The sequence below is a fragment of the Dendrobates tinctorius genome, unplaced genomic scaffold (assembly GCF_039654945.1).
Source record: "Dendrobates tinctorius isolate UK_male_01 unplaced genomic scaffold, ASM3965494v1 ptg000070l, whole genome shotgun sequence".
NCBI lineage: Eukaryota > Metazoa > Chordata > Amphibia > Anura > Dendrobatidae > Dendrobates > Dendrobates tinctorius.
This window is the reverse complement of record NW_027361738.1, coordinates 84,696,615-84,755,424: the sequence shown is the minus strand read 5'-3', so window position 1 is coordinate 84,755,424 and position 58,810 is coordinate 84,696,615. Positions and strand designations below refer to the sequence as shown.

The window sequence follows — 58,810 nt, the reverse complement described above, 5'->3', positions numbered from 1 at the left end:
TTTTAGACACCCACCCTTAGGTGGGTTTGTAGGTGATTGATCCACCCGTCTCATCAATCACCTGAAGGCTTCTCCCTAACACATTGCAACAAAAGATCAGCTCTGCTGATCAGCACATAATCAAGCCTTCATCCCAAGGCCAACCACCTTGGGATACATAGCGGTCATTTAGGACCCTGCTCCTGTTACCACTCTGGACATGGCTATCCGTCCGTCCTGGGACACCCATACAGTGCCCCCTAGCGGACACAGTGGTCACTAGACCACAGCGCATATAATTGCAGGCTTTTAACCTGGGAGAGTTAACATGTTAGGTCAGGGTCTCAACAGAGGGGGTCCACCTTGTCGCTGGCTGTTGGGCTCACATGAATTGGCCAATTTTTGCACTAATTATTTCATTTTCTAACTTATTTTCTATCGCAGTAGTGCAATTCCAATTTCATATATTCCATGTTTACATACTATAGCGTTTCAGAGTGCAGCTTTAATTTATTAGGCAATAATTAATGGCCGCAATACAATATAGTATAGGCAAACTATACACTTGAAGAAATGCGTTACCTTGATTGCAGCAGCCAGGTGTAAACAGTTGTGAGAAGATGTTAACTTGCTGAGAAATTGGTGTGGATAACCCCTATTTAAACTGGATCAAGCTTGAATATATATCTGGTTGTAGCACTGAAGTCAGGAGAAGCCGAGAAGATGACGGACACCTGGCCGAAGCTGAAGCCAAGTGAAATAGCAGCAAAATCCTGACAAAATTGAGTCAATTGAAACAATGCTACCTAACACCCAAGCAGGTGACCTCTAGAAAATCCAGCCTCAAAAGTCCTAGGGATATGATATCAATGAAGTTACGTGTATGCAGTGAATCAGGAGCCATGTACATGTGGTCATCACCTCTGCTGACATCATCTGTAGCCAAAAGTTATGAGACAAATTTGGCAAAAAGGAGGGCAAAATTTCTCAACATGATACACAAAATTAGCAAACACTAACTAATGCTGCACTGGCACCGCCAAAACTGGGAGTGTGGTGCACAATGTACCTGGATACTTTATGTTAATTTTTACTTGGGCACGGTGTGACACTGCATGTTTGTGCTCTCACTGTATGGAGGTATTATTTCTGAACTTTATGGCACATTATTTAGGTAGTCAATGGCTATTTATATGGCGCAATATCGAGGTATTCTTTCAGTATTGCCTGCACCACAGATGATCATGTTAGTGGAGATTATTTTGGTACTGTACCTGATGTTCATATCTTACATTAAAGACATTAGTTTGGCACTGTGTGAGACAGTCCAGGTATAAAGTACAACTTGGTTTTATTTTTGAGACAAAAACAAACATGGGAGATTTTATCTCATCCGAATAAGCAAAAATGAACAGTGTTGATTTGGGCTCTGACTAAAGAACAAGTTACTTCACCTAAAAACAAACATAACCGGCACAACAGTGCATCTAGACAAATTTAGTGAAATGCATGGTGAATACAGTGAACCCTGGTGGTGAGGGCTATGTGTCATTGATGGTATCATAAATAGTGATGGGTGAACCAGAACGGTAAAGTTCGAGGTCTGTGCACGGACCCCAAACACGGACTTCTCGCTCTGAGAATGTTCTGAGAACGAGGCACAATATGGTTACCCTGCCGTCAGCGGCAGCCAGGAGTGTGAGAATTTCGTGCCTGTCGTTAAACGACATGAGTGAACGACACAAGTGAATTATGAAGTCTCCTGAGAACTTTCTCCGAATGAGACTCCATGGGATTCGATGGGCATCGTGGGACATTTCTCGATTGGATTACCGTTGGAACTTATTGGATTTATTTTCAATTAATAATTGGGCAAAAGAGGGAGTGTGGGGGAGTCATTATTCAAATAAAGTATTTTTTCCTGCGTGTCTGTTTTTTTAATACTCACTTACTGGGTTGTTAATGGGGGTGTCTGATGGATACCGCCCCATTACTAATCTATGACCTTGATGTCAGCGGACATTGCACAGCTGACATCAACCTCAAAATATTACCCTGCTTGCCACTGCACCAGGACAAGTGGGAAGAACTGGGCAAAGCGCCATAATTGGCGCATCTAATGGATGTGCCTTTTCTGGGGTTGCTGCAAGCTGCTATTTTTAGGCTGGGTAGGGCCAAATATCCATGGAACTTCCAAGCCTGTGAATACAAGCCCCAGCCATCAGCTTTACCTTGGCTGGTCATCAAAAATAGGGCAGAACCCATGAAATGTCCATTTATTTATTCATTTATTTATTACTAATAAATAAATAAAATGAAAAATACTAATAAATAAATGAAAAAAATTGACATGAATACCCCTATTTTTAATAACAAGCCAAAGTAAAGCAGACAGCTGTGAGTCCGTCTTATTATTCTGGGAAGGGATCAACATCCATGGATCTTCCTAACCTGTTATCAGCCCCAGCTGTGTGATTTGCCTGGAAAAAAGCATATCTACCAAAAGCATGGTGTGATGGTGGCATCTTCTCTGTCACTATAGAGAAGTACATCTGTGAATTCATGATTGAGGATGGGTGGACCCGTGGATGTTGGGTCCTTCTGTCAGGTTCAGCTGAACATTATAAAAAAACTTTGTTCGAGTATCAGAATGGTATCCGAACTTGATCCCAAATCCAAAATCTATTCAAGCGAAACAGGAGACAAACATCCGATGGTTCCCATTCCATGGGAAACACTGGCTCTGACCGGCAGTAACCTTGCTGAACCACCGGTCACAGCTGCTGAGTATCATGTTCCCACACTGTCACACAGAGTTCAACGTTTAAGCCAACGGCTGTGACCGGCAGTGAAAAAGTTACCACCGGTCAGGCGTTGGCTGATTTCTACTGTCATCAGTGTGTTTTGCTCTCGCTGATAGCAGTGAGAGCAGGCGACGCTGATGAGAGTATTCATCAGCCGGCACCTGTGCATAGTGGTAGCTTTACTGCTATCCATAGGCACCAGAGACAAAAAAGAAGATGGACTTGAAATGGGGATTACTTTGTGGGATCATTTCATTAATAAATGGGTGTATGAGGGCTAGTGTGCGGGAGTCTTTATTCAGTAAAGTTTTTTTTTCTGTGTGTGTGTTTATTTTTACTATTGAGTTAGTAATGGTGGTATCTGACTGACACCTCTCCGTTACTAACCCCAAAAACAATTACCCCGATTTACACTGCATCAGGGCAATCGGGAAGAACTGAGGCTAAGCGCCAGAATTGGTGCATCAAATATGATACCCCACTTATGGGGCAGCTGCAGGAAGATTTTTGTAGGTTGGGAATGGCACAATAACAATGGTCATTCCCAGCCTATTAATATCAACCCACAGCTGTCTACTTTCCCTTAGCTGGTTATTAAAAACAAGGGTGCTCAAAAGTTTTTTTTTCTATTCATTTATCTATTACTAATAAACAAATAAAGAATACTAATAAATATATAAATGAAAAAAGCGACCTGGGGTCCCCCCTATTTTTAATAATTAGCCAAGGGAAAGCAGAGAGTTGTAGTCATAACGAGAGACCTGACCTCAGTAAAGGAATCAAGAGATCAGACCATATGGAAGACCCCAGAAAGGCCAGACCTGAGTGGAGACCAGACCTGAATGAAGACCCCAGAGAGACCAGACCCAAATGAAGACCCCAGAGAGACCAGACCTGAGTGAAAACCAGACCCGAGTGAAGACCTGAGACAGACCAGAGGCGATAGAGCTCAAGGCCAAGAGAGACAATTAGGCCACAGCCGAGGGACGTTTGTGTAAGTCGTTGCTTCCAGTGTAGACATGCGGTACAAGGTGGGGACTGGTGCCACGCTTCACAGAACGAAGGCTGCCAACGTGCCGTGTGTGCACAGTAATCCAACAATCTGGTTCCTAGCGAGTAGTATTGTCGTCCCCCATTAGGGCATGTGTGACAGTTTGTGTTGCTTGGAGAGTGACGACGGTGACGGGCCCGGTAGTGATAGTGACACCCCTTTGGTTCGGGTATTAGGACTATGGCATCACTGACGATAGCAGTTATTTAATGGTAATAGTAAAATGCTAGTGTATCAATAGCAATGTGTCAATAGACTGTTCATCTTAAATACTGTTTTCTCCTTGTAACACAACTTGTTTAAATTTTTACCATTTGCGTTATTTCTCAATATTGTGCCTAAGGCCTAATTGTGTTAATTGAATAAATAGTTGTTGGTTACGACTGTTTCCTCATTGTCACCAGTAACTGTCAGCCGTAAACCAACTCAAAGGGAGAAAGTTCTGATAGTTTTCTTACGAAAAATTAAAGGGTTATTCCAATATAAGTAAGTTATCACCCATCTACATGGCGTCCCTCACCAATCCCATGAACCTGTTCAATTGCAGCAACGTTCATGCAATTTGTGCCACTGCAACAATTATTACTTTCAAGACTGACAGAGATAGCGGCTATCTCCAGTTTTCTCATAGACGAAAAGAGTGGCGGCGCAAATGTGCAACTCAAGTGTCATGTAAAAGTTTTGGCACCCCTGGTCAAAATTACTGTTATTGTGAACAGTCAAGCAAGTTGAAGAAAAGATCTCTAAAAGGCTTAACATTAAAGATTTCACATTTCCTTTGTATTTGTGATGACACCGGTGGTGTCACTGGCGCTGCCTAGGGGGCGCTGTCAGGGGGCATGTGCACGAGCTCAGGGAGTGCAGGGACAAGACACCCAGTGCACAAGGACCCGAAACTAAGCAGTGAACAGCGCACATGACCTGGCACTGAGCAGTCACGTGACCAGGGGGCGATTCCACAGTGCGTGAGTGAAAGAAAGGCAACTGAATGCACAGAGTGCAAGGCAAAGATAGTACACATGGTCAAGGAAAGCCAAGGGTCAAGCCAGATGAAAGCTAGTACCTAGGGATAAGACAAAGAGTAAACGGAGACAAGCCAAGGGAGGTCAGATAACCAGGAGAGACAGGGCAGTACAAAGCAGGATACAGAGGCGAGAGTCAGAGGACGAACCGGGTCATACACAGCAAGGCACACAAGCTCAGAGGCACAACAATTAAGGAAGTAACCTGGGTCAGCAACCACTAGCCGAGCATACGGAAATATCACCGACACCACACCCAGGAACTGTCAGCATTAAATAGCAGCCCCAGAACCAAAGAGAGGCAAACTAAAGTTAACCCTGACCTGAACAGGATGGAAACGGAACCATCTTGTCCAGGGTCATGATAGTACCCCTCTCTCAACGGGGTGCCACTGGACCCCCAGGTTTCCCAGGAATCCGGGTATGAAAGGCGCGCACCAGACGGTCAGCATGAACCAATCAGGCAGGAACCCAGGATCAATCCCCAGGACCATACCCCTTGCAGTGCACAAGATACTGGAGGGAACGACAGACCAACCGGGAATCCACGATGCGCTCAACCTCGTACTCCTCCTGACTACCCACCAATAGCGGCGGCGGGGGACCCAATGATGCTTCTTCCACAGCCCCCTATGGCTTCAGCAGGGCCCTGTGGAATACATTGGGGATCTTAAAAGATACTGGAAGGCGCAAACAAAACGCTACTGGGTTAATCACTTCTGTGATCTCATAAGATCCAAAAAAACTTAGGACCCAATTTTGCCGAAGGAACCATAAGCTTAATGTTTCTGGTCGACAGCCACACTTTATCCCCAACTCAAAGGGTGGGTCACACAGTTTGTCACTTGTCTGCAAAAAGCTTAAACTTCCTCTGAGCCTCCCCAATATTCTTCTGGACCTCCCGACATAATTTCCTTAACTGCTGTACAGCAATATCAGCCCCCAGGCAACTGGAGTCCAGATGAGAAAACTCCCGAAAGTGTTGATTAATCCCGTAATTACAATAGAAAGGGAAGGTCCCTGTAGAGTGGTTAATGCGGTTGTTGACGCAAATTCTGCTAACGGCAAAGCATCGGACCAGTCCTCTTGACAAGAGGTGGCAAGACAGGGCAAAATCTGTTCTAAGGACTGATTGGTCTGACCATTGGTCTCCGGATGGTATGCCGATGAAAAGGACAACTCTTACAAAACGCCCTCCAAAACTTGGACACAAACTCTACACCACGATCAGACACAACATTCAAGGGTACACCATGCAAACGAACCACATGTTGAATGAACAACCTAGACAAGATCTCGGCAGAAGGTAGTGCCGTTAAGGGTACAAAGTGTGCTTGCTTCAAAAACCTGTCCACCACCATCCAGATGACAGTATTACCCTTGGAGGGAGGAAGATTGGTGATAAAATCCATGTACAAATGTGTCCATGGTCTATCAGGAACTGGCAAAGGCACCAATTCCCCAGCCGGTTATGAGAGCCCTTAGCACGGGCGCAAACTTTACAAGCAGATACAAATTTCCTCACAGCAGCAGTAAGCGAGGCCCACCAAAAAACCCTCACGATGTCCCCACGAGCGGTCGAAATCCCCAGATGTCCACTCAGCACCTGTTACGTGTTACAGAACCACTTAGCACCCAGAATATGTTGTGCAGTTATATGTATGTATAATACCTTCTATGTGAGATGCATGTCCCTAATGCATCAGCCCACAGGCTGCGCCCCTGGGCAGAGGGGACACGATATTCTCCTTTTGTCTGCCCTCCCCCACCTTTGTAATTCCCACAGTAAACATCGGCAGGTTCTGGCCACCTGCGGCTTTTGTAATGCATGTCTGGCCTGCCGCTTTTCTATTGGCCTGCCCTCTGTATCTGTGTGATATATTCTGTGTCCTGTGAGTAAAGTGTTGTCAGACTGGAAATACGTGGAGAAGCAGTGATCTTTTATGTGCGCCCATGTAATCAAGGAATTTCAGCCAGCGTCATTCATTCAGACTCCAGCCAACGCAGAGCGGACCTCCAAAAACACGGGCTGGTACTGAAAGAGGTACCCCAGCCTGGGTAGACCCCGTTACAGCGCCGAATCATGGAACTCCTGGAGGACTCTGAGTTGAAGCTGAATCGGAACAAATAATTTTCCCACTGGCTTGGACAGAGGAGCTTGAGACTGGGCTTCCAAACCTGTAGACACATCAGCCACCATCACCCCAGGTTGAAGAATGGAGGATGGAGGCTTGGAAGGAGAAACTGGATCCAGACTGCAGACAAGGCATCGGCCTTCATATTTTTAGATCCCGGACTAAAGGTGATCGAGAACTGGAACCGGGGAAAAAAAGTGACCATCTAGCTTGCCTAGGGGTTAACCTTTTAGGAGACTTAATATACACTAGATTCTTGTGATCAGTAACTACAGTAATGGGATGAACCGCACCCTCCAAAAAAATGCCTCCATTCTAAAAAAGCCAACGTGATCGCAATAAGTTCCTGATTACCCACGTCATAATTTCTTTCCGCTGGGGAGAACTTCTTGGAGAAGAAGGCGCATGGTCTCAGATTGGTCAAGGTGGCAGGCCCTTGAGACAAAACCGCCCCCACCCCCAAGACGTCAATCTCCACCACAAAACATGATGCTACAATACTTGGCGGGTGCCGCTCCATCTATAACAGATGAGTTTCATTAAAAATATGCCTAAGCCAACAAGTCCAAAACAATAAAAAAAAACAAAAAAGGAGGTAGCACCCTAATAAGATAAAGTATATCTCCCACATAATGAGAAATGATATCACCACTGATCTGAATATCATTTTATAAAAAGTTATAACTTTATAACTCACAAGAAGCAAAAAACATAAAATGCACTAATACAAAAAATGCCAATAATCAATTAATAGAATTTATAGGTAACACAAAACTTGTATAGAAGAGTGCAAATAAAATATTATTTAAAAAAAAAATAATGGGAGCAGTGGTGGAATGTGGGGGAGCAGAAAACCTTATGAGTATTGCCATACCTGTATGAAGCTTCTAGCAATACCCCTGAGGAAGCTTCAAACAGGGACACTGATGCCTCTGAGGAAGCTACATACAGGGATATTGATACCCCTGAGAAAGCTGAAAACAGGGACATTGTGTAGGACAGAGTAAGTGCAACACAAAGGGATAAGGGGAAGGAAGACCAAACACTAGGGAAGGGGGAAGTGGAGACCCCCAAGACAGATCTAACATCACCCTGTCTGCCCTATCGTCCCTCTATAGGTTCTGCACCTATTGCCGAGCAGGATACCTAATCCCTGTGTGACGATAAGCCCTGCACCGGAAAGGACAGGATAAGCACTAGTCAATCCCACAAACACTAAAGACAGCAAGGATAAATGAAACAAGGGGGAAACTTAGCTTGAGTAGACTCAAAGAGAAACATCGATGCCCTCCAAACTCCAAGAGGACGCTAGCCGACTGCTGAAGCTTCACCAGATAACTGCAAATAGAAAATATCACCCACAACTCCCAACAGGAAGTTGGGAGTTATAAACACCCAGGCCCAGATGTGGTCATTAGCACCGGGGGAGGTGGCCACTAGTCTGCAAAGCAAACAACTGAGACCTCCTGTAGACAAATGCAGTGCAACATCCGTGACACATTGAGTCCCTTGATGAAGCTGCAAGCAGGGACACTGATGCCTCTGAGGAACCCGCATCCAGGAATAGCGATTCATTCTTTATTCTATTTACTGTAGTTAGTGCTTTTTAAAGTGGGTTGTGGAGCGGACCCGAATGTGAAATACGGGGTATGTACACACACCCCAAAACAGGCAAATGTAAAGAAAAATTTCAGGGAAAACAACTCTTTAAAAAATTTTCAAAAACATTTCAGGAAAAAGAAATACTCCTCCAAAAACTCCCCACCCCCAAAGGAGAGTTCCCAGCAGCAGTTTCCATTTAAAATATTCTTTTCTTTTTGAGCGCCTCAAAAATCTCCGTGTGAACATTGCTTATAAAGTCTGTGAATAAGCTATTTATTTTAATGGGAAATGCCGCAAATAATGCACCATGTGCACTATAGGAGCATTTTCTCGTTAAAAATCAATAAGTGTTTAAAGTGTTTTTTATTTGTATTTTTGAGCAGATTATACCCTAAAGGTGAGTTTCCACGTAGCGCATTCCTTGCGCTTCGGACGGATCGGAAAGCCCTCTCCGCCCAAAGCGTCGCCCCCTGTTGTACATGCGGTGATACCGGATGTGCTCATTGAACACATCCGGAATCGCCGCATCGTATCCATAGAGTAGCCTATTTACCTTGCGGAGACATGCTGCGGTCAAAAAGACGCAACGCATGTCCGGTTTCGTGGGTGTGTCACCCGCGTATTAGGAAGCATAGTGGAGATGGGATTTCATAAAATCCCCTCCACTATGCTGGAACATCTGGACGCTGCGGATTAAACGCTATGGCTGTATGCAGCGTTCAATCCGCAGCAAATCCGGATGTAATGCGCCATGTGAAAACATGCCCTAACACTGTAAAAATGCCACATTTCTGGAAGATTGCTCCAAAATAATACATTGTGCGATCTAGGCATAATATTACATATAATAAGCATGCGACTGCCATTTAATGATCAATAACGCCTGTTCTGTCTCCGACATTTAATCCAATATTTGATTGTCTGGAAATATACTGTTATTTGCTGTAATGTATAGAATGTACAGGTTTCTATATATTTTACTGTTTTCTGTATTTTTGGCTCCATCTACTGACCAAAGTCATAACTGCAGTGTTATTCTATTTTACTTTCGTTTTGCTTTCCCTCCATTCACAATGTATTCTGGGAAAGCTTGCAAAGCACCCTGGTAAGTTTGCAAAGGATTATGTTTTTTCCAGCCCCCATTTTTCCCTCCAGTCCTCCATTTTCTCTCATGCCTGCTTCCTGTGAACATCTCATTTCTCTGCTCCCCTTGTGTCAGCATCGCTGGTAGGTAATCACGCTTCCTATATCTAATTCCTATCTCATACTACCCTGCTTAAGGCCCCTTTACATTTAATGATGCACCAGCGATCCAGACCACGATATGACCCGGTCAGGATCGCTGGTGCATCGCTAAATGGTCGCTAGTGAGCTGCCAAACAGGCAGATCTCACTAGCGATGCAGCAGCGGTCGGTGGTCGATACTTACCTGTCACACGCAGTGAGGGTGACGTCTTCCACCTGCATCCATGGCTCGCTCATCGGCACCAGCAGGAAGCCGACGAAGAGAAATGGCCCAGGCCGATCTCGCGCGATCAGCGATAGCCAGCGGGGGAGCCAGTTGGAGGTAATTATCATATGTAGCAATATCACTAGCCATATCGCTGCTGCGTCACAAAATCGGTGACTCTTTAGCGATATTGCTAGCGATATCGCTATGTGTAAAGCTCCCTTTAGTTAGCTCTCCCCTGGTTAGCTATTAGTGCAGATAATCTATGTTATGCATATTATGTATTCCTATGAACCCAGTACTGATTGTATTTATATGTTTTACTTGTAGTTTCACCACATCAATATACCACTACGTTCAATAAAGCATAGATTCAACCTACAGTCTCCTTATTGGACCCCCGGTATAGCGGCTTAGCTGCCTGTATAAGCTACATGAATTCCGGTTAATTTAGTGAGGACAGAACAACGCCTAAATAATATTGACAAACAGCAGAGCGCCCCCATAACACTGCTATATACTGTATTTCTACCACCATATCAGTCATGAAATAAAACTAAAAATGCCATTTAGCGGCCAAAAAGTACGGTAAATTTCTGCTTGTCCAAAGCAGTGAAGGACTTGCTCTGCTCTTAGGTTTCTATTGGGGGATCCAGTCTTTGGAAGCTGGTGAGAAATGATGCCTTCGGACAATTGCCGCCTAGACATTGTGAAATCCCCCTCTATTAATAATTTCCGTATTTGATCATGGTGACAGGGTCACTGCTGCTCGCAGCTTCTCCAATGCAACAGAAAATAAGTTTAGGAACTTTGGGAAAAGTTTGGACTTAGTTGGGGGGGATTCTGGCATTGCACTTATGCGCGGATCACATAGCCTGGACACCCCAGCAGCAGCAGCAGCAGCAGCAGCACCCAGTGGGTGTGTTACAGATAACTGCTCTCACTCCTACCTACAGTCCAGGACACAGGTTGCTGCCAGTGAAGTCTCTGCAGCTATGGGGGCTCTGCTCAAACTGGCTGTTATTGGGGTCCTCCTGGCTGCTCTGGGGGAGAGACTGCTGAAATTCAGGTAAGTAAACTTATAGCTTGTGGATATACTATTAAAAGTTTTGTAACTTTTCCCTAACTTAGAAATGCTTGAGAATGGGGAGGGGGCTGATACATTGTATCTCTTTGTGTTGTAGTATTTATTTTTTCACTTTGATTAAACAAAGAAAAACATTGTTGCTTCTATCTTGTAGAATCATCAGTCCCAGTATGCTTCTCTGCTGGGTCTTATAGTTCCCCCTTCCTTCCTCCCACAGTCTACCTTGGAATACAATAAATTAGAGGGAAATACAGTCAGCAGCATGCAGCTGTCAGGATAACCTGGGAGGGGTACAGTGGGAAGACCACCACTAGATCCTTACTATAATACTTCTAAAAACTGATCTAGCCATCCAGACTTCATCCTTTTATACTTGGATTTGCTGGGATTTGTAGTTCTGCAACAGCTTGGAGAGATGAATAAAATACAACATACTGTTGTGTAACTACAAGTCCCAGCATGCTGTAGGTGAAGTGAACAACTAATGAAGGGAAAGGGGCACTCATGGTCATTTGTGATTCCTTTGTCAGATTCTTTCCGACTTTTTCAAGGCAGTCTGAGACTTCTAGTCCTCTCATCATTACATACACTGTCCACCGGTGGTCTCCAACCTGTGACTCAAAAACTCCCAGTGTATGCTGGCCGCACTGGTGTAGACCCTGCATCGTCTGTTCTAGGAGGTCAAACTAAGGCCTCTTTCACACATCAGGTTTTCGCCGTCAGGCGCGATCCGGCGCTTTTGACAGAAACCGGATCCGGCGAAATGCAATGCCGGATCCGGTTCCCCCCCCATTGACTTGCATTTGCGCCGGATCGCGCCGGATGGCCATGCGTTTCATCCGGTTTTCGCCGGATCCGGCAATGTGTCGCAATGTGTCGCGATCCGGCGTCTGGAAAAAACGTCTACTGTAACGTTTTTTGTCTCCGGCGAAAAAGCCGGACACGCCGGATCCGGCGCGTCCGGCTTTTTCACACAATGAAAGCCTATGAGCGCCGCAATGCGCCGGATCCGGCGAAAGCCGGATCCGGCGGCCGGATCCGGTTTTTTGGTCTGAGCATGCTCAGTAGCTCTGCCCACAAGACATATATAAAAGCAAGACAGTGGGACCCACAGCCACACCCAACATGCCACCCAAGACAGCAACCAGGCGCAGGAGAAGGCAGGAGACATCTGCAGCAGCACCATCAGCACCACCCCAATTGGAGCAGCATGCTGAACAACGGGAGGGGAGTCCAGCAGCAGATGAGAGACGGTAATTATCAAATCCCCCATTCCTCCAAACTAGGGCTATTGAATATCAAGATATTCATTGGCCCTTTGTTTCTCTTTATTCAACAGCCGCCCAATAGATGCAGCAGCAGCAGCAGCAGCAATGGCAGCAGCTGGAACACCACCCACAGGCATGGAGTGTGGCCACCAGGAAGACCCATCATCTTCTGGGAGCCCTCCCTCGCATCGTCAGCGTTTGACGGTAAGTTTTTATTTCCAAAATCCATCTTCTCTGTAATATATGTCTATTCATGGCCTTTTATTTCAAAACAGGAATCACAAGATGAAGAGGAGCTCCCAGAAGAAGAAGGAAGGGGTGGACAGACACCTGGAGTGGGCTCACAATTGGTAAGTTTTTTGCATCAAACGCAGAAACACAACATCACACTACACACAACACATAGAAAACAATGTTCTGCAGACCACACACAGCAAACAAATGCCTACATCCAAAGACATAACTTTTTTTGTTTTCTTCTCTAGTCTTCCCAATCTGGTGCTTGGCCAAGAGGTGCTCGCAGTGCCTCCCAGGGTCGTCGGCGACAGCAACGCGGCGGTCACCAGCGTGTAAGTATAAATATTTTTGCTTTGTTTTTTTGCACTTTTTATTTCATTTCTTTTGTGGAGGCTAATTATGTTATTTTTGTCTTTTTCTTTAACAGCCTTCACAGCGTGCTCCCGACTCTGACGGTGAGGATGGAGGGATTGATGTGGACCGCCTCATCGATCTCGTCAGAGAAAGGGAGCCGCTCTGGAATATGGCTGACCGCCGCCACGCTGACCTGATCGTTACCCGACGACTCTGGGAGGAAATCTGTTCGCTCCTTGTGGGCCGCTGGGAGGACCTCGATGTTCGGGCCCAGATTACAGAGCGTAAGTATATACAGTACCGGTTGCTTGATTTAAACCAGTGTTTCCCGAACTCCAGTCCTCGTGGTCCCCACGGATCATGTGTTCAGGATTTCTATTTACTATGGAAATCCTGAAAACATGACCCCTGGGGACCATGAGGACTGGAGTTTGGGAAACACTGATGTTGTATACTAACCACTCCTTTCTCGTTTCAGGGAACAGAATTGTGAAGCGGTGGCGATCTGTGAGGGATCATTTCAAGAAGGAGTTCAATAAAGAGATGCGGGCCCCGAGTGGATCTGGAGGACGCAGGAGCAAGTACAAGTACGCAGAAGCCCTGTCGTTCCTCCGGGAAACAATGGTCACCAGAAGGTAAATATTACACACCACATGTGAAAAAAAATGTTAGATGTAAATTTTTTTTTCAGCCAGGGCCATACCATGTCAGTATTTTAATTGTTTTTTTTTCTCTTTATTCCACAGCACGGTGAGCAGCACTCGGGAGCCGGCACGATTGGACCCTTCTGAGGCGATCCCTGAGGAGACCGGCACCGAGGGACACTTCGACCGCCCCGGTACATCTGCACCTTCCCAGCCTTCCCACACATTCGACCCATCTGTCCCATCCACCAGCACAGGAGCATCGTGGCCGCCTACATTACATGAAGCTGCTGGTGAGGAGATCGCTTTCCCTTTACCCCACCCTTCTGCCCCTGCCGCCTCTAGTACACCTGCGGGTACTGGGCGGCAGCGGCAGAGGGGTCAGGAAAAGACTTATGCGCCAGAGTTCTTGCATCTGAATGCATCTTTCCAGAACTGTCTAAAAGTCTTGTCAGAGCAAATCTCCGCAGGCTATCAGCAGATCAACTCCAGCATTCTGGAGGTGAAGACACTTCTGCAAACCATGCATTCAGAAGCAAGATCTTCGCCAAACCACACCTTTTTCAGGTCTGTTGTGGAGCGCATGGAAACGCTCTCTCCTGCCCAGCAGATGCATGTAATGCATTCATGCCACGCTGCTCTCCAGCAAGTTACCTCCCAACCTCCTCCTCCTCCTCCCACCACAGTAGTTCCTCCACCTGCACCCCCTCCTGCCACTTTCCATCCTCCCCCTCCTATTACATCTACACCCCCTCCAGCCACTTTCCATCCTCCCCCTCCTATTACGTCTACACCCCCTCCAGCCACTTTCCATCCTCCCCCTCCTATTACATCTACACCCCCTCCAGCCACTTTCCATCCTCCCCCTCCTATTACATACCATCCACCTCCAGCCACTTTCCATCCTCCCCCTCCTATTACATACCATCCACCTCCCCAGCACCATCCACCTCCCCAGCACCATCCACCTCCCCAGCACCATCCACCTCCCCAGCACCAGCAACCTCCCCAGCACCAGCAACCTCACCAGTACCAGCAACCTCCACAGTACCTGCAACCTGCCCCGTACCAGACATCTCCCCACTTCCAGCAACCTGCCCCGTACCAGACATCTCCCCACTTCCAGCAACCTGCCCCGTACCAGACATCTCCCCACTTCCAGCAACCTGCCCCGTACCAGACATCTCCCCACTTCCAGCAACCTGCCCCGTACCAAACTCCTTCCCCATACAACTTGCCATCAACATCATCTGCTCCTACAGTCCCTGCCCAACCCTCCACTCCACCACCCACCACCTCTTCTGCTTCCCACATGTCCACCCATTCAGTAGTTTTTTCCACACCTTCACCTCTAACTGTTCCTTCCCCACAACGATCCCAGTCCTCTCTCCACACTCCCAGTGTCGAAGTGTCCCGCAGCCCCTACAGCAGTATTTCCACCACACACTACACAGAATTATAATGTGTGTATTTAAATAAAAATGACCAGTTTTATGGTTTCAGTTTTATAGTTTCAAATTTTTATTAAACATGTTTATTAAAATTTTAAAAAAAATTTACTAAAAAAAACATTTTTCAATAAAAGTTAAATTATTTTACACTGGTTGTCTGTCATTTCTTTCTGCGGCGAAAAAGGTTAAATACAGGGTATTTAAAAGGTGAAATGGTATTCAAAACTAGGTATATAACTGTGGGTAAATTTTAGCTTTTTGCCACAGTTGTGTTCCTGGTTGTGTTTGAAGCAAAGTATTTCACCTAAAAAGTTGTGTTTATTGTTGGTGATTTCCGAACAATGTACACAACTTTTGTTAAAAGGTGAAATACTTTGCATAAAACACAACCAGGTACACACCTGTGGCCTAAAGCTAAAAATAGAGACCATGACAAGATAGCCAACTTTGGTTGGCAAAGGTATATACTGTTGGTACAGAAGGTACACAAGTTTGGTTGGGCACAAATCTTTCACACTCTGTCATCCTGCCAGTGTACTCTGCCTTGAGGTGACATAAAGTATAGTGCAAAATTGTCCCTCATTACTGAAACCGTCACAGAACTTCTAGTGGTAATGTCATGGTAATCTTGCAAGGTGGTTTCTTCAGAGGTGTCCTCAATGGAAATGGGTTCCTTGCATATAACAAAATTGTGGAGTACCACGCACGCTTTGATCACCTCATCCACAGTTTCTGTCTTGAGGTTGATCGCAGTCAATAGGACCCGCCATTTGGCTGTCAGAATACCAAAGGTACATTCAACCATTCTTCTTGCTCTTGTGAGGCGGTAATTAAAAATGCGTTTTGGTCTTGTCAATCCTCTGCTAGAGTACGGTTTCAAAAGGTGTTCTGACAGCTGGAAGGCTTCATCCCCTACACAGACAAATGGCATAGGTGGACCAGATGTTTGCGGCAGCGGTCTAGGTGGTGGGAACTGGAAGGTGTTTCCATACAGTTTACGCCCCATGGCAGACAGTTTGAAAACTTAAGAGTCATTGGAGCGGCCATAGGCCCCAATATCAACCGCAATAAATTTGTATTCCGCGTCAGCGATGGCCATGAGGACAATTGAAAAATATTTCTTGTAATTGAAATATTCCGATCCCGATCCGGCTGGCTTTACAATGCGGATATGTTTCCCGTCCACAGCGCCCAAGCAGTTGGGAAACTGACATATCTGTTGAAACTTGTCAGCAATTTCAATCCACCTCTCTGTTGTGGGCTCTGGTAAAAACTCTTCAGCTAAGGAGTCCCACAGTGCACGGCATGTGTACTTCACAATTCCAGATATGGTGGAAATCCTGAGTCTGTACTGGAAATGCAGTGACGAAAGGGATTCTCCAGTTGCAAGAAATCTGTGGGGAATTAACAAACAATAAATTAGTTTTAAATCACAGCATTACATACCAAAACTGACCTAACACTTGGAGATACAAATTACCACCAACAAGATTGCAGTGAAAGTGTGCTCTGATGCGATCATATCCAATAAATGTGGCTTACCTTAAAGTCACCATCAGACGCTCTGCGGGTGAAACAGAGAAGCGGCAATAGGTGTCCGCTTTTCTTATGAGGTGTGCAATGCGCTCCACCAAGTAATCAAAATTCTCCATTTTCATCCTAACATATCCAAAAAATTTATCCGGGTTTCGTCGAAGGTCCATGCATAGTGTAGAATAGACCCCACGCGTCATTCTCTTGGCTGTGATGGGGTGGATCCACAAACGTCGTCTACGATGCCTGATGCGCTGCTGTCTCGCTCTCTCCTTCTCCAGAACAATCACCCTCAAACGATTCGCCTCCGCTATAAAATCCGCCAAATTCTTCAAAATATTTCCAATGACAACATCCATCTTCGCCAGTAAACTTGCTCTTCTCTCCAACCTGCACTTTCTCCTCTACAACCTGTCAAAGAAGGGCTGTAGGAACATGCTATATATAGTTTTCCAGTAGCCAATCCCGTTCGGAAGGCCACAAGGGTCAATTTTAAAAACCGGATCCGGCGTAATCCGTCGAAAAACGGATAGAAAAACGGATGAACCGGATGAGACGGATCCGGTTTTGTCTGTCAAGAAAAAGACGGATCCGGCAGAAAACCGGATCCGTCACATCCGGTTTTACTAAACATTTGCCGGATCCGGCGTTCCGGCACGACGCCGGATCGCGCCTGACGCCGAAAACCTGATGTGTGAAAGTAGCCTTAGGCTACTGTTACACATCAGTTTTTTGGTGTCAGTCGCAATCCAGCAGTTTTGGAAAAAAAACGCATCCGTCGCAGAGTGTGAAAAACTGATGCCACGGATCCGTTTTTTCACTGGATCCGACTGCCCTGCCTGGTAATAATATTGGAGCATGCTCAGTTTAAAAAAACAGAATCCGTCGCTGGATTCCGTCATTTGACGAACAGCGACAGATCCTGCACCCATAGGCTCCATTACAGCCAACAATGGACGACGCTGGATCCGTCGTTGTCCGACTTTTCGACGGAGACAAAAAACGTTACTTTGTCCGTCGTCTCCGCCCGACGGACACAAAATTTCCGACGGATCCAGAGAGCAACGAACGAAACGTGAGGCCATCCGACGCAATCAGTAACTAATACAAGTCTATGAGAAAAAAAAACGGATCCAGCGTCATCAGTCGCTGGATCCATTTTTTTCTAAAAGCGACGGATTGAGACTGATGGCAAAAAACTGGAGGCCTTAACAAAAACCAAAGAGAACTCTCTTGGTATCACTGTTCCTTCCTTTGCAATGCTGGGATTTGTAGTTCACCAACAGATGAAGAGCAATAGACCAGGAAATAGCTTGCAATTTTTAAGGTTCCTAGTTGCTGTGACTTGATGTTTTGTAGGCAGGCTGAGACTTGTAGTTCTGCAGTGATTGTCCAGTATGTTGCCCCACCTTTTAGATATGGGCACAGGTCGCCAGGAGCTATTGCACGGTGCACGCCCTGAGCGGTTGGCTCTGGGTGAAAGTCTTGCTGCACCTTAAGTTTTGTCTTTGTACCTTGGGCAGCAGTTCTCATCAAACATCTGACACACAAGTCACAGTACAGGATATTCCTGCTGGAAATACACACGGAGGGCACTAATGGCTTTCGCAGATCAGGAAATCTATTTTTTCTCTTAATCTAATGGCTAGAATACCGAGCGTAACCCCCCCCCCATTAAAAATGGACCCTAGTGAGGTCGTATAAGTGGCCCCTGATTCACCTACGGTCAGTATCGATTGCCGTGTAATTGTAGTTGAAGAGGCGGCCAGACCGATTTTATTTACTATGGCACCCGAATAAAAGCCAGTGCACCATTGGGACCCCCAGAAAGAGGAAAAAAATCCTCCAATATTTGAGAAAAAAACAAAAACAGGCAGAGATGCTTACTGTATAGACAGGCCTCAATACAAATGCACTAACAGGGTGCAGCTGACCCAAGTAAAATGGCAGCTGCACAGGTGCAAAAATACCAAATGAGACAGCGAGCCTACAATCAGGGATTGGCCGTGTGGCACACCAGTGCAAAAAAATAATCCGTATGAGGCAGTGTTCACACAGGGAATGCAGAGCATATGGTTCACAGCCTCTTAGTAACACCATATAGGGGGCTGCCCAGTGCTAACTGTAATGCATCCCGTGTGAACAGAGGCCACAGTTTACAGAACCATTTGGGCCAATCTGCACCCTGAAAGGATAAAAAGTGCACAAAACATATCAATATATGTAAGGTATTGGTTAATATTATGGCCATAATACGGAAGCTGGCAAACTACGTCAAAGTTCCTTACACTTGCCAGTCCTACTCTAACATGAAAACCTCAGAAAGAGGAAAAAATCCTCCAATATTTGAGAAAAAAAACAAAAACAGGCAGAGATGCTTACCTGTATAGACAGGCCTCAACCTTTGGGACCCCCACAGCGTGGAACTTAGAGAAAGCATCACATTTTACAAATGTCTGAAGTTCAATGTTTCCATTGGTGTCGGCAATAACCCAACAAACAAGCAAAATTCTGCTCATTCATTGGGTGATTGGATTGTTTATGGTGGAACAAAAATCCTTGTTCCTCAGTTTGCCTCGGGCGATGTGCTGCCGATAACATGATACTGTATGGGGAGAGATTGATCTACTAGTTCTGTCCCCATCATTCATCGACAGTTGTTATAAAGAGGCCGGGAAACAAACCCCGGATGACTTCAGTATTGTCGACCGCACTCGTCTAGTGGCCTGAGATCAGCGCGTGTAAATGCAACCGCGATGTTTGTGTGATTGTGCAATATGGGAGCATTTGGGGCTGCACTGTCTAATACCGGCTCTGCAAAGTAATAATGGGGTGGCTGTGTATTAGTGTATGGGGGAATTGCAAAAAACTTTTTGTTGTGCGTCAATTAAAATAATAATATGATGCTTTTAAATACACTTCTTTAAATTCCTCCTTCTGTTTTCTGTACACAGCTTCTTTGCAGACCTATGTGTCTCCATGGTTACAGAACACAAACAAACCTTGTGCAGTCTGATCCTGCAGTCATGTGTCTCTCTTCTCCATCTGTTCCATAATTCTTTTACAAAATCTGTTTGGTATGCTGGGAAAGGGAACCATTCAGGAAATGTCCCAGGATGCTCTGGTTTTTTTTTAGTTTAGTTTGCTACGTTTTTGTTTTTTTTGCAGTAGATTTAACCCTTTGACTACCAAGGGAAATATAATAGATCAATCCTCTGGGTCATTTCCACACCTAGAATCTGAGCATCTACACTTTGCTCCTCCTTTTTAACATTGAGTCATTAAAGTTGTTGTAAATAGTACCAGGGTCTTTTTGGTGTGTTTTGATTTACTTGGTAATTGATTAGGTATCTATTTTCTGTGGAGGTGGGAAGTTGAAATGCAAGTAAGAAGAAAAATACTTGAAAATACAACCTGTTGCTGTCCCCTGTGTATTCTCCGGAGACTACGACTTCTCTTCTTGTTATCACTATCTTTCAGTCTGTTAATCTTCATCTCTTTTCCCTATGCAGCTGACAGAGACGCCGGGTAGATACAGGAGCTTTTCTTCATGTTATCACCCCTCTTACCGATTACATCCTGTCATCTATCCTGTGACCCCTGTGTAATGCTGGTACTTTTATTATTCATATTATCACCCTCTAACCAATCCAAACTGTTACTGAAATCTCTTTCCTTGTACAGCTGACAGAGACCCTGGGGAGGTACAGGAGCTTTTCTTCTTCATATCATCACTCCTCTTACTGATTATATCCTGTTCTCCCCGTACAGCCTCCTGTGACCTCTGTGCAGTACTGAACTTCTCATGTTATCACCCTTTTCACCCTTTTACCAATCACAGTCTGTTGCTTCAGTCTCTTTCTCTGTACAGCTGACAGGGACTCTGGGAACATACAGGAGCTTTTCTTCATATTGTCACCCCTTTTACTGATTATATCCTGTCCTCTCTCTCCTGTACAGCCAAAGCAATAGGAGCTGAGCATGGTCATTACAGGATGCTGTAGATAAGCCCCCGATGTAACCTGAAAGAGAAGAAAAATGAGTTATATTATACACACCCAGGGGCGGTCCGGGTCCGGTTTGGGTCCGATGGGTGTCGCGGTCCGGCGCCTCCCATCTTCTAGCGATGACGTCCTCTTCTTTGCTTCCCATCGCGGTTCCGGCGCAGGCGCACTGATCTGCCCTGTTGAGAGCAGAGTAAAGTCCTGCAGTGCGCAGGCGCCGGACCTCTCTGACCATTCCCGGCCCCTGCGCACTGCAGCACTCTGCTCTGCCCTGTTGAGCCGCGACGGGGAACAAAGAAGAGGAGGTCATCACTAGAAGATGGGAGGCACCGGACTGCAACACCCATCAGACTTCGACCACACCCGGGGCGAGTATAATATAACTCATTTTTCTTCTCTTTCGGGTTACATCGGGGTCTTATTATCTACAGCATTACAGAATGCTTTAGGCTGTGTGCACACGATACAGATTTGCAGCGGTTCCACAGCGGATTTTACCGCGCAGAAACGTTGCATTTCTGCATTGTGATGTACAGTAGCCTTAAAATCAATGTTAAAAAAAAAAACGCTGTACAGACGCTGCGGATTTTTCCGCACGGTTTTCCCGCGGTACAAAATCCGCAGCATGTAACTTCTTTTGTGCGGTTTTCCATCTCCCCTGTCACCAAATCCGCAGGGGGAAAACCGCGATGGAAAACCGCACAAAAACCGCAAGAAAACCGCATGAAAAATGGAAGAAATCCGCAGGAAAAATGCAGGTAATTTGACCTGCGGATTTCTTCCATTCTGCACGGAAAAATCCGCAGGGCCAAAAAGTACGTCTGCACTCAGCCTAACAGAATGCTGTAGATAAGCCCCTGATGGCGGTAGCCGCATCTTATATATGAAAAAATATTTGACAGATTCCCTTTAAAGGATCCCGATCACTTGGGTGACAGTGTGCTGGTGATCGGGGACGGGGGCTGGGTCCTGAGACCCTCAACAATAGAAAAAAACCCAGTCTAAAGTGCACAGTTTCTACAGGAGCGCACGCACCTGGCTGTACTTCATGGACTTACTATTGAGCTGGTACATCAGTTTGTGCAGGAACGATGCGATCTGTGGGGGTCTCCAGGTCCAGAATCCCATCAATCAGCTGCATTCTGAAGAAATATATAATATATTAAATAAATATGTTGTGGATACATATAAAGGTGAATGTAAAGTAGCATCCTGGTAGAAAATGTGCAAATATTCCAAATGCTGAATATATTTAGCAGAATCTTCTCCCTTTGTTTTCTAGCCGTCGAGTCCAGTTCTCCAGGGAGATCGATCCCATAGAGCTTCCTAATTGCCAGCTCGTAAAGGGGATTGGTAAGTGGCTGCAAAATCCACTGTGACCTAGATCATGAGATTTACTGGTTACTATATGGAGCCCTTCTATACAGGAGAACCCACTTATAAGAAGCTGATCGCAGCGAGTCCTGGAATGTATTGTAATGATATTTTATTTTCTGTAGCCCATGTTACCTGATCTTACCTGAGATGTTGTCATTTAGAGAGATGCTTACATAGGCCACATGGACCATAGGAAACAATAGATTGGAGGGTTGATGGACTTTTATGGGAGAATGTATAGGGCATGCTCTGTTGTCTGTGCAGAAGTCATTGCGCAGGGAGGGAGGAATGATCTGTGATGATATTGTCAATGGTGGATCCTGTGCTATCCATATACCACGTGTGGTCCTGCCCGTGGCTCCGGTCCTGCCCGCGGTGACTGCTGAGAAGTAATTGCTACAGAACAGTGTTTTGATTCCTGCTAGTAACAAAGCCTACTGTTTACTGTAAGTTTTTATTTTCTGACACATTCCCTTCAAATATTGTATCTAAAGCTTTTTTTATTTTTGCCTTTTTTTTGTTCTTCACTCCTCTTCACCTTTATACTTATTTATGCAGTGAAGAAAAAAAAACTAAGGCTATGTTCACACTAGGTGTTTTTTTCCGTGTTTTTTTTCCGTGTTTTTTTTCCTGCAAAAAACCCTGTTCTCTTGGCAGTAAGGAACTTGCCTCATAAAGCAGGTTTTGCTTGGTTTTTGTTGCATTTCTTGCTGCATTTTTGTCAGGCTACACTTGTTTCTTGTGCATGCTGATAAAGTTTACTGTGAAAAAAAATCTGATTCTACTCCATAAGGTTTTGGCACAATACACGTTGCTAATACCTGATAGGCAGGAACACCCAGTTTAGATTGGAGGTGCAAATATTGGACTCTAGGACCATTCCCTGTACTTATCAGTTTATGAGCCGAGTTTCGGGCAGATTTCCAGTTTCGGAAACCTTGATTAAATTAAATATTTGGTCATTATTAGAAAAGTCCGCTGCTTGTTGATGGTTTCCATGACAAAAACAAACCTGATTGTTTAGCGCTACATTGTGCGCTATTGAAATAAAACGCAACCAACGCCTCTTTATTTCATGATTACTCTTGCAGAATATGGCTCTGAGGACATCGCCATTCTTCCCAACGGTCTGGCCTTCATCACCTCTGTAAGTACACTGGATTATCTAGCAAAATTAAAGGGTTTATCTGGGGTTAGAAAAACAGTCAACTTCTTCCATAAACAGCGCCAGTCTCGTCCGTGGGTTGTGTCTGGTACTGCAAGCCAGATCGATTGAAGTAAAGGATCAGATCTGCAATATCACACACAGCCTGTGGATGGGGATGGCGCTGTTTATGCAAGAAATAATCTATTCTATTATTTCTAAACACTGTTTTTTTCAGTGATTCCTTTGTATCCCCATTCATACTGCACCCACACACACAAATGATACACCATTTGAAAGGTAAACTTGCCCCCTTCAGCAAGAAAATAACCAAACAACTCACACATCCATGATTTGATCACAAAATACAGTTTAAACATTACTTTTCATAAAACTGCAGTAAGGAAAAATGACCTGCAGGTGGCACCACAGTACCCCATAGCACACTACCACAAAGCTGCTTACAGACATCACAAACAAATTCAAACATTTGCCTTTGGGGCTTTTCATCTTGCCGAACTGCTTGCCCAGCCTATTTTTGCCAAATTGGAGGATTTTGCACACTTCACTGCAGATGAAGCACATATGCAAACACATTTGTAAACATGCACTGCCTATTGAATTGCACATTTGCTCCATTCATACTCCACCCACACAAACAAATGATACACCTTTTGAAAGGTCAAATTACCTGCAGGTGGCAGCACACTATCCCAAAGCACACTACCACAAAGCTGCCTACAGACATCACAAACCAATCCAAGTATTTGCCTTGGGGTCTTTGCAGCTTGCTCAAGTGCTTGCCCAGCCTATTCCAGGCATATTGGAGGATTGCACACTTCACTGCAGGTGAGTCACATATGCAAACACATTGGTATATATGCACTGCTTTTTCGGTGATTACTTCGCCCCACACACATACACATGATACACCCTTTGAAAGGTAAACTAATACTTTGCAATTTCCACAACATGACATAGTTCACTGCTAAATATTATTGCTATATAATATCTAAATACTTTGATACAGTATCCAAATACATGTAATGCTCACATAACACTGACACATAATACTTCTGTTCAATATCCACAACATAATATAATTCAGTGCCAAAATAATACAGTTTATATGATGTCTAAACACCTCAATATAGTATCCAAGTAATACTTACATGTAGTGCTTACATAACACTGCCATACAAAGCAAATATGGCCGTGCATTGCTGATGTAATTCTTCTCTGCAGTACCTAAATAATACTTACATGTGATGGTTACATAGAACTGCCATACAATGCCAAATAATAGTGCAATATCCACAACATGACATATTTCAGTGCTAAAATAATACCGCTATATAACGTCTATATAACCTTGTTATGCTCACATAATACCACCATACAATGCCCAAATAATACTTTCGCATAGTATCTTATTAATACTTGCACGTAGTGCTCACAAAGCACCGCCGTATAATTCTGTACAATATATCCACAGCCAAATATCATCAATCAGTGTAAAAATAAAACCGCAGTATGTCTAAATATTACCTCTGTACTGTATTCAAATAATAATGCATGTAGTGCTGACATAACACTGTCATACAAAGCAATTTATATGGCCATACAACATTCACATAATACTTTCATACAGAATACCAAATTATACTGGTGTTTAGTAGTTCAAATAATACCGCCATATATTACCTAAATGGTGAAATCTCAGAAGTCTCTGTTAGTCCACAGCAATGAAGGGCTACGGGCTGTAATCCTGAGACATCCGCGTTCTTGATTTCCCCTTTGGAAACCGTGCCTCTGGCAGTGCTGGAGGCTGTTGAATTTTCAGGTGCAGCTCTGGACGTTTTTTTTTGCCATGTTATACCGCAGTAATTACTACAAATTAACATTGCCCCCCCCCTGCTGCTCTCTTTCCCCTGCCCTTCTCATACTATTCTGAAACAGTGAATGAAAAGCTGCAGCTGCATCCCCCTCCTCTCCCTCTCCCATGTCTACTAGATATTTATTATAAACTATATGAATTTTTTTTTGTGACTGAGGAGGTTTGTGAGGTTTTATAAAAAGTCTATGGGCAGCTGAATAGGGATTACAAGGGTCACATTATAGGGATTCATCCAGTGATCAGTACCACCACAAGTGCTAAGAATAAACCCGTCCTGGCACTGATGATAACATAGAGGTGAATAGGTGAAATCCTGAGTGTCATAAACTCTGGAACCTGTTCATGTTCAATAGTGGTGGGCGTCTCCCCTGCAAGTCTGCATCCTTGTGACCCCTATGACTGTCTGTAGTTAACTTTGGAAATAACCATTTAAAGGTTTAAAGGGATATTTATTTCTATCCTATAAGCGATATCATATGGCCAAGATAAGCCATCCCTTTATGTTTAACCTTATAGCTAACCTTTAGGAGTCTAGGATAATCCCCAATTTGGAAAATAAATAATTGTATCCCAAATCTCAGCTCTGGCCACGTTACAGTATTTCCCTGCACAGTGGCACTAGGCCACCCACTCTCCAGGGGTGGATAAGTGTTAGAATCAAAGAAGCAAGAGAGGTAGGCGCAGACATGTACAAACCTATGTTGCTGTTTTCTAGTAAGTGTTTTCTCAGCCAGTGCTGGATTTACAGACACACTGCACAGTAGAGCTGTAAAATGCTGTATATACTTCTGTTTCCTGGTAAGTGTTTATCTAGTTTCAGAGCTGGATTCACATCTACACTGCTCTATATTGTTGTATAATGTCCTCCACCATCCTGCTGCTTCTGAACATGTGCTACATAGAGGCAGGAGAGCAGGAATATGTCATGTCTGTATGTGCTGTATATGGGAGACCTCTTAGCAGTCGGTCTCTACTCACTAGCTCAGAGACAGCTGGAAATTACAGAGAGCCTGCAGAGGGTAAAAATGGTGGAAATGCAGCATACAATGCATACTATAGTGTTCTCCCTCCTGAGCACACACAACCGATTATTCAGAAAAGTCCCCGGATACGGCAGGCACGCTTTAAATACTGCATCTTTCATATTAATCCATTTTATGTACTTCTAGGGTCTGAAATTTCCTGGATTTGTGAGCTTTGCTCCTGAAAGACCTGGAGAAATTTTACTTCTGGACCTGAATGATGAGACGCTCCGTCCATCCACTCTGCGGATCAGTAAAGGGTTTGACTTGTCCACATTCAACCCTCATGGAATGGGCATGTACATTGATGAAGAAGGTGAGGTCCCTATGGGGGCAGAGTACTGGACTCATTTGAGGGTATTCTAGTAGGGAATGTTGGGAGATTTCAGCTCTTGAACTACTAGAATTTATGAATGCAGCACTTTTTTTTGCAGATTTATACTTTATGTAACTTGTGAGCAGATCCCAAGCCCCGTTCCTCGCCCGCTGACAAGTTTGACCACTACTTTTTGCTGTTGGCTCTTATTGTTGTGGAATAAGTACAACCCCTGGCAAAAATTATGGACTCACCGGCCTTGGAGGATGTTCATTCAGTTGTTTAATTTTGTAGAAAAAAGCAGATCACAGACATGGCACAAAACTAAAGTCACTTCAAATGGCAACTTTCTGGCTTTAAGAAACACTAAAAGAAATCAAGAACAAAAAATGTGGTAGTCAGTAATGGTGACTTTTTTGGACCAAGCAGAAGGGAAAAATTATGGAATCATGAAAAACAAACCAACAAAAAAAACACTCCAACACATCACTAATATTTTGTTGCACCACCTCTGGCTTTTATAACAGCTTGCAGTTTCTGAGGCATGGACTTAAAGGGAATCTGTCACCTATTTTTGGGCCTATAAGCTGCCGGCACCGCCATCAGGGGCTTATCTACAGCATTCTGTAATGCATTCTGTAATGCTGTAGATAAGCCTCCCGATATAACCTGAAAGAGAAGAAAAAAGAGTTATATTATACTCACCCAGGGGTGGTCCGGGTCTGGTTTTGGTCCAATGGGTGTCGCGGTCCTGTCCAGTGCCTCCCCTGATGGCGGTGCCGGCAGCTTATAGGCCCAAAAATAGGTGACAGATTCCCTTTAATGAGTGTCACACAGTACTCTTCATCAATCTGGCTCCAGCTTTCTCTGATTGTTGTTGCCAGATCAGCTTTGCAGGTCGGAGCCTTGTCATGGACCATTTTCTTCAACTTCCACCAAAGATTTTCAATTGGATTGAGATCCGGACAATTTGCAGGCCATGACATTGACCTTATGTGTCTTTTTTCAAGGAATGTTTTCACAGTTTTTGCTCTATGGCAGGATGCATTATCATCTTGAAAAATGATTTCATCATCCCCAAACATCCTTTCAATTGATGGGATAAGAAAAGTGTCCAAAATATCAACATAAACTTGTGCATTTATTGAAGATGTAATGGCAGCCATCTCCTCAGTGCCTTTGCCTGACATGCAGCCCCAAATCATCAATGACTGTGGAAATTTTCATGTTCACTTCAGGTAGTCATCTTTATAAAATCTCATTGGAACGGCACCAAAGTTCCAGCATCATCACCTTGCCCAATGCAGATTCACGATTCATCACTGAATATGACTTTCATCCAGTCAACCACAGTCCACGATTGCTTTTTCTTAGCCCATTGTAACCTTGTTTTTTCTGTTTAGGTGTTAATGATGGCTTTCGATTAGCTTTTCTGTATGTAAATCCTATTTCCTTTAGGTGGTTTCTTACAGTTCAGTCACAGACGTTGACTCCAGTTTCCTCCCATTCGTTCCTCATTTGTTTTGTTGTGCATTTCCTGTTTTGGAGACATATTGCTTTAAGTTTCCGGTCTTGACGCTTTGATGTCTTCCTTGGTCTACCAGTATGTTTGCCTTTAACAACCTTCCCACGTTGTTTGTATTTGGTCCAGATTTTAGACACAGCTGTCTGTGAACAACCAACATCTTTTGCAACATTGCGTGATGATTTACCCTCTTTTAAGACTTTGATAATCCTCTCCTTTGTTTTAATTGACATCTCTCTTGTTGGAGCCATGATTCATGTCAGTCCACTAGGTGCAACAGCTCTCCAAGGTGTGATCACTCCTTTTTAGATGCAGACTAACGAGCAGATCTAATTTGATGCAGGTGTTAGTTTTGGGAATGAAAATTTACAGGGTGATTCCATAATTTTTTCCCACAGAATTGAGTGATTCCATAATTTTTCCCTTCTGCTTGGTCTAAAAAAGTAACCATTACTGACTACCACATTTTCTGTCCTTGATTTCTTTTAGTGTTTCTTAAAGCCATAAAGTTGCCATTTGAAATGACTTTTTAGTTATTTCTCAGTGGTTTCACTGGGGACACAGGAACTGCGGGTTAATATGCTGCCACCTGGAGGATGACACTAAGAATACATCTTAGCTTTTTTTCTAACCCCTCCCCACTAGAGAACACAGGGCAGCCGAAAACCAGATATTCAGTGTCTCACTGCTCCTAGGGCACCCCTGCCAGGGTACAGCTCTTTCCCCTCATGGTGTAAAAGTCTCATGGGTCTTATGCCGCCATACGTCTGTTCTTATATTCAATGGTGCCGCTACTTAGTCTTCTGTCCACATGATTGCGGAGCTGGAGATGCAAGTGTTAGAACAAGAGAACTACAAGCGACACTTACTCGGGTAGTAACCTGGAGGATTGCTATTCTTTCTTCTTCAGGACTGGCATTAGTTTTCCCACCCAAGGGACAGTATTAGGATGCCCCAATGTCCCCCAATGAAGTGACTATGAAAAAAAGAGTTTTGGTACTCTGTAAAATCTTTTTGTAGCTTTTATTGGGGGACACAGCGCCCTCCCTTGTTTGAGGAGGGGATGTCTTGGTTTTGCTCCTCTTACTGCTTTTGCACTAACTGGACACCGGCTGCCCTGATGTAATATCTTGGGGAGTTGTCAGCTTTTTCCCCAGGTGTATTCTTAGTGTCAGCCTCCAGGTGGCAGCATATTAACTTATAGTTCCTGTATTGCCTGAAGAAGCCACTGAGAAGTAATACCGCCATATGGCATCCAAATAATGCTTACATGTAGTAGCCCTAATGCGAGTTATGGGAATATCATATGGTGAGTACCAACTATCTTGCATTTAGTCACTGACTGGTAATATGCTGTTGGTGCTGTGCAGGAGTATTATGTGACATGGTATGGCAGTGTCATGTTAGTATTACATGTATGGTGGTATTATATAACATAGTATGGGAGTATTATTTTGGCTGTGAATTATATTATGGGTATTTGTACAGAAGAGACATTTGGCGTTGGGTGTTTTTTTTCTTAAAGGGGTAGTCTGGTCTAACATGAAAGTCTGCAGTCGCTCTGTGACTATGTTCATTCTAGACCTTACAACCCCTTTAAGTTCAGATCTATCTGTGTTGTATGTGAATATTTTTTTTTTATAATTTCCAGATAGAACTGTATAAAAATCTCTACCGTACAGCAAATCTCCAGAGTTTGGTCCCTACGTGCAGCAGCCCCCTTATCTCTACTTTTTAGGGTCTCTTATACCTTGGAGTAAAGAGAAAAGAAAAATTGTGCTCCAACCTCCATTTTCAGCCTTACTGGGGGGAGCGTTTTTATTCAGGTCTCTTAATGGTCCCCCTCTGTTTCAGATGACTCGGTCTACCTCTTCGTGGTGAATCATCCCCATTACAAGTCTACCGTTGAGATATTCAAGTATGAGGAGGAGGAAAATGTTCTCGTCCACGTGAAAACCATTAAACACTCAGCGCTGTACAAGTACGGAGGATAAATGACAGATTTTACTAGGGAAATCAGAGGAGTAGAACTCGCCGACTGTTATAAATGTTGGTGTTCCCATGCCGGGACTCCCCTCTATGAGCCAGGAAGGGCCATGCTTCGTTTTTTGCTCTTTTGATCCCCGCACACCTCTTCCCAGTGTCATATCCATTATTTTAGTTCTTTATTTTTTTTTTTGCGTTTCTTACACCATCTTTTGAAAACTGTAACTTTTTTTTTTTAAACTTTTCTGTTGATGTAGCTTGTGTATTTTTATTTTTGCACCTGTCCCGTATGGTGGAGTCAGCTCCCAGTATGGGCACCCTGATGGTGATACACTATTATATTGTGGTGCGGGATAGCCCTTTATAGAAGTAGCACAGCTGAGATCCTCCGATGTTCATGTAAGGCGGCCAGGGTGGTAGTCATGGCAAACGGGCTGTAGTGTTTCCACACCCTGGTGCCCCACAGATAAAACACAATGTCCCTCCTTCTGCATGTGCAGCATGCACAGCAGTACACTTACATTCACTGTCAGAGTCCTCTCAAGTTCTGTCACCCTGGGTCCACGTTTCTGAGCTCCACAAAACATCTCAGACACATTTCTTTTCCAACAGTTGAACTTTACTAAGCAGTAGGGCATCCATCACACTTGCAGCACAGGTTTCACAAAAGGGCATCTTCTGAGCTTTCCCTGCCTTCCGGGCAACCTCTATCTTTCCTGTCAGCTCTGTCTCTCTCCTTCTTCTGGCAATACCTGCCTTATCTGTAGACAATCTGTCTCATCCGTGCCTTCGGTATCACCAGCTCCCTGCCATCCCCTCGTCCGTTTCCAATAAGGAAAGGTTCCAGGAATGCCATCTCAGCTACTCCTTCCCCGGTCATAGACCCCGGTTCCTTCTTGGGACGGTCCTTCCTAAACTGGTGCCCACCTACACGATCCTCAGCCTGGGGCCCCTTCCTGCTGTAGCAGCTCTATCCCCACAGCTGGCAGACTGTCTTCTCCACTGGCCTGTACACCCTGCCCTGGGCAAGGCTGCCCGGTTCTGCTCTCTAACCATGAAGTGTCCTGATTATATGCCTATGTTATGCCCTGCTCTACTTTAACTTCTCCCCACTGACAAACCTCTATGCTAACTGAACTATTCTGTTCTATCCTATTGTAAACGGTCCTATATTTTCTCCTAGTCTATCCCTAAGCCTATACACAGTACATGACAAATACACCTCATTACAGTACATAACAAGTACAATAACATTAGCGAACAATGAGGTGCCACACGTAATCACGTGAACAGCGTCCAGGAGAGAGGAGGCATGTGAGGGTCCCCGCCACCTCCTTACATTCAGACTGATGCACTTTTCCTATTTTTTGTCTTTCAGTGTCAATGACATAGTTCCAGTCGGACCAGAGAGCTTTTACGCCACTATTGATTTTTACTTTTCGGACTTCATCATGAGAATTGTAGAAATGGTATTTGGATTGAGATTGGCAAACGTGGTGTATTACAGTCCAGGAGAGGTCAGAGAGGTCGCAGCGGGATTCTACCATGCAAATGGGATCGCCATGTCTACTGACCAAAAGTATCTGCTCCTCATTACTGCAAATCAACCATTTTTCTTTAGCGCCCCCTATAACAGCAGTCTGGATGTGTAGTCTGGAGCCCCCTATAAAAGCAGTCTGGATGTGTAGTGTAGAGCCCCCCCTATAACAGCAGTCTGGATGTGTAGTCTGGAGCCCCCCCTCTAACAGCAGTCTGGATGTGTAGTCTGGAACCCCCTATAACAGCAGTCTGGATGTGTAGTCTGGAGCCCCCTATACCAGCAGTCTGGATGTGTTGTCTGGAACCCCCTATAACATCAGTCTGGATGTGTAGTCTGGAGCCCCCTATAACATCAGTCTTGATGTGTAGTCTAGAGCCCCCCCTATAACAGCAGTCTGGATGTGTAGTCTGGAGCCCCCCTATAACAGCAGTCTGGATGTGTAGTCTGGAGCCCCCTATAACAGCAGTCTGGATGTGTAGTCTGGAGCCCTCTCTAACATCAGTCTGGATGTGTTGTCTGGAGCTCCCTATAACAGCAGTCTGGATGTGTAGTCTGGAGCCACCCTATAACATCAGTCTGGATGTGTAGTCTGGAGCCCCCTCTAACAGCAGTCTGGATGTGTAGTCTGGAGCCCCCTATAACAGCAGTTTGGATGTATAGTCTGGAGCCCCCTAAACAGCAGTCTGGATGTGTAGTCTGGAGCTCCCTATAACAGCAGTCTGGATGTGTAGTGTGGAGCTCCCTATAACAGCAGTCTGGATGTATAGTCTGGAGCCCTCTATAACAGCAGTTTGGATGTGTAGTCTGGAGCTCCCTATAACAGAAGTCTGGATGTGTAGTCTGGAGCTCCCTATAACAGAAGTCTGGATGTGTAGTCTGGAGCCCCTCTATAACAGCAGTCTGGATGTGTAGTCTGGAGCCCCTCTATAACAGCAGTCAGGATGTGTAGTCTGGAGCCCCTCTATAACAGCAGTCAGGATGTGTAGTCTGGAGCCCCTCTATAACAGCAGTCTGGATGTGTAGTCTGGAGCCCCTCTATAACAGCAGTCTGGATGTGTAGTCTGGAGCCCCCTAAACAGCAGTCTGGATGTGTAGTCTGGAGCTCCCTATAACAGCAGTCTGGATGTGTAGTGTGGAGCTCCCTATAACAGCAGTCTGGATGTATAGTCTGGAGCCGTCTATAACAGCAGTTTGTATGTGTAGTCTGGAGCTCCCTATAACAGCAGTCTGGATGTGTAGTCTGGAGCTCCCTATAACAGCAGTCTGGATGTGTAGTCTGGAGTGTAGTCTGGAGCTCCCTATAACAGCAGTCTGGATGTGTAGTCTGGAGCCCCCTATAACAGCAGTCTGGATGTGTAGTCTGGAGCCCCCTATAACAGCAGTCTGGATGTGTAGTCTGGAGCCCCCTATAACAGCAGTCTGGATGTGTAGTCTGGATGTGTAGTCTGGAGCCCCCTATAACAGCAGTGTGGATGTGTAGTCTGAAGCCCCCCTATAACATCAGTCTGGATGAGTAGTTTGGAGCCCCCTATAACAGCAGTCTGGATGTGTAGTCTGGAGCCCCCTATAACAGCAGTCTGGATGTGTAGTCTGGAGCCCTCTATAACAGCATCTCTGAATGTGTAGTCTGGAGCCCCCCTATAACATCAGTCTGGATGAGTAGTCTGGAGCCCCCTATAACAGCAGTCTGGATGTGTAGTCTGGAGCTCCCTATAACAGCAGTCTGGATGTGTAGTCTGGAGCCACCCTATAACATCAGTCTGGATATGTAGTCTGGAGCCCCCTATAACATCAGTCTTGATGTGTAGTCTAGAGCCCCCCCTATAACAGCAGTCTGGATGTGTAGTCTGGATGTGTAGTCTGGAGCCCCCCTATAACAGCAGTCTGGATGTGTAGTCTGGAGCCTCCTATAACAGCAGTCTGGATTTGTAGTCTGGAGCCCTCTCTAACATCAGTCTGGATGTGTAGTCTGGAGGCACCCTATAACATCAGTCTGGATGTGTAGTCTGGAGCCCCCTATAACAGCAGTCTGGATGTGTAGTCTGGAGCCCCCTATAACAGCAGTTTGGATGTATAGTCTGGAGCTCCCTATAACAGCAGTTTGGATGTATAGTCTGGAGCTCCCTATAACAGCAGTCTGGATGTGTAGTCTGGAGCCCCTCTATAACAGCAGTCTGGATGTGTAGTCTGGAGCCCCTCTATAACAGCAGTCTGGATGTGTAGTCTGGAGCCCCCTAAACAGCAGTCTGGATGTGTAGTCTGGAGCTCCCTATAACAGCAGTCTGGATGTGTAGTGTGGAGCTCCCTATAACAGCAGTCTGGATGTGTAGTCTGGAGCTCCGTATAACAGAAGTCTGGATGTGTAGTCTGGAGCTCCCTATAACAGAAGTCTGGATGTGTAGTCTGGAGCAGCTCTATAACAGCAGTCTGGATGTGTAGTCTGGCCCCTCTATAACAGCAGTCTGGATGTGTAGTCTGGAGCCCTCTATAACAGCAGTTTGGATGTGTAGTATGGAGCTCCCTATAACAGCAGTCTGGATGTGAAGTCTGGAGCTCCCTATAACAGCAGTCTGGATGTGTAGTCTGGAGTGTAGTCTGGAGCTCCCTATAACAGCAGTCTGGATGTGTAGTCTGGAGCTCCCTATAACAGCAGTCTGGAGTGTAGTCTGGAGCCCCCTATAACAGCAGTCTGGATGAGTAGTTTGGAGCCCCCTATAACAGCAGTCTGGATGTGTAGCCTGGAGCCCCCTATAACAGCAGTCTGGATGTGTAGTCTGGAGCCCTCTATAACAGCAGTCTGGATGTGTAGTCTGGAGCCCCCCTATAACATCAGTCTGGATGAGTAGTCTGGAGCCCCCTATAACAGCAGTCTGGATGTGTAGTCTGCAGCCCCCTATAACAGCAGTCTGGATGTGTAGTCTGGTGCCCCCTATAACAGCAGTCTGGGTGTGTAGTCTGGAGCCCCCTCTAACAGCAGTCTGGATGTCTACTCTGGAGCCCCCCTATAACAGCAGTCTGGATGTCTACTCTGGAGCCCCCCTATAACAGCAGTCTGGATGTGTAGTCTGGAGCTCCCTATAACAGCAGTCTGGGTGTGTAGTCTGGAGCCCCCTCTAACAGCAGTCTGGATGTGTAGTCTGGTGCCCCCTATAACAGCAGTCTGGATGTGTAGTCTGGAGCCCCCTATAACAGCAGTCTGGATGTGTAGTCTGCAGCCCCCTATAACAGCAGTCTGGATGTGTAGTCTGGTGCCCCCTATAACAGCAGTCTGGGTGTGTAGTCTGGAGCCCCCTCTAACAGCAGTCTGGATGTGTACTCTGGAGCCCCCCTATAACAGCAGTCTGGATGTGTAGTCTGGAGCCCCCTATAACAGCAGTCTGGATGTGTAGTCTGGTGCCCCCTATAACAGCAGTCTGGGTGTGTAGTCTGGAGCCCCCTCTAACAGCAGTCTGGATGTGTACTCTGGAGCCCCCCTATAACATCAGTCTGGATGAGTAGTCTGGAGCCCCCTATAACAGCATTCTGGATGTGTAGTCTGCAGCCCCCTATAACAGCAGTCTGGATGTGTAGTCTGGTGCCCCCTATAACAGCAGTCTGGGTGTGTAGTCTGGAGCCCCCTCTAACAGCAGTCTGGATGTGTACTCTGGAGCCCCCCTATAACAGCAGTCTGGATGTGTAGTCTGGAGCCCCCCTATAACAGCAGTCTGGATGTGTAGTCTGGAGCCCCCTATAACAGCAGTCTGGATGTGTAGTCTGGAGCCCCCTATAACAGCAGTCTGGATGTGTAGTCTGGAGCCCTCTATAACAGCAGTCTGGATGTGTAGTCTGGAGCCCCCTATAACAGCAGTCTGGATGTGTAGTCTGGAGCCCCCTATAACAGCAGTCTGGATGTGTAGTCTGGAGCCCTCTATAACAGCAGTCTGGATGTGTAGTCTGGTGCACCCCCATTCAAATATCAGTGTGAGTTTGTGAACCCTTCAGAATTTTCCATATCTCTACAGTTGACTCAAAACTACATGAGATGTTCACACAATTTCAAGTCCTAAAAATAGATGAGAACCAAAGGGAAACAAATGAGTGAAAAATATTAGACTTTAAATGAGGAATATGATCCAATATCACGTCTGCAAGTGGCAAAAATATGTGAACCTTTAGAAATGAAGATTTAATTGGTGAAATTAGAGTCTGGTGTTTTCAATCAATAGGATCAGATGTGAGTGGGTGACCTATTTAAATGAAAGAATAGGGATCGATCGGAGTCTGATCTTCACAACGCAAGTTTATGGAAGCATGGCATGGATCAAACTGGATTTCTGAGGCCCTTAGAAGAAGTTGTTTGTGCTCATTAGGATGGAGAATTTTCAAAAACCATCTCTAATGAGTTTGTACTCCACCAATACACAGACAGTGTACGAATGGAGAAAATTCAAGAACATTATTACCCTTCTTGTGATTGATCAGTAAAGAATTATCACTGCAAGAGTAAGTGGTATAATAGTCCATAAAGTCACAAAGGAACCCAAGGTAACATCTAAGTAACTAAAGGCCTCTCTCATATTTGTTAATGTTCATCAGTCCACTGTCAGGAGGACACTGAACAACAATGGTGTGCAATGCAGAACTGCAAAGAGAAAACCACTGCTCTTCAACAAGAACATTGCTGTCTGTCTGAAGTTTGCTAAAGATCACGTGGACAAAGCCAGAAGGCTATTGGGACAATATTTTGTCAATAGACAAGATCAAAATAGATATTTCTGGTTTAAACGAGAAGCGTATGATTACAGAGAGAAAAACCACTACAGTCTACATACCTCACACCATCTGTGACACACGGTGCTAGTTGTATCATGGTATGGGCTGTTTTCTGTATTTGGACCAGGACGGCTGCTATTATTAATGGAACAATGAATTGTAAATTTTATCTACCAATTCTAAAGTACAATGTCCATGCTTCTGTCCGTGAACTAAAGTTCAAGAGGATGTGGACCATGCTGCAAGACATCGACCCAAGGCATATAATTGTTGTTTGGTTCAATTTTATACAGCTACTAGCTGAAGAGCCCAGCGCTGCCCGGGCATAGTAACTAACTGTGGTTAGTTATAGCAAATTATAATTATCCTCCATCCCATAGTCCCGTGCCCATATACGCATCATGCATATCCACGATCCGATAGGCCCGTGCCTATATACCCATCATACATATCCACGATCCCATAGGCCCGTGCCTATATACCCATCATACATATCCTCCATCCCATAGTCGAATGCCCATATACCCATCATACATATTCGCCATCCCATAGTCGAGTTCCCATATACCCATCACACATCCTCCATCCCAAAGTCCCATGCCCATATACCCATCATACATATTCGCCATCCCATAGTCCAGTGCCCATATACCCATCATACATATCCTCCATCCCATAGTCCAGTGCCCATATACCCATCATACATATTCGCCATCCCATAGTCGAGTGCCCATATACCCATCACACATCCTTCATCTCATAGTCCCATGCCCATATTCCCATCATACATATTCTCCATCCCATAGGCCCGTGCCCATATACCCATCATACATATCCTCCATCCCATAGTCCAGTGCCCATATACCCATCATACATATCCTCCATCCCATAGTCCAGTGCCCATATACCCGTCATACATATCCTCCATCCCATAGTCCAGTACCCATATACCCATCACACATCCTCCATCCCATAGTCAACCATTATGACATCATAATGAGCGGCGGGGCTTGCAACCTATGATGACATCAGCGTCGCCATGGCAACCATTATGACATCATAATGAGGGGCGGGGCTTGATACACACACACTTTTTCCCCATTATGTAGATAGGGGCAAATTTGTTTGGTGAATTGAAACACGTGGGGTTAAAATTTCACCTCACAACATAGCCTAGGACTCTCTCGGGATCCAGACGTGTGACTGTAGCTGCGACGGTGCGGATGCCAATCCCGGACATACATACATACATACACACACTTGAGCTTTATATATTAGATATGGAAAATTCTTAAGGGTTCACAAACTTTTAAACACCATCATAATTGTAGTCTGGAGCCCCCTTATAATGGCAGCATTTTGTGTTTCTTGTAGGTACATCTATGTCGCTGACATCACTGGTCGCACAGTTAATGTTTATGAAAAGCATGCAAACTGGTCCCTGTCTCCAGTAAAGGTAATCCTGAGAACAAGGTGGGGTCTTATTTCCGATTCTCACAGTGATGTATTTTATTGAGATATCAGACAGAGACCACTTTTAACCATGTGAGCACCACAGCCGTCATGTCACCATTGACCCAAGGGACGTTAAATTTTCTTGGCTGCATTTTCTCTCTTCTACATATCTTTCATAACCAGTTATATGACAACATTCTGTCTGTCTGCAGTCGCCACAAGGGGGAGCTCTCTGCCTCTGAATGTAGACAGCTCCCATTGAGCGCTGTATGCAGTAATTCCTGAGCTGTGCGGTGTCGGTGCAGAGGATTTGGAGACCTAAAAAGACATTAAGTCAATGAAGTGGCACAGAATTGTGGATCATAAATCTTACAAGGTGGCCACCTTAAGTCTTATAAAAAAATAGAATCGTAGAGGTCAAGTAGACCCGTATATGAAGTCTTTATACATGGATCGAGTAATACTTTTATAAAATTATTTTATGTTATACCAGGTGGTGGAATTAGAGACACTTCCGGATAACCTTTTCGTGGACCCAGTTACAGGAGACGTCTGGATAGGATGTCATCCAAACCTCATGAAGCTTTTCCGTTACGATCCTAAAGATCTTCCCGGGTCAGAGGTTAGTGTATGAATTATAGGGGCATAATACATTATTGTGAAGATTCCAATTCTTTCATGCTCCTAATACTGGCCAAAATAAAATTAATATGAGAGTTAAAAATAAAAAGCGTTGCCATCTGCAGACCCAGCAAAAACCTCCTCTGTCGACATAAAATCTTCTGTAACACAAAGGGATGAGGGGGATGCAGCTGCAGTTTCTCTTTCTGTGTGTGAGACTCATGCTGTGAGGGAGGAGAGATCTGATTGGCTCAGAGCGCACAACACAGCTTTTACATCACACAATAAAATCTGTAGTTGCGCCGACCTTCTCCATCTTGTGGTGTAGTGAAAGTATCACTCGTGGTGACCCTGACGCCAGGTCGCTTGTAGGGAGTGGGAAGCTTGGTGTAACCTGGCAGAATGTATTTCTATCTTGTTTTATGATTTTATTTTTGTACTTTGACCATTGTTTTTTACTTCTTGCAGATTGTCCGCATACAGAACATTCTCTCGGACAATCCCATAGTGTCCACCGTATACGCCAACGACGGCTCGGTCATACAGGGGTCGTCCTGTGCGGCCGTGTACGACAACAAACTTTTCATGGGTACGATATTTCACAAAGCTTTGTGCTGTCAGTTGTAACAATGTGACTGGGCCCCAGAATTCTGCTCCGGAGGCTGAAAGACCACATTTGGCCAGATGGCATTTTATTGGTGGAATTGGCATCGATATTTAAAGGGGATGGCCATTTTTCGTCTCCTATGCTCTGGAATTGACAACCATCTTTTCTCTATAAGGTGCAGGGGTATTCATCCATACCTGTTTCTGACAACACTCAATCTCTAAGTTGTCATCGTCTGCCATTGATGCCACTGTTTATTATGTATTAAAGGGGTTGTCCAGGATTTCAAAAAAACAGTAACAGCGCCATAGCTGTCCATAGGTTGCGTCACTTATTGCAGCCTACTTCCATTCAAATTAATCATTCTAAGGTGCAGTACCTCAGATGACCTTTTTGCAGTTGTGGCGCTGTTTTTGCTTTTCTAAATTTGGGCAACTTTATAAAATAGGACTTCATAATCATTTCCATGGGGGACTCAGATTTTCTAAAAAGTCATATAGCCTAACAGAAGAATCCAGTTACCATCTTAGGACTCTTTCATACATCCATGTCTCCATGACGTGTGGTCACAGCTTTCACACATACCGGAGACAATGACACACGTAGACCCTTTCAAATGAATGGGTCTGTGCACATGTCAGTGTGCTTCCACGGACCGGGTGTCCGTGGACAAAACACGCTGACATGTCCGTTTTTTACCGTCAGCATGGACAGCAAAACGTCCCGCACATGTGCACACGGAGAACACACATTGATGTCATCCGTGTGACACACATCGGCACCTGGGAAGAAGCGCTAGAGTAAGCACTGTTCCCCGGTGGCAGGTGCTGAAGACGCTCTCATCATTCTCCCTTGCTCTGCAGGCGATCGGCGCGAGCAGAGGAGAATGATGAGAGTTATATTAAAGTCAGAATGATGACAGCAGGTGGGGGCTTTTGGGACTATTACTCCCATCATCCGGCACTTGCTGCTGCTAATAACAGTGACAGCAGGAGCGGATGATCGGGGTTTTCCTCAGCCGCCGCCTGCGGTCTAATGAAATAAATGAATGAAAAACCCGATATGGGTCCCCCCTATTTTCTTGAACAAACCAGGAGCAATACTCACAGCTGGGGGCTGAAACCCTCAGCTGTCGGCTTCAGCAAGGCTGGTTATCAAGAATAGAGGGGTCCTATTCTGTTTTTTTTAATTATTTAAATAAATAATTTACAAAAACGGCGTGGGGTCCCCCCCATTTTTGACAGCCAGCTTTGCTAAAGCTCACAGCTGGGGGCTGGTATTCTCAGGCTGGCAAGGGGCCTTTGATATAGGCTCCCTCCAGCCTAAAAACAGCAGCCTGCAGCTGCCCAGAAAAGGCACATCTATTAGATGCGCCTTTTCTGGTGCTTTGCCGGGCTCTTCCCACTTGCCCTGTAGCGGTGGCAGGTGGGGTTAATATTTGTGGTGTTGATGTCACCTTTGTATTGTCAGGTGACATCAAGCCCATGGCTTATTAATGGAGAGATGTCTATAAGACACCCCCATTACTAATCCTATAGTTATATGTTAGATAAAGTCACAGCCAGAATAAAGTCCTTTATTTGAAAAAGGACTCCTTTATTAATCTCAATTAAACCATACTTACTGCATTGGCTAATCCCAGCGAAACCCTCGATCTCCTGTAATAAAAATAAAATAAAAACCCAACAATATACCATACCTGTCCATCGTTGTGTCCCAAGCCGTAATCCATGTCTGGGGGCTAAATAGTTTTCAGCCTGGACGGTGCCAAGATATGACCGTCCCGGCTGAAAACCACTGGTGAATGAGTTGCTGAGAACACAGCCTCATTCACTAGCGGTGACATCATCGAGGCCAGGCTGAACTGCGGTGACCTCAGGACCGTGGAAAAATGCCAGTGACGATGTTACGGCTGGTGATTGATGCTGCGCTCTCAGCAGCTCATTTGCCAGTGGTTTTCAGCTGGGACAGTCGCATCTTGGCACCATCCAGGTTGAAAACTATTTAGCCCCCAGACATGGATTACGGCGTGGGACACAATGACGGACAGGTATTGTATATTGCTGGCTTTTTATTTTCTTTTTAGTACAGGAGATCGAGGGCTTTGCTTGGATTAGGCGATGCAGTAAGTATGATTTAATGAGATTAGTAGATTAATAAAGGAGTCTGTCATTTTTTCAAATAAAGGACTTTATTCTGGTTGTCTCTTTATTTAACGTATAACTATAGGATTAGTAATGGATGATGTCTTTTAGATACAGTACCTCTCCATTACTAAGCCGTGGGCTTTATGTCACCTAACAGTACAAAGGTAACATCAACCCCACAAATATTACCCACTTCCCACCGCTACAGAGCAAGTGGGAAGAGCCAGGCAAAGCCTCAGAAAAGGCGCATCTAATTAGATGCGCCTTTACTGGGCAGCTGTGGGCTCCTGTTTTTAGGCTGAGGAGGCCAACGTCCATGGCCCCTTACCAGCCTGAGAATACCAGCCCCCAGCTGTGAGCTTTAGCAAGGCTGGTTGTCAAAAATTATTAACAGCGTGGGGACCCCTCTATTCTTGATAACCAGCCTTGCTGATGGTTGCAGCCCCAGCTGTGTTTTGCCTGGTTGGTTGAAGAAAATAGGGGGGAAACTCACATCAGGTTTTTCATTCATTTATTTCATTAGATCGCATGGGGCGGTTGAGGAAAACCCCGATCATCCACTCCTGCTGTCACTGTTACTAGCGGCAGCAAGTGTTGGATGATGGGAGTAAATGTCCCAAAAGCCCCCACCTGCTATCATCTTTCTGACTTTAATATAATTCTCTTCATTCTCCTCTGCTTGCGCCGATCGCCGGCTGAGCAGGGGAGAATGATGAGAGCCGTCTTCAGCACCCGGTGCCAGGGAACAACGCTTACTGTAGCGCTTCTTCCCCGGTGGCCATCCGTGTGGTACTGAAATGGCACACGGAGCGGTACACGTGTGCCGCACGTATTACACACACAGACACGGATATCTCCGCAACCGTTTTTTCCGGTACTGGAAATAAAAGGACGTGTGAAATCGGCCTTACTTGGAGCTAAGATGTAGCAAGCATCATAATGTTGTCTTCTAAGGCCACGTTCACACGTTCAGTATTTGTAAGACAGAACCAGGACTGGGCGATAAATGCAGAAGTGGTGACGTGTTTCTATGATACTTTTCCTCTGATTGTTCCTCTCCTGGTTTTGGGTTACAAATACTGATATAATATACTGACCAAATACTGAACGTGGCCTAACACTGTTATTCTTTTCAGTCTTTAGGCTTCTGAAAGGGATGATTTAAGATAATACATTGGATTAATATTGTGAACGCACCTGGTGCTCACATTTAATAATATAATGTAGATCAAAATATTCAGCACTAAACTATTTTTGTGTGTTGCACTACATTTTTCTACCACTAGCTGGTGCTATAAAATATTGTACTACGTGTCTGGATCATTATGGTTTGTGTTTCATTCTGCCCATGAAGATATTTCTTTGTAACAGCCCAGCAAGTGGTTAGATGGGGTACTGCAAGGGATAATAGTTTTAATAGTCAAGAAATGTCAATATGAAATATAATGAATTATGACTAATTATAAATACACACGTAGTCAAAATTGTTGGTACCCCTCATTTAATGACAGAAAAACCCACAATGGTGACAGAAATAACTTGAATCTGACAAAAGTAATAATATATAAAAAATCTATGAAAATGAACAAATGAAAGTCAGACATTGCTTTTCAACCATGCTTCCACAGAATTTTTAAAAATATATTGTTGCACAACCTTTTGAGGCAATCACTGCAATCAAACGATTCCGAGACTTCTGCACCTCTCAACAGGTATTTTGGGACACTCCTCAAGAGCAAACTGCTCCAGTTGTCTCGGGTTTGAAGGTTGCCTTTTCCAGACGCCATGTTTCAGCTCTTTCCAAAGATGCTCAATAGGATTTAGTTCAGGGCTCATAGAAGGCCACTTCAGAATAGTCCAATGTTTTCCTCTTAGCCATTCTTGGGTGTTTTTAGCTGTGTTTTGGGTCATTATCCTGTTGCAAGACCCATGATCTGCGACTGAGACCAAGCTTTCTGACACTGGGCAGCACATTTCTCTCTAGAATCCCTTGATGGTCTTGAGATTCATTGTACCCTGCAGAGATTCTAGACACCCTGTGCCAGATGCAGCAAAGCAGCCCCAGAGCATAACAGAGCCTCCTCCATATTTCACAGTAGGACAGTGGTTTGTTTCTTGCTATGCTTCATTTTTCCATCTGTGAACATAAAGCTGATCGGCCTTGCAAAAAGTTCCATTTTTCTCTCATCTGTCCATAGGACATTCTCCCAGAAGCTTTGTGGCTTGTCATCATGTAGTTTGGCAAATTCCAGTATGGCTTTTTTTATTTTTTTCAACAATGGTGGTTGTCTCCCATGAAGTCCACTTTGGCTCATACGACAGATAGTGCAATCTGACACTGATGTTCCTTGAGTTTGAAGTTCACCTTTAATCTGTTTAGAAGTTTTTCTGGGCTCTTTTGTTACCATTCGTATTATCCGTCTCTTTGATTTGTCATCACTTTTCCTCCTGCGGCCACGTCCAGGGAGGTTGGCTTCAGTCCCATGGAGCTTACATTTCTGAATAATATGTTTACCTGTAGTTACAGGAACATCAAGCTGCTTGGAGATGGTCTTATAACTTTTACCTCTAACATGTTTGTCTATAACTTTCTTTCTAATCTCCTGAGACAACTCTTTCCTTCGCTTCCTCTGGTCCATGTTGAGTGTGATACACACCATGTCACCACACAGCACAGTGAGGATCTGTAGCCTCTATACAGGCCACTCACTGACTCCAGGAATGTAGACACCTGTGATGCTAATTAGTGGACACACCGCGATTTATCATGTCCCTTTTGTCACATTATTTTCAGGGGTGCCATCATTTCTGTCCAGGCCTATTTCATGAGTTTTATTTTAAAAAAAATTCTGTGGAAGCATGGCTGAAAGGCAAAGTCTGACTTTCATTTGTTTAGATTTCTTTTATTTATTATTACTTTTGTCAGATTCAAGTTATTTCTGTCACCATTGTGGGTTTTTCTGTCATTAAACGAGGGAGGGGTACCAACAATTTTGACCACGTGTGTATCTTGATGACTTTGGTATCAAAATGGAAATCACTGGTGAATTTGATTTACTCCTTTTAGAAAATATTTACCCCTTTTATTTTTGAAAAATGTCTGACTTTTTAAGGCTTGTAATTTTGTATTTTTTCAAAATGTAATTTTTTATTTTTTTTTGTAAACCAAAATAAAAGACTTATAATATTGTGGATTAATGTTTTTTCCAATAAAGTTTGATTTTGATCATTTTCTGTTTCCTTCATTTACATTATACTTGAATCAACTGATTGATTGATTGATCAAACAAACCATCAAATGAGCCATTTTTATTAAAATAATAAAAACCACAAATCATCAGGACACTAAAATACCCTGGGTATATTTGGGTATTTTAGTGTACTGATGATTTGTGGTTTTTATTATTTTTATAATATTTCTAATAAATGTTAAATTTTATTCTAATTATGGTCTACTTCATTTTGCCAGCGGTTTAATTACTACTGTTGTCCATGTGTTATATTATTCAGAAGTGGCATTGATTCTATATGATAGGACAATTCTTAGTGTAACACTGTTTACACATTGCAGCAGCGCTTTTTTTTCTTTGCCATGATTTTTGGTAAAACTGCAGCAACTTTACAGGGATTTAAAATGTTTTTTTTTGCAACCCAAAAAACAGGATTGTGACTACAATGTGTGAATAAATCCTTATATTGTCAAAAAGAGCTAATGTAACAAGCACAGATGCTGCATCTCCTTTACTTACAGACCTACAAATCCTGATTTATCTGCAATTTAACTTTTTAAATGCCATGGTGTAAAATTAGCTAAAAAAACTCTAATTTACAAAAAAGTATTCAAAGAAACAAAAGAAACACTTGTTATTGCCTTTATTTAAAAGAAAAAAAATCCCCCAAAAATAATAAATTTCTACATGTTTAGATTTTTTTGTATATGTGTATGTATGTACGGTGTGTGTATGTGTGTGTGTATTATATACACAGCTCTGGCAAAACTTAAGAGACCACTGCACAGTTTTATAAAAATCAGCTTCTCTCCATGTCTGACAGCCATTCCATTTCAGTGTCAGGTGAATTCCAACCAGAGTACACCTCATTCTACTTAATGTGCTTCTGATTAGGTGATCACCTGAACCAAATCTTATTTAATGTAGGAAAGTATAAAAAAAAACGCTCCTGTGGTGTTCACAATCCTCTTGCAATAGGACAAGCTGGTTGCAAAACAAGTGCAAGTAATATCCCAAAAGTAATAGGAATGAAAAAATAACTTTTAACCATGCCAAAGGAGTTGAAAAGAAAAGTCTTGAGTGAGGAAAAGAAGGGCTCAATTCTGGCTTTACTAGCAGAGGGATACAGTGAGCGTCATGTTGCCTCCATCCTTAAAATTTCTAAGACGGCTGTCCATTACAACAAGGTCAAGCGTCAGACATTGGGGACAACAAAGCTACAGACCGGCAGAGGGCGAAAACGACTCTCCACTGACCGGGATGACCGTCATCTTATTCGAATGTCACTCAGCAACCGCAGGATGACATCAAGTGACCTACAAAAGGAATGGCAAATGGCAGCTGGGGTGAAGTGCACGGCAAGAACAGTTCGTAACAGGCTCCTAGAGGCAGGGCTCAAGTCATGTAAACCTAGAAAAAAGCCTTTCATCAATGAGAAACAAAGGAGAGCCAGGCTGAAGTTTGCCAGAGACCATAAGGATTGGACCATAGAGGACTCGAGTAAGGTAATCTTCTCTGATGAGTCTAATTTTCAGGTTTGCCCAACACCTGGTCGTCTAATGGTTAGACGGAGACCTGGAGAGGCGTACAAGGCACAGTGTCTTGCACCCACTGAGAAATTTGGTGGAGGATCAGTGATGATCTGGGGATGCTTCAGCAAGGCTGGAATTGGGCAAGTTAATCTTTGCGAAGGACGTAGGAATCAAGCCGCATACAAGGTTATCCTGGAAAAACAGTTGATTCCTTCTGCTCTGACAATGTTCCCCAACTCTGAGGACTGGTTTTTCCAGCAGGACAATGCGCCATGCCACACAGCTAGGTCAATCAATGTGTGGATGAAGGACCACCACATCAGATCTCTGTCATGGCCAGCCCAATCTCCAGACCTGAACCCCATTGAAAACCTCTAGAATGTAATTAAGAGGAAGATGGATAGTCACAAGCCATCAAACAAAGAAGAACTGCTTACTTTATTGTACCAGGAGTGGCATAAGGTCACCCGAAAGCAGTGTGAAAGACTGGTGGAAAGCAGCCAAGACGCATGAAAGCTGGGATTAACAATCATGGGTATTCCACAAAATATTGATTTCTGAACTCTTCCTGACTTAAAACATTAGTATTGTTGTTTCTAAATGATTATGAACTTGTTTTCTTAGCATTATTTCAGGTCTGCCAGTGGGTCGCCCTCCCAGGGCTGTGGGTACTCGGTACCGGGCCGGTGTCGGCGGGATGTGTCACAGCAGCGGTGACCCGGTCCGTGGCCCTGGGCGCCCAAGTAATGGCGGGGAATGCTTATGGTGGAATGTAGTTAATGGAATAGTTTGTGACGCCACCTGTGGTGTTCGGCAAGTGGGATGTTAGGCCAATGCTGCAGACAGATCCTCTGGGACAGATGGTGTGGTGCAGCAGTGATGTTATAGCCCTCCACAGGCAGGGCCGTTGTCCCAGGGCAGAATAGGTGAAGTGACACTTAGATGGTGTAGTGTCCGGCGCAGGGGATGCAGCAGTGCCAAGCAAGCGGATGCAGGAAGGAATGGAGGACACCAGGGCATGTAGTTCCAAAGCTTTACTCACAGTCTGTAGTGCCCGCTTCTGTGCCGTGTCCTCCGGGTCAGGGACTCAGTCAACCTCCAGGCAAGATAGGACGCCAACTTATGTGCCTTTTCTGAACGTCTCCTCTATAGCGCCTTAAAGTGTGAAGATCTCCTAGTACTGAGTTACACTGGAGTTCCTGCTATCAGATGTTCCCAAGAACTCTACTTGTACGGCAGACAGCTGTAGCCTGCTTCGGGGACTCCTTACTCCTGAGTCCCGGCTCTCTATTCGTGTTGCTGTTGTGCCCCAAAGTCTTAGATGGGAGTAGTGCATTTACAGCCCACCACTCCACCGGTGTCTGCTGCAGAACCATTAGTGTCCATACAATCTCGGGGACTGGGCCCCGGCCTTACGCTTAGAACTTCTAGGCAGGGTTCTCTCCTAACCCACGTCCTCTGTGTTCCCTTTTCTCCTACGTTCCGTACTTGTCTTTCTATCCTATGGAAGCTCAGGTTTCAGTTCAACGTCTTTCTCCTTTCCTTTCCTGTGCCAGCAGACCTGGGTCACTCAGGCCTGCTGCAGCACTCCTTCCTCCATCCCTCCTCCAGGGAGCTCCACTACTCTCCGAGTGGCTTCCTCTCTGTCTCTCCGACAGACTGACTGACCTGTAATCCTAAACCTTCCCACTCTTTTATGTATCATCAACTCCACCCACCTCCCAGCACGTTTAGTGTTCCGAGCAGAGAACCACCAAAGGTGCTCTGCTTCTCTTTAAGCAAGGAGCCGCAATGTGGTTTTGCTGAACTACTCTATTGTGTGGGGTGCGAGAGTTGGAGCGTGGAAAGAAGTTCCCAATTTACCTGGATGGTGGGGCACCACACCTTAGGAGAAGGTGCAGTACCTCTGTGGCGACTGAGCCTCAGGGGCGCCACACCAGCACTGTATTTTTTTGTTCTTTTGACCATTTCTCATTTTCTGAAAATAAATACAAACTTTAGTGCTTGGAAATTCGGAGACATGTTGTCAGTAGTTTATAGAATAAGAGAGCAATTTACATTTTACTCAAAAATATACCTATAAAGAGAAAAATCAGACAGACTGAAAATTTTGCAGTGGTCTCTTAATTTTTGGCAGAGCTGTATATTTAACAAACTTTGGATTTTTTTTACTACTTAAATAAAAAAGAACCTAGACATGTTTGGTGTCTATTAACACGTAATAACCTGGAGAATCATAATAGCAGGTCAGTTTTAGCATTTGGTGAACATGGCAAAAAAAATAATCAAAAAGACAGTTGTGGAATTGCACTTTCTTTTGCAATTTCAACACACTTGGATTTTTTTCCTGCTTTTGAGTACACGATATGGTAAAACCAATTGTGTCGTTCAAAAGTAAAACTTGTCCCACAAAAAAACAAGCCCTCACATGGCCATATTGACGGAAAAATAAAAAATGTATGGCTCTGGGCAGAAGGTGAGCAAAAAGCAGAAACGCAAAAATGAAAAAGGGCTCTGTTATGAAGGGGTTAAGGTAACAATACCCTAGCCATAACTCCAGTTCTTAGGCTAACCTGTAATATTTGTGCCGATTTCTGCTTCAACCACTAGGTGGCTCCACACCATTGTTGGGTGTTGGGTTGATGAGTGGGGCTGTTCTATATAAAACTTTGAGAGCCAGTACCCGTTACCAAACAATAGTGTTGGTATCCTGGTGTATACTGAGGAGCGTGTTGTGAATTCCCTTGCTCAGAGTTCTGAGCCGGAGCTCCCTCTGGTGGTTACTGGGAGTAGTGGAGCTGGCCAGTCTGATGGAGGTTTGCCACCTGACGATGATGATTGGCAATCTGAGTTTACTGGCTGGGAGCATAAGTGAGCAGGCTTCCCTTAATGGTTGCTGGTGATTTCCTCCTTGTTCATTTTGAGCTCTTCAGTCTCCTGCCTGATCTGCATGTTTCAGTTAAGTGATCCTTTGCATCTAATTTGGGTGTGCCTTGTTTTTGCTTTCTGCTTTGTTGCGAGGGTTCAGCATACTCCCTGCTGGGGGCGGCGCTGGGCCCCACTCCATATGTTACAGCTTGTGTTAGTTTGTTCAGTCCCCTGTTATATTAGTATCTTTTGCTTTGCTTCCAGTTCACACCAGAGTGCTGATCTAGCGGGGGGTGAGGTCGTGTGGCCTCAGGTTTTTTGCATATGAGATGTGTTGGATTCTTTAGGGTTTTTGCGCGATTGCAGACAGTGTCTTTTCTGTCCTGTCCTATCTAGACAGTTTGGGCCCCATTGTTTGCTCAGTCTATTTTTCTGATTGTGTTTGTCCCTCATATGGTCTCACCGACAATATATGTTTGGGGGCTGTCTATTCCTTTGGGGGTCTGCTCCGGGGCAGTTTAGATTTCACTTTTCTGGCTTTAGGCTTGGTTAGTTCTCCGGCTGTGCCGAGGCGTCTAGGGCATCGTAGGAATGCTCCATGGCTGCTGCTAGTTGTGTTGTTAGGATCAGGGGTCTGCAATCCGCTGAGTTACCAACCTCTTTGGTTTCCTGGTGGCTTAGCCTGTTCCTGCCATCCTCCTCGGTGAACCATTCATAACAGGTGCGGTGCTCCTGTTTGTTGTTCTGATTTTCCTGTTCTTTGACCTCGGCTAGACTTCTGACTACCTGCTAGCTACAGGATTTTGTCCCCAACATGACCTCCTGGATCTGAATCAGCTACCTGACTGTTAGGGACGGCGGAACGCACTAAATATTAAATAACAGAAAGTGCGTTCGCCGCCCGGGGTCCACCGTGCAGAGGTGTTAAACTGCTGCTATATAATGGCAGACACACAATATGGTGGTATAGCCCACGTGGGTTGAACGTCACCCGGCGTGTGCTGGCGAGCTCTGTTATGTTCACAGAGGCGCCTTAAGGCATAAACATAAATGCCGAGCCTGTTGACCTCACAGGTCTCAGCGGTGTGCACGCATGGTATATGGTCACAGGACTCGGGCCCAAAACACAGTGTCGATGTCCGTCTAGACCTACCGTGCATGCGGCGTCGCTACCGCGGACGCCAACAAGTGCTGCTGACTACAGCGCGGCGACTGACCCAGCCGCTGTACGACAACGCCCAAGAGGGGGCGCACTGTGGAATGCTAGTGCTGTGTAGATGTGCACTGTGGCCTGTAGCGTGCCACTGACTGGCGCTGACTCTATGACTAAGTCCCTAGCCACACACGTAGTATCAGAGGGAGGGGATCTTAATGAGTCATTCGCAGGAACATGCATCCTTCATCATTCACACAGATAGCAACTAGAGTCTATACTAGCGCATGGCCGAGCGGCCATGCGAACCTTTTATAGCCGGGACCTTCCGGAAGCTTCCAGATCCCTGAGATGGACCAATCAGATCACGAGAAGAACCTGAGCATGTGACTCCTGATCTCCAATGGGAGATCGTCTCGTGAGCATGCCCAGTAGCGCGACGGGAGGACATAGCCTCTGGAGTGACTTGCTGCTGGGCAGCCTGCGCTGCTATTGCTGGCCCAGAGCTGGCAGCAACAGCCAGACCCACAGAGCTGGTCTGAGCAGGGCGTCTAGAATGCCGGGACTGCTGTGCAGGCTCCTGAGCAGTTGGTGGAGAATGGGAGACTGCTGAATGCAAGGCTCTGGATTCCTGCTGTGCAGTTGCAGGAACCTAACACCTGACTATCCTTCTTGCCAGCTTGTGTAAAGGGTGTAACAAGCATGAACACGGGATGCAGGGGTTAACAGGTTTATTTACAGGGGAAATTACTCCGCAGGGAGATAAAAGAGTTAAACGGTATTAAAGGCAAAGTACAATAATAACAGTACAAATACACGACAATTTGCATATAAAGGTATATCAGGAAGTCCAGACTCTGCAGCTTCTGCTGCGTACTCAATAGCGCCAACAATGGTGGGCGCTACGCCTCGTCCTGGAGGACGCTGTAGACGTTGGTCCATCTTCTGGTGACAGTGGTCGGTCTATATTAACATGGCTAATTAAAGGCACGGGCCTCAGTCCTGTGTAGTGATCGCAGGTAAGCGGGATGCAGTGACGAGACGGGATGAACTTTAAGATGTAACTTTTATATATATATATATACAGTGCCTTGCGAAAGTGTTCGGCCCCCTGGAACTTTACAACCTTTTCCCACATATCATGCTTTAAACAAAGAAACCAAATGTAATTTTTTGGTGAAGAATCAACAGCAAGTGGAACACAATTGTGAAGTTTAACGAAATTTATTGGTTATTTAAAATTTTTGTGGAAATGGAAAAACTGAAAAGTGGGGCGTGCAATATTATTCGGCCCCTTTACTTTCAGTGCAGCAAACTCACTCCAGAAGTTCCTTGTGGATCTCTCAATGATCCAATGTTGTCCTAAATGACTAATGATGATAAATATAATCCACCTGTGTGTAATCAAGTCTCCGTATAAATGCACCTGCTCTGTGATAGTCTCAGGGTTCTGCTTGAAGCACAGAGAGCATCATGAAGACCAAGGAACACAACAGGCAGGTCCGTTATACTGTTGTGGGAAGTCTAAAGCCAGATTTGGATACAAAATGATTTCCAAAACTTTAAACATCCCAAGGAGCACTGTGCACGTGATTATATTGAAATGGAAGGAGTATCATACCACTGCAAATCTACCAAGACCCGGCCGTCCCTCTAAACTTTCATCTCAAACAAGCAGAAGACTGATCAGAAATGTAGCCAAGAGGCCCATGATCACTCTGGATGAACTGCAGAGATCTACAGCTGAGGTGGGACAGTCTGTCCATAGGACAACAATCAGTCATACACTGCAAAAATATGGCCTTTATGGTAGAGTGGCAAGAAGAAAGCCATTTCTCAAAGTTATCCATAAAAAGTGTTTAAAGTTTGCAACAAGCCACCTGGGAGACACACCATACATGTGGAAGAAGGTGCTCTGGTCAGATGAAACCAAAATTGAACTTTTAGGCAACAATGCCAAACGATATGTTTGGCGAAAAGGCAACACAGCTCATCACCCTGAACACACCATCCCCACTGTCAAACTTGGTGGTGGCAACATCATGGCTTGGGCCTGCTTTTCTTCAGCAAGGACAGGGAAGATGGTTAAAATTGATGGGAAGATGGATGGAGCCAAATACAGGACCATTCTTGAAGAAAACTTGTCGGAGTCTGCAAAAGACCTGAGACTGGGATGGAGATTTGTCTTCCAACAAGACAATTATCCCAAACATAAAGCAAAATCTACGATGGAATGGTTCACAAATAAACGTATCCAGGTGTTAGAATGGCCAAGTCAAAGTCCAGACCTGAATCCAATCGAGAATCTGTGGAAAGAGCTGAAAACTGCTGTTCACAAATGATCTCCATCAACCTCACGGAGCTAGAGCTGTTTGCCAAGGAAGAATGGGCAAGAATTTCAGTCTCTCGATGTACAAAACTGATAGAGACATACCCCAAGCGACTTGCAGCTGCAATCGCAGCAAAAGGTGGTGCAACAAAGTATTAAGTTAAAGGGGCTGAATAATATCGCACACCCCACTTTTCAGTTTTTGAATTTCCACAAAAATTTTAAATAACCAATAAATTCCATTCAACTTCACAATTGTGTCCCACTTGTTGTTGATTCTTCACCAAAAATTTACATTTGGTATCTTTATGTTTTAAGCATGATATGTGGGAAAATGTTGAAAAGTTCCAGGGGGCAGAATACTTTCGCAAGGCACTGTATATATATATATATATATATATATATATATATATAGATGCCTATAGGAGCTATCTCAGGCAACCAAACCAAACAAACTAACAGCAGTTATCCTCGCAGGGATCAAAACAAGAATACACTGGTAACACAAACACGACTTGGCCGGTCACTATAGGGCCACGGTATGGCCGACTACGGGTCCTGAATGTTAACTACAACGTGTCACTTATCCTCTCTGACATCCGGCAGAATACTGATCCGCGATGCTTCGGGGTTTCAGCCGCTGGGCCCAGCTGACGAGGATCTGATGGAGACTTCGGCGTTCCTACGCCCAGGCGAAGTGGGGGCACAGCAGGCCCCTGGAGAGTTCTTCTGTGTTGCGCCTCCCGGCAGAGGCGGTATGGCGCTGCCCGGGGACCTGACAATGGAGGCCGCAGCCACAAGATGGGGACGGGCAGCTGCTGCCACGGGTGGCGGCGAGCGGGCCGCAGCCCGGAGCCAAGCTGTGGGGGCCACAGGCCGCGGGCCGGGGTGAGGCGGCGGCGGCCGTGGGCGGCAGCGGACAGACCGCAGCTCCGCAGCTGCGAGCTGGAGTGAGGCAGCAGCAGCCGCGGGCGGCAGTGGACAGGCCGCAGCCGCGGGCTGGAGTGAGGCGGGCGCAGGCGGCAGCGGACAGGCCGCAACCGTGGGCTGGAGTCGGGCGATGGCAGCCGCTAGGAGCACGGACAGACGGTTGGTGTTCCTCTGCTGGACGTCTCGGTGCCGTCTCCCTTCTGTCCACGGTGAGTCTCCCTTCAGTCTCTCCAGTCGCTGCTCTCCTCTCTTGTCTCCGGCGCCCTCTAGCTTCCTTGCTCCTTCTCTCCTGCTCCGTCGACTCCCCTCTGCTGGCGTCCTCAGCCCCTTTTATACTAGCTCCTCCCCCAACCTTTCTAGAACTCTCTGGGGTCTGTCCTCTAATTATGTCCCCCGGAAACAGCCCCCCTAGGAACCTTGGTGACAGTCCCCTTGGATTCCCTTGTATATATGGGGGGAAACTACGGCCATCCTACTGTATATATGGGGGAAACTGCGGCCATCCTACTATATATATGGGGGGGGAAACTGCGGCCATCCTGCTTGTAATATCCACACGTTATGAAGAATTCAAGGTATTAAACTTTAGATATGTTTTATTCTTCGTCCTCCAGCACACAGCATAACAGTTGCATTCCCATGCTACCAAAAGTGAAACTGAAACTTCCCTTCTCATCCCTCTTGTCTCCACCCCCCAAGTCCCATAAGTCTGGCTTGCTTAAAGAGACAGATCTAATTATTATACATTATATCATCCCTTTTTTTTTTTTCTATAAATAACCCATATTACTGATAAATGCAACAACATGAAAACGTCCAAAGAAATCATATGTCCGTTTTGTCTTATTTGTTCAATTTCAAAACCAGAGAAACAAACAAAAAAAAAAACAAAACAAAACTGTAATTACACTTCTTCAATAAGCCTCGATGGAGCTCTTCTCTCTCGTGTAGGATAACGTCTGGGCTCATTGAGAGGGTTCATTATTGATGGACCAGCTACCTCTTGTTGGTCCTCTCCACCATCGGATGCCAAATCTTCCACCAAAGAGAGTTCATTGTCATCATTCTGCGGTATGACTTTAAAATATGAAGAATTTTGCGTTATGGAGTGTCCATCTCGTTCAGCTGTGATCATGCTGCCTTTCCTTTTAGTAACATAATATTTTGCAGGACCATATACAGGTGAGGTCTTGTTGGTTGGTCTTTGACGTACCACCACGACATCCCCTCTTTCGATGGCACTTGACTGTGTCCTTCGCCTTCTGTCTGCATAACGTTTCATGGCTTGTTTGTTGGAGAAATCTGTGGATCTCACTGAGGAGTCACTCGGTCGGGGATGGCTGGTCACATCAGGGAGACGTATACGCAGGGTTCTGCTGAACATTAAATGAGCTGGAGCAGCATTAGTAGTGGAGTGTGGCGTATTGCGGTAATTACGCATGAATTTGTATAATGACTGTTTCAGTGGGATGTGCTCCAGACTCGCTGCCTTGATACGTTTCCCCAGAGTGCGCATAAAACGTTCCACAATTCCATTGGCTTGCGGCCAGCAAGGTGTGATTTTCCTGTGATTGAATCCCAAGTATTCAGAAAATTGTGTAAACACATGTCCATTGAATGGAGGTCCATTGTCTATTTTGACCACTCTTGGAATACCATATGCCGAGAAAATGTCGTCCAGCTTTGGTATGACATTATTAGCAGATGTTGAAGAGATAAATGAAATGACAGGGTATCGAGAATATTCATCAATTGTTACGAGAATGTATTGGCCATTTGGCAATGGTCCATATATATCGACTGCCACTTCCTCCCAGACAGCAGTGGGTAACGGAGACATTTGTAATGGCTCTAAGGTTGATGATGGAGTGATTAATTGACAAGTAGAACAGCGTCTAATTTTTTCTTCCACCAAGTGATCCATATTTGGGAACCACACTTTTTCTCTGAGTAACTTCTTTGTGCCAACAATTCCTAAATGACCTTCATGTGCTATCTGTATGACTAAGTTACGCAAAGTCTTAGGTACAACTAGTTTGGTACCTCGAAGAATGAGGTGTTCTTCAGTGACTGATAATTCCTCACGTACGTTTGAGAATAGTTTTAACTCTTTCAGATCAATCTCAGAATCAGGAAATTTTTCCTTTTGAATTTCATGCCACCTTCGATTTTGGATGACTTGTATTAGGGCACAGAGTGTCTTGTCTGTTGTTGTTTCATTTATAAATTGATCAAGAGAAAGTGCTTTTGGCACGGCATGATCTGTAACAAAACATAGGTATTCTTCAATGGAGGAATGCACAGGTATATCATCATTAGTAGGATGTCTTGAATGATAATCAGCCGGATTGCTGTATTTTCCAGGTTTGTGAACAATTTTATAGTTGTAGTCCTGTAGACGTAGGCCCCATCGTTCAATTCGTGCAGGCATTTTAGCTCTGGGATTTCCAAATATTGTAAGAAGTGCTTGATGATCTGTGACAATGGTGAAGGGAGCTCCATAGAGAAATAAGTGAAAGTGTTTACATCCCCAGACAACTGCCAAGCTTTCTTTTTCAGGTTGAGAATATTTTCTTTCAGTGTTTGTTAAGCTCTTACTTGCATAAGAAATGATGTGAGGATTTTGATTGTTATCCTTGTACTGCGCTAGAATAGCACCCAGTCCCACGGGACTGGCGTCCACAATCAGTTCAGTTCGAAGAGCTGGATCAAAATAAGCCATAGTGGTTGTCGGGCAGAGTTCATTTTTAATTGTTTCAAAAGAGGCCTGACAGTCTTGAGACCATTGAAAAATACAACTTTGTTTTGTAAGTTCCCGTAGTGGATTGCTGATTGTTGAAAAATTCGGAATGTATCTAGCACAGTAACTTGCCATTCCAAGGAAAGAACGCACTTCACTGGCATCCTGTGGAATTGAGGCTGTTCTGATAGCTTCCACTTTCTTGGGGTCTGGTTGTACTCCTTTTGCCGAGAAGATGTGACCATAGAATTCTAATGAACCCTTGTCAAACTCGCACTTCTCTTTGCTTAAAGTGAGACCAGCAGAAAGCAGACATTCAAAGATAGCATATAGAGCACGATTATGCTCAGCTTGAGTTTTACCAAAAACCAATATGTCATCACTGTAATTAAAGGCATTTGGGATGTGTTGAATGACACTCCTTATTGCATCCTGAAAAATTTCTGCTGCTGAGCAGACTCCAAAAGTCAATCTTTTGTATCTTCTGAGGCCCACATGGGTGGAAAATGTGGTCAAGTATCGGGACTCTGGACTCAGTTCTAATTGATGATATCCCTTATTGAGGTCGAGCTTTGAGAAGATGGTGGCTCCATTTAATAAATGAATAATGTCATCAATCGTAGGTGAGATATGTCTTTCCCTCTGGATAGCGGTGTTGGGCAGGCGCATGTCAACACACAGTCTCACTTGATCAGGAGTCTTTGGTTTTGGAACTACCACAAGTGGAGAGACCCACGGAGTGGGACCAGTAACAGTTTCAATAACGTCCTCATCCATGAGCAATTGGAGTTCCTTTTCTACCTTCTGTCTCAGGTGAAATGGAATACGCCTGTGAGGCTGGGCTACTGGACGAACATTGTCATCCACATGAAGGTGTACTTGAGAGTCCTTTAGTTTTCCCAAACCACTAAATAGGGAGGGAAAGCTGTTCACCATAGTTTGTACATCCATATCCGCAGGGTCAGCTATGGTATGAATAATCTGGATGAGCCCTAGCTCCAAGGCAGTGTGATAGCTGAGAAGACATCCTCCCGATCCTTGTAATGTGTGGAAAGTGGTTTTCTGCCTGTTTTCTTTATATCTAATTTCAGCATCAAATTGTCCCATTATAGCTAGAGGTGTTTTAGATCCATAAGGAAAGATTTTAGTCTGCACTTGTTGTAAGACTGGTCTTGTTTTCAATTGTTCATATGTAGTGCCATCTATGATATCCACTGAAGCTCCTGTATCTATTGTAAAGGTAATGTCAGTGTTGCAGATTGAGAGTGTAACACAGGGAGACTGTACTGAACCAGTGACAGAGGTAGTGAACACATAGTTCTCAGTCGCAGACATTTCTTCTGTGTCCTGATTTATCACTTTTACATCTGCAGATTTTGTCATAGGCAGCGGAGGCTTGTAGTGCGCTGATTTGCAAACAGCTGCAAAATGATTCCCTTTTCCACATTTACTGCAGGTTTGTCCCATAGCTGGACACTTGTTCTGGTGGTGAGGGAAATCCTGTCCACATCTATAACATTTCTTCTGTTTCTGGGCTTGTTTGTCTGGTAAATTTTTCTGTTTGAGATTATGCACATGTAATTTATCCCCATTCTCCATTACGGTAGCCTGATGATCTGCTATTTCTATAGCACGGGCCATTTTGAGCAAATCATGTAAAGAGATATCCTGCTGCAGAGCCTTACGCCTTAGGTTATTAGACGAGCAGGTGACAATTATTTGAGTTAGGATTTCATCATCTACATCTGTAAAGGCACATCCATGTGCTAACTCTTTCAGCCGTGTGACATAAGTGTCTATGGACTCTTCTGGAAGCTGCTTGGCAATCCTGAATTTATATCTTTCATATCTGATGTTCTGTTTGGGGTTGAAGTAGCCAGTGAGAGCTTTAGTGCAGTTGCTGTATGTGTCTGTTACTGCTGCAGGTAACGTACTGTATATGTCATAGACTCCTGTGCCTGCACAATGCAGGAGCAAAGCTCTCTTTCTTTTCTCCTCCTTTATGTCCATGGCTTCTAGGAAATTCTCAAATCTGTTTAGCCATTTTCTCCAGTTATGGGAGAGATTAATGACATCAGTCATATCAAATTGTGGGAATGTGTGCAAGTAGTCAGCCATGATAGAGTCTCTCAGTGGTGCTGGCGTGTGAAGCGGTAAAATAGAGTCTGTACTCACAGCAGTAGGTGATTATATCCCATCCTCGTCGCCAGTTGTAATATCCACACGTTATGAAGAATTCAAGGTATTAAACTTTAGATATGTTTTATTCTTCGTCCTCCAGCACACAGCATAACAGTTGCATTTCCATGCTACCAGAAGTGAAACTGAAACTTCCCTTCTCATCCCTCTTGTCTCCACCCCCCAAGTCCCATAAGTCTGGCTTGCTTAAAGAGACAGATCTAATTATTATACATTACACTGCTATATATATATGAGGGGGAAACTGCTGCCATCCTACTGTATATATGGGGGAAACTGCGGCCATCCTTCTATATATATGGGGGGGAAACTGCTGCCATCCTACGGTATATATGGGGGAAACTGCGGCCATCCTTCTATATATATGAGGGGGAAACTGCGACCATCCTACTGTATATATGGGGGGGAAACTGCTGCCATCCTACTGTATATATGGGGGAAACTGCGGCCATCCTTCTATATATATGGGGGGGAAACTGCGGCCATCCTGCTATATATATGAGGGGGAAACTGCGGCCATCCTACTCTATATATGGGGGGGAAACTGCTGCCATCCTACTGTATATATGGGGGGGAAACTACGGCCATCCTACTGTATATATGGGGGAAACTGCGGCCATCCTTCTATATATATGGGGGGAAACTGCGGCCATCCTGCTATATATATGAGGGGGAAACTGCGGCCATCCTACTGTATATATGGGGGGGAAACTGCGTCCATCCTACTGTATATATGGGGGGTAAACTGCGGCCATCCTACTGTATATATGGGGGGGTGAAACTGCGGCCATCCTACTGTATATATGGGGGGGAAACTGC

At 44.8% G+C, this 58,810-nt stretch overlaps 1 protein-coding gene across 1 annotated transcript; it reads left to right on the top strand.

Moving 5' to 3' along the window:
* Positions 1 to 10,799: 10,799 nt before the first annotated feature.
* On the top strand, positions 10,800 to 39,769 carry LOC141095768 (serum paraoxonase/arylesterase 2-like). The gene is made up of 9 exons (XM_073582071.1): positions 10,800 to 11,112; positions 21,904 to 21,974; positions 23,090 to 23,145; positions 26,209 to 26,377; positions 29,757 to 29,883; positions 31,267 to 31,467; positions 37,555 to 37,636; positions 38,129 to 38,257; positions 38,725 to 39,769. Exons 1-9 carry the CDS (start codon positions 10,901 to 10,903, stop codon positions 38,881 to 38,883), a joined length of 1,206 nt encoding a protein of 401 aa, XP_073438172.1. The 5' UTR covers positions 10,800 to 10,900; the 3' UTR covers positions 38,884 to 39,769.
* The last annotated feature ends 19,041 nt before the right edge of the window (positions 39,770 to 58,810 follow it).

Bases quoted from the DNA above. Each gene is read 5' to 3' on its own strand.
- LOC141095768 (XM_073582071.1), top strand. From the start codon at position 10,901: ATGCGCGGATCACATAGCCTGGACACCCCAGCAGCAGCAGCAGCAGCA. The intron at 23,146-26,208 runs GTAAGTACACTG...ATGTACTTCTAG, and splicing joins GTCTGGCCTTCATCACCTCT to GGTCTGAAATTTCCTGGATT. The intron at 38,258-38,724 runs GTTAGTGTATGA...TACTTCTTGCAG, and splicing joins AAGATCTTCCCGGGTCAGAG to ATTGTCCGCATACAGAACAT.